Source organism: Dendrobates tinctorius, unplaced genomic scaffold (genome assembly GCF_039654945.1).
Source record: "Dendrobates tinctorius isolate UK_male_01 unplaced genomic scaffold, ASM3965494v1 ptg000137l, whole genome shotgun sequence".
Lineage (NCBI taxonomy): Eukaryota > Metazoa > Chordata > Amphibia > Anura > Dendrobatidae > Dendrobates > Dendrobates tinctorius.
In genome coordinates this window covers 2,185,249-2,244,405 of record NW_027361805.1, presented here as the reverse complement: position 1 = coordinate 2,244,405, position 59,157 = coordinate 2,185,249, and the positions used below count along the sequence as shown (strand labels likewise).

At 46.4% G+C, this 59,157-nt stretch overlaps 1 protein-coding gene across 1 annotated transcript; it reads right to left on the bottom strand.

Moving 5' to 3' along the window:
- Window positions 1-12,238: 12,238 nt before the first annotated feature.
- On the bottom strand, window positions 12,239-33,923 carry LOC141048604 (uncharacterized; the record flags this gene model as incomplete). The annotated part of the gene is made up of 4 exons (XM_073544360.1): window positions 12,239-20,235; window positions 32,593-32,701; window positions 32,779-32,837; window positions 33,842-33,923. Coding segments are annotated over 4 exons (1,614 nt in total), but the record flags the coding sequence as incomplete, so codon positions are not given.
- Between the last annotated feature and the right edge of the window lie 25,234 nt (window positions 33,924-59,157).

The window sequence follows — 59,157 nt, the reverse complement described above, 5'->3', positions numbered from 1 at the left end:
AGGTACAGTGTTTACAATAAAAGGATGGAAATAGTGACATACAAATAGGCAAAACAATAATAAAAACAAAATGGAGAAACTTACAGAAATAGCGAAACCTTGCAGTCTGGTATTCTGCCCCCTGAGGTGGGGGATGAATATGAAATGAGTCACATCAGCTTGGCTGTCCTTCAGTCTGTGAACAACTTTTTGTAAGGCCTAACAGATTTAACCTGGAGATCAGATTTCTAGACCAGCCTCTCATGTTAATATTCTAATTCCTGGTTTGTGACTGGACCTTGGCTACTTTACCAATGAGTACTTTATTTTTTTTCTCTGAACACTCTTTGTGTAACCTTTGTTTTTCATAGTAAATATACAGTGTCAGGCTGCAATATGGCATCTCCCTTCACAGGCACCAGAAGTTGTAAAATGTCTCCAATTCTATGTGCTCTCAGGAAGGCACCCTGGGGTCTAAAACTGCCTTTTCCCAGGATAACATATATGCCATCACCTTTGTGAAACCTGCCGCCTATGGTCAGATGCTAGTTAACTGCCGGCCATACATCTCCTACAATACATATTTTCACTACAACATCCATCGATTCAAAAGCCAAGAGGTGGAAGTCCAAGCAATATCGTAGTCAACAAGTCGGCTCATCCCAAGGCCTATCAGTTATGGCACGACAAACATGGCAGTGAGATCATCGATATCGTGTGAGATAACCAGGATGATTGTCTATAAAATTATGGTAGTCTCATGGTCAGAGCAGTAGTGGATGGTGAGCTATGGAGCCTGAAAGTCAAAAGTTTGTTACCTTTTGCTCGTCAGTGTATATGTGGTATTAATTAAAGGGACCAAGTACACAAGACACAAGTAGTTGTACAAACGTCTGGACTTTTGCTGTGCACTGTTAATAAATGCACTCAGTTTTTGCACTGGATTCTCCCTGATATTTAATGCTGTCATACATAGGCAACAACAGATGGTCTCAAGGTTAAGTCCTCCGAAGGTGGTTTGCACGTTAATGACCAGGCCAATTTTTACAATTCTGACCACTCACTTTATGAGGTAATAACTCTGGAACATTTCAACGGATCCCACTGATTCTGAGATTTTTTCGTGACATATTGTACATCATGATAGTGGTAAAATTTCATCAATATGACTTGCATTTATTTGTGAAAAAAAACAAACGGCAATTTGGCAAAAATTTTACAATTTTCAAAATTTGAATGTTCATGCCCTTAAATCACAGACATACTGTACTTCACACAAAATAGTTAATAAATAACATTTCCCTCATGTTTACTTTACACCACCACAATTTTGGAACCAAATTTTTTTTATTAGGAATTTATAAGGGTTAATATTTGACCAGTGATTTCTCGTTTTTCTAACGAAATTTACAAAACCATTTTTTTAGGGACCACCTCATATTTGAGATCACTTTAAGGAGTCTATATAATAGAAAATAGCCAAGTGACACCATTTTAAAAACTGCACCCCTCAAGGTGCTCAAAACCACATTCAAGAAGCTTATTAACAGTTCAGGTGCTTCACAGGAATTTTTGAAATGTGGAAAAAAAAAATGAATATTTAATTTTTTTTACTTCAGATCCAAATTTTTTTTTTATTTTGACAAAGGAAACAGGAAAAATGGACTCCAAAATTTGTTGTGCAATGTCTCCTGAGCATGTAGCATGATAGCCCATATGAGTGAGCATACCACTGTTTGAGCCCACAGCAGAGCTCGGAAAGGAAGGAGCGTCACTTGACTTTTTGAATGTAAAATTTGCTAGAACAATTGGCGGACGTCATGTCACATTTGGAGAGCCTCTGACGTGCCTAAACAGTGCAAACCCCACACAATTGACACAATTTTGGAAACTAGACCCCCAGGGAACTGATCTAGATGTGTGGTGAGCACACTGAACCCTTAGGTACTTCACATAAGTTTTTAACATTGAGCCGTGAAAATAAAAAAATATCAAGTTTTCCAAACAAAAATGTTATTTTAGCCCCAAATTTTGCATTTTCTCATAAGGGTAACAGGAGAAATTGTGCCATACAATTTGTTGTGCAATTTCTCCTCAGTGCACAGATATCCAATATGTGGGAGAATACTAATTTGGAAGCACCGTGCAAAGCTCAGAATGGAAGGAGGCGCCATATTGGAGTTCAGATTTTGCTGGAATGATTTGAGGGTGCCATGTCACATTGGCAGAGCTCATGAGGTGCCAGAACAACACAAACTCCCTATATGTGAACTCATTTTACAAACTACACTCCCCAATGAATTTATCTAGGGGTGCAGTGATCATATTGACTCCACATGTGCCTCACAGAATTTTATTCCACTGAGACGTGAAGAAAGAATTGCATTTTTACTACTAAAATGTTTTAGCCCAAAGTTTTTCATTTTTCTAAGGGCTAATAGGAATTTTTTTTTTTTTTTTTTTTACAACAAAGTGAGGTCCATTTTTTCCTGAGTGTACCAATACCCTACATGTAAATTGGAAATATTTTTTCAGGCACAGTGCAAAGCTCAAAAGGCAAGGAGCACCAGATTTTACTGTTATGGTTTTAGGTGCCATGACCCACTGAGAAAGCCTATGAGGTGCCAGAACAGCAGAACCCCTCATAAGTGACCCCATTTCACAAAGTACACCTCTCAATGAATTAATCTAGGGGTGCAGTGATCATATTGACACCACAGGTGTGTCACAGAATTTCTTATACAATTGGGCAGTGAAGAAAAAAACTACATTTTTACCACCAAAATTTTGTTTTAGGCCCAGATTTTACATCTTCACCCATCAAGTGGGCAAAAATGGCACCATAATTTGTCCCACAATTTCTACTGAATGTTGCAATACCCCATATGTGGCTGTACAGTACTACTTAGCTATACGGAGAGATTAGGGAGGAACGGAGGGTTATTTGCCTCCTGGAGCGCAGATTTTCCTAGAACAGTTTGCGGACTCCATATACAAAGCCCCTCATTGCTAGTAGAGCTGAATTCTCAAGTGACCCCATTTTGTAAATTATACCCCTTTGGGAATTTATCTACAGGTGTAGTGATGATTTTGACTCCATGGGTATTTTCCAGAAACAAGCAGCAATGAATGTTGCTGAGAGAAAATTGCAAACTGCTGTTGTAGTGACCAGTAAGCTGCAGTCAACAGTACATTATGCCAAGCCTGTGGTTCAGGAGACATGCACCCATAAGTTAGGCGGACTCTCACTTCAGAAATGGCAAACGTGGATGCTAGATGTGGTTTAGGTATACTGTGTGGCTCAGAAAGGAGAGAGCATTTGGATTTGTGAGCAGATAATTTCCTCAATTTCTTTCGGAGAGTGAGGAGCCACTTCGCTTTTCCAGAACCTTTGTACTACCAGTAACATTGGAGCCCCCTATATTTCCATTAACAGATGACAGACCTGAGTGGGGACTTGCTTTTTTTGTGGATTGAAGCTTTTATTGGGAACATTTTACATAAAGTTTGGGATCACACATTTATCTGGCGCGCTACGCTGAGCGTTTGCTTTGGTGTTTCCATCTAAATCTCTGAGTGGCGTGATTCAGATGAAGCCCCCGAGGGATCCATTCACTATAATGAGGAAATAGTTACTCTGGACTCCCGTCTAGCCTCTGTTCAGTGGTGTCTTTTTCAGAAGTACACGAAACTGTGGCCAAACGGCACTTTTATGCACACCTAACAAGACAATAACAGCCGGATCACAGGTTACACAGCTTCTACAGTGCCTCCATCTGCCTCATTATAGGGAATCTATAATTCCGCCAAGGGTTCTGGCTGAACCATGTATTTCAGAGATGTACTGGGAAACCCCGCTGTGAGCCCTCAGCGCAGGATAAGGCTATGTGCCCACGTATGCAGAAATTTTCTGAGCAAAACCTGATTCCTTCCCAGGAAATCCACATTTTTATTTTTCGCATTTGTCACGTTTTTTTTTCCCGGAGCATCCACATTCTCATTGAATATAGTTGGAAATGCGTTTTTTTCCGCAAAATTAATGAACATGCTCCGTTTTTTTCCGCGATGCGTTTTTTCCCGCATAAAAAACGTATTGCGGAAAAAAACGCATCATGTGCACAAAAATTGCAGAATGCATTATAAGAATGGGATGCTTAATGAATGCGTTTAAGCGTTTTTGCATGGAAAAACGCTTAAACGCGAAAAAAACCGCTTACTTGGGCACACAGCTTAAAGCATCAACAGCATGTGAAGAATTGGTTTTATTTATTTTTTTACTCCGTTCCTCGTGCGGTATAAGTGAATAGGCAACTTTGTTCTTCGGGTCGGTGCAATTACAGCAATACCAGATTTATATCGGGTTTTTATGTTTGGCTGCTGTCACACACTAAAAGATGCTTTTTATTGCAAAAACTAGTTTTTTTGCATCACCATATTTTGAAAGCTGTAAGTTTTCCATATTTTGGCCCACAGTCATGTTATGGCTTGCTTTTGCGGAACAAGTTGACATTTTTATTTGTACCATTTTCAGACATGTACCATAAGATACGGCCTTCCCAAAACCCTGTCTGATGACAAATGCACATCTAGAAAGATGCAGCAGGCCTCCACTAATAAAGGCAAGGGGCAGCATAGGTGCAAACTACTGATAAAAACAGCCACCCCCCACATCTGCCAGATTATGGAGGCTGCCTAGTAGAAAAAAAACTGCACGTTGATATGGCTTCCGTAAGACACCAGTCACATATTAGGGTATGTGCACACAGTGTGGATTTGCCTGCGGATCCGCAGCGGATTTGCCTCAAGTCATGTACAGTACAATGTTAATCTATGGAAATTAGAAACCGCAGCTTTTTTTTTTTTCCACAGCATGTCAAATTCTTTTTGTGGATCTGCAGTGTTTCTGCATCCATTGACTTGCACGGATTTGGTAAAATCCGCCGCAAAACCGCAGATGAAAAAAGATCTGCGGTTTTGCTGCAGATTGGGGTGTCAAAAACGCTGCAGAGGGAAGTGATGTCAGGCGGGAGGAAGAGGAAGTGTGTGGGCGGAGTGTAGTGTCCAGTCGCTATATTGCCTGCAGCATGGAGGGCTACCGTCGCATGGGGATGGACGTCGGGCGTCTGATAGGTTTGGTAGGTATGTATGTATGTATGTATGTATGTATGTATGTATGTATGTATGTATGTATGTATGTATGTATGTATGTATGTGTGTGTGTGTGTGTGAGCGTCTGTCCTCATGGGACAATAGTGTGACAATTGTGCTCAGTTGCCGCATGGGACTGCTGCTCCCATCCGGTGATTAGGATGGGAGAGTAGTCCCTGTGTCCGGCGACTGAGCACAATTGTGAGTGTAAAAAACACAAAACACAACACAACACATACACTAAACATACAATACATGAGACATTACATACAACACATAGTATATACTCACCACATACACCAGTCCATTCCACTCGGTCCCCTAGGGAAAAAAAATAAAAAATAAATACTCCCTGATCCGCAGAAATCCCATAACGAGTGTCCCACGGCGATCTCTTCTGTCCTCTGGTGATACACTACCAGGAACGATGCTCCTGGCAGTGTATCGCGGAGTTTCCAGGTGTTCTGGCGCTCCGTGCTGTCGCTTTACGGCACTAGAGCTGCGTGAGAATTTTCAGGAGATGTGACTGTTCTCCATGGCAGATCGTCATGGGACACTCGATTTTGGACTACGTTGGACCAGGAAGTGTACAATTGGTTTGTTATTTGTTTTCTAGGAGAACGAGTGCTTCGCATGGAATGGGCCGTACAATAAAATAGCTCAAAAACCAGTTTCTTTGTTTCGTTAAAATTCTTTTGTCAAATGTCATTTTTTTTTTTTTCATTTTTTACTTTAGGATTAATAATGGATAGGCGTATTTTTGATGCCTCTCCATTATTAACCAGGCTTAATGTCACCTTACAATCAAAGGTGACATTAACCCCTTATTACCCCATACCCCACCGCTACATGGGAGTGGGAAGAGGATAAGCGCCAGAATTGACGCACCTTCAAGATGCGCCATTTCTGGGGTGGCTGCGGGCTGGCATTTGTAGCCGGGGGGGGCAATAGCCATGGCCCCTTCCTAGGCTTTGAATATCAGCCCGCAGCTGAGTCTTTCTGGCTATAAAATATAGGGGGCCCGCACATCATTTTTTTTTTTTGGGGGGGTAGGGCAGTAAAGGCTACGCAGACAGGGCTGGTATTCATAGCCTGGGAAGATCCATGGGTATTAACCCCTTCCCAGGCTACAAATATTTGCCCAAGGCTTTCCTGCTCTGGCGAAGAAATTTGCGCGGGAGCCCTCGCAAATTTTCTCGGCAACCACTTTTGTTAACCACCCCAAAAAAAGGCTTAAACCCCAAAATTAACCCTGATATCAAATTTGATTTTCAAAAATCCTTTTGTCACCCCATTAGGTAGAAATAATAGTTAATTTTTTAACAATTTATACAAAGTTTCAAATTAGGGTTAGGGCTAGGGTTAGGATAAGGGTTGGTTCTCAAAGTATCTGCTAATCTCCAACTAATTTAATAGTCTTGGATATAGCTTATTATCTTATCTTTTCTAAGTAATATTATCCATATCGGACTGATTCTGGTTATACAGATTTAAATAATCATCTACTTTCTTCCTTATATTTAAAATTTAAAGCTTAGGCTGCTCTGTTATGATGTATTCACACTGCGGTGCTGGGGCCTCCGCAACACGCAGGCGCAATAGCCTGATGTCGGTTTTCGGGCAGCGCGCACTGCGCATGCCCGAGAACACTTGTCACAGCGCAGGCACCTGGATTCAAATCAAGAGGCAGCGACGCATGGGGCATCATGATGGACAGATCGTGGGCGGTGCCGAGGCCTCGGACAGGCATGATGGACGGATGGTAGGCGGCTGATACAGGGGGACACAACATACCTGTGGGACACATTACAGGTATGAGGAGCTAATTATAAAAGTCGATATTTCAGCGTTACTGGGGGTCAGAAACAGAAGAGCCACCTTCACAGAATGCAGCCTTAGTGCTGCTGAAGGTGGCTCTTTAACTGAAAAATGCCCTGGGGGGGTGACAGGTTCCCTTTAAAAAATTTTTTAAATTCTTCCGGTTATTTTTGGACCATTCGCCAGTTATTTGCGAGGTCAACTAGGTAAATCAGCTAAGACTGACTACATTTAGAGGCACAATTCTTTACTCTTACATTCCCAAATTTAAAAAGGATTTAGAGACAGCTATTTCCAATTATTTTCAAGACAATGATACAGGTGACATGTGCCCTTTTATAGTATGGAACGCTCATAAAGCTGTCATTAGGGGTGTAATGACCCATTCTGAGTTCCTTAACAAAAAGTTGGAAAAAGAAAAAAATACGATTATTACAAGCAGCTCTCAAAGAAAAAGGAAGATTGCTCTACTAAAACTGCCTTGTCCTTCTTCTAGTCTACACTCAGAGATCCTCAGTTTAAGAATAGAATTAAGATCGGCTCTTTTCATGAGTACGATAAATACACAAAATCTATGAAATACAATTACTACCCCTCATTTGGTAAACCAACTAAACTGATGGCCCAGAAAATTAGAATGATGAGAGTCAAAAATAGAATCCACAGAATTAGACACGATTCTCTAGTAGAACACCCTAAAAAAATTGTCAATGCATTTGCAGATTACTACTCAGCTCTATATAATTTAAAATTTGATTGGGATATCCATCAGCCCAACAATCAGTCTATTGAGGCTTTTCTTTTCCAGTTGAAGCTTCCAAAAATTGCTAATCAGCAACTATCTTCACTCGAAGCACCAATTACAGAGTCCGAGGTTCTTGAAGTTATCAAGAATCTTAAATCTAAAAAATCAACAGGCCCAGATGGCTACTCGAATGAGTATTTTCAAACTTTTGCCCCTATTTTAGTCCCATATCTTACCAAAGTTTTCAACAAGGCATCAATAACTGGCAAAACTCCCCCTGAAATGCTGCAGGCCATTATTACTTTAATACCCAAGCCAAAAGGAGATCTAGAGCCAATTAAGAACAATAGACCTATTTCTCTGATCAATTCAGATGTTAAAATCTATTCTAAAAATTATTGCAAAACGACTGGAGAAAATTTTACCTAATATTATACATAAAAATCAATTAGGGTTTATTAAAGGTCGGCAAACTAGTGATGGCACTAGAAGAGTTTTCAATTTAATTAACTCCATCAAAATGAATAAGAGTCCCCTATCAAAGCATTTGATAGGGTGGCAATTAAGAAATCCCAGTGTACCCTATCTAAATTTGGTTTCAAAAACAATATTATAAAAATGATTATGGCCTTGTATGCTAATCCCTATGCGAATATTTTTTCAAATAACCATCTATCCAAGCGGATTTTGATATCTAACGGTACTAGGCAGGGGTATCCACTCTCCCCCTTACTATTCGCCTTGATTATGGAACCATTGGCTGAAGCCATAAGAATGAGCTAAGAAATTAAGGGAGTTCAAATAGGAAGTAACCATTACAAGATATGTCTCTTCGCAGACGATATTATGTTGAGCCTCACTAAGCCCTTAGATTCCATCAAAGCTGTCATTTCTATACTTGAAGAGTTTTCTAAAGTCTCCTACAAAATTAACGAAACTAAAATTTTAGACTTTTATGTTGATGACGGGGCTACTGCAAAAATTAAGGTTTCTGGCTTCGGTTGAGAAAAAGAAGCTTTTACATACCTTGGAATCTCGATCACTAGAGATTTTCGTAAGACTATGGAAATTTATCTGCAAAATACTATTAAAAACATCCAAAATGAAATTAACGATTTTTCTAAGTTTGAAATTTCTTGGGCGGGCAGAATTACTTTGTTCAAATTATTCATTTTACCTAAAATATTGTACAATCTTTAGAGCTGTTCCATTATCTATCCCATTAAAATACCTCAGAAAACTGCAATCTATATTAAATTTTGTTTGGAATAAGAAAAGAGCTAGAATCGCCTCTACTACCCTTATGAAAAGCAAATTGAAAGGTTTGTCCCTTCCAAATTTGGTTATTACTATACTACTCTATCAAGCAATCTTTGAGTTGGATCAATTCCGTTGACGCTCCTTTATGGTCGGAAAATGAAAAATATTATAGTAATGATACATCTCTTTTAAGGTTAATCTTGGTTTACCTCTTGGCCTCTAGTCCTTTGGACTCATTACGAGCATCCCCAACGATTTCGGCTACACTTCAAGCTTGGAAACGTTTGGCCAGTCTTCAGATTCAAAATAAGAAAAGCTTGAGATATAATCAACTGAGAGGTATTTCCCCAAATTTTTTTTGGAATGATTATAGGAAAAATAAAGGAAGGCTCAGTAATAATGAAAGTGAAAGTGGATGACCTGCATCTGACACACATACCTGACACTCGGAACGTGAAGGAGACACAAATCTATCAAGCCAGCAATAATTCACTACTGATCGGTGACGGACAAATGCCGCAACTTATGCAGACTTACCCTGACTCTAGCTGAATAAAGGTGCTGTACCGATCACAGAATAGTCCACAATGGCGCCGGATAGGTATGTGACAAGTTGAGAGGATGAGGTGAATGAGTTTGGATGACCTGACGAAGAAGCACGTTTTGCCTTTGAAACACGTAGGTTTTTGGCCCCAGCTAGGCTCCGTAGCCTTAGCCTGTGATGTCACACGCTGTCAGTGCGGTACGTCGGCCATCCTCCAGCCGAGCATCCAGGACACTACCGGCCGGAGCAGTTCTGGCTCTGCCCGGCTCGATTCACCTCTTTCACTCCAGTCATCCAAGCTCATTCATCTCATCCTCTCAGCTTGTCACATACCTATCCAGCGCTATTGTGGACTATTCTCTGTGTTCGGTACAGCACCTTCATTCAGCTAGAGTCAGGGTAAGTCTGCATAAGTTGCAGCATTTGTCCATCACCATTCAGTAGTGAATTATTGCTGGCTTAATAGATGTGTCTCCTTCATGCTCCGAGTGTCAGGTATAGGTGTGAGATACAGGTCATTCTACACTTGCATCGATCATGCCCATGGCTTGGAAGCGGTGCGTTTTTTTCCTGGGGGCCTCCGACCTGGACGGCCCCTTGTGTGAGTTGATCCTCGAGCTGCTGCACTATGTCCTGTCCCACAACTTCTTCGTCTTCAAAGATAATTTCTACCTACCGAGGCGCGGCCAGTGCGCCCACGTACGCCAATCTCTTCCTGGGTTACTAGGAGAGATCCTTGTTTGGCGACGGGGGCGCGCCGGCCGCCTCCCATGTGCTGTGCTGGCTTCGATACATTGATGACATTTTGATGTTGTGGGGCGGGACAGTGCACCAGCTCGAGGATTACATGAATCAGTTGAATCAGAATTCCATCAATGTACGCCTGACATATAATTATAGTGATACGAGGGTTGACTTCTTGGATATTTCCTTGGAGGTCGACCCCACCCGCCGTGTGCGGACGGACGTTTATAGGAAACCTACGGCGGTAAATTCTCTGACTCATGCTGAAACTGCACACCATCCTTCCACAATATGGACCGTCCCAGTCGGACAGTTCCTCAGGGCAAAGCGCATCTGCTCCTCGGATGCCCTTTTTGAAGCTCAAGCTTGCGACCTGAAACAACGTTTCAGGGTCCAAGGATACAGTGGCAGGAGTATCAAGAAGGGGTATGATCGAGCAAGGAAGACTCCCCGCAGTACTCTTCTTTATACCAACAGGAATCGTGGTAACACTGGGGCAGAGGGACCTGTTCGATTTATAACCACGTACAACCATGAATGGTTTAATATGCGTCAAATCCTGATAAAACATTGGGAAATCCTGAAAACAGAACCCTCCCTGGGTGCTATCCCTTCAATGACATCTAGACGTTCTAAAAACTTGTGCGATTTGCTAGTCAAAAGTCATTACGTTCCTCCTATTACAAGACCCTTTGGTTCTCATGGCCCTATTCCTGGCTTTGTTCCTTGTGGTCATTGCCTTGCATGTGCTAATGTCCAACACAGTACTAATTTTGTTTCTGCGGATGGCTCACGGACTTTTGAGATTCGCCAGCGTATATCCTGTGGCAGCAGTAATGTAATTTATTATGCTACTTGTGGCTGCCCCAGGATATACGTTGGTTTGACTACTAGAGAACTTTAGATACGTGTCCGCGAACATGTACGTGACATTGCCGCTTCAAGGACCACCCCGGACCCTTCTGATTTAAAAACTATCCTGCGTCACTTCAGGGCCCATCATAACTGTGATGCCGCCCGGGACCCTTAAGATTCGCGGAATTGATATTCTCCGTCTGGGGATTAGAGGTGGGAATAATAAAAAGATCCTTGCTCTGATGGAAGCGAGGTGGATAGTTAGGCTCGATTCTATGACTCCTAAGGGTCTCAACGAATATCTGAGTTTCTCCTCCTTCCTTTGATTTATACCTCTTGCTCTCTTTCTTAAGGGAGTTCTGTTTAACGATGTCCTTAATTTTAATTTTATTTTGCTTAAACTTTCTAGTGACCTACGATACCTGCACCTGGACCTCTTATTTCTTATGTGGCTAGCTTCGTCTGTCATCTTTGATGGATCTACGTGATATTCTGGGACCCATCTTATGCACTTTAATTGAGGATATGTCTTTTATGGACTTGTGCAATTTTTGCAAATCTTGTAACTTTTGCTTTAATTGTTACTTTTTTCTTTTCCCATTTGGCTGTTATTTGTGCTATTTTGTATTGTTGCCTATGTGATGTTAAAATGTAATGTGCTATATTATGCATAATATGAATGTTTTTGGATGTCATTTTATAGTGAGCCACAATTACAGACTCAGCCATTTGGGTTATCACTATATTCTTCGGTCATATATATACTGTCCTAACCAAACGCCACATTTGTATGTTATCTACTGTCTCCAGTGGGCGGTGTGCGCATCGGCCGTATTGTGCCCCATCTCCCCTTGCTGCGGCGCGTCTCCATGCCTCTGACACATTGCTGGGCATTTCCCTGCCCATATATGCGCCTGGAGACAAGAAGCCCTCGCCGCTGAGGGCCTGGCGCTCACACGGCGCATGCGCCGATTCATGGCCTCCCATTTCTTGGTGCACTAATTTGGTTACTTCTTGTATGTAATGGCTTTTAATGGATTTGTCGAATAAAGAGATTTATACTATTTTTACAAGTTCTTTGTCACCTCTCGCTCCTTGTTCTCTTGGTTCTCTTATATTATGCATGGTAAAAAATGGATTGCTAATTGTGTTTTTTTTTTTTTTTTTTTTTTTAGTGAAAGATGTGAAACAGAGGTGGCAGTCGGTGAGGGATCGGTTTCACAAATATATATCCAGCTGCCAGAAAAGTGGCTCTTCTCCAAGGAGGCACACTTTTCCATTCTATGAGGAGCATCAGTTTCTAGTAACAAGCAGGACATTGCAAAGGTAAGTATTTCCCCCCCAAAAAATTAAATTGGTAATTATATCTATCCTCTGTTTCCATGCGACGTAGCACAATTGGCTGCGTATTGAACACTGCGTACGATTTTCGGAAATCCCGCAGCCACTATGCGTACAAAGATTGAGGTGCTAGACCTGCGTCCCCGGATATGTCGCTCGTCTTTTGACACCACAGTATGTCTATTTATTTTGCGTTGGCGCTCTAGATAACTAGAACACTGTATTGATGGCATGAAAACATGTGTTATGAGAATGCGAACCAAAAGTGGGCAGCGATTTTGCAGAGCAGGGTTTTTGCTGCGTCCAAACATACCCTAATAATAATTCTTTTCTTTTTTTCCCACAGCACTCATGGGAACATTTGTCCTCCTGCTGAGGAAGAGTCCAAAGATGGAACAGGTTCCTCTGGAGCTGGTGACAGCTGTTCGCCATCTGTAGCAACCGCTTCTGCTGGTGCCACATCTTCAGCAGCTGCTTGCTCATCTGCTTCTGCAGCTGCTGGAGCATTTGGCTACGCAGAAGTGGTTGCTACAGAAAGCTGCCTATCCGGTAACAGATGAGCCGAGCAAGAAAAAAACAAAACAAAAAAAAAAAAAAAATGATAAAAGCGTCAAAGCCGCAAATGAGACTGAGTTGAGAAAAAAAAAAAAAAAAATCAATCAACTCAGAGGATCATTTCGACTTTCGCATTAACAATTGCTAGTTAAGGTTTGCTCCCCTGACACTGGATAGGCAGTCTATTTTTATGAGCATGGCGCAGATGGCTCTTACAGCTTTGAAGGACCCTGCTCCAATTCCTCTGTACCAAAATATCTTGATGGGGCTTTTCGGACTCTTCTGTCCAATACCACCCCAACAACAACGAGCACCGGAATTACGATCCCTAACACCCTCCAGCTGCTATTCGCAGCAATCGGACTCAGGAACCTCACCAACTGCCACCTTCCATTCGGAGCCATCATCCTCATACGGATATTGACCACAGTATGAATACTTAAATTAATGTGATGGATTTTAAGACTTTTCTACCACCCGGATTGGAGGTTGCCAACACCACCACCAGGCCCGCTTCACCACAAATAGAAATCAAAATTTTTTGGTAGCCAGCAAAATTTTTTGTGATTTATTACAAAATATCTAATTTTTGGCCCATAATTTATGTTTCAATATTTAAAAAATGACAATGTTTGTCATTATTTGTTTATTGTTAATAAAAGAAATTTATATTTACAACTTTAGTGTCATGGGTATATGAGCGCAGGACTATGGAATGGAGGATATGTGTGATGGCATATGGGCAAGGGACTATGGAATGGAGGATGTGTGTGATGGTATATGGGCAAGGGACAATGTGATGGAGGATATGTGTGATGGGATATGGGCAAGGGACTATGTGATGGAGGAGAAGTGTGATGGTATATGGGCAAGGGACTATGTGATGGAGAAGTGTGATGGTATATGGGCAAGGGACTATGTGATGGGGGATATGTGTGATGGTATATGGGAATTGGACTGTGTGACGGTGAAAAATCATGATCATTTGTTTGAAAAAACACAGTAAATAGAAAACAACACATGAAATGAACAATGCAAATTTTTTATTACATAAAAATACAGATTTTTAAAATTTTTGGATAAAAAAAAAAAAAAAAATATTGCTCGAGGGGTCTTTCTTTGAGTTGTTCCATCTTCTTCCATCCTTGACTGCTGTTCAGGCTGCACACCAGCACAGGAGTTTTGCCAGTGCATGGCACCTTCAGGAAATAGTCTGTAAAGGTTTCTCTCATACACACACCAGAGTTGGATGGCCTTCCCAGACCAACGTTGCGCACTGGATTAAGTTGTACCTGCTGGTACTCCACATCTACCTCTGAACTGTACTCACAAGCATAGTTATGGAGTACACAGCATGCCTTAATCACAGCGTCAATGGTGTCTGTATCCAACTGGATGGGTGTATGAAAGATCCCCCACTGACTAGTCATGATCCCGAAGGTGCATTCCACATATCTGCATGCACGACTCAGCCTATAGTTAAAAATCCTCCGCTGAGCATTCAGTCCCCTTTGTGGGTATGGGCGCAGCAGGGTTGTCATTAAGGGAAACGCCTCATCCGATACCATTGCAAAGGGCACTGGATGTGTGGAACCCGGCAAAGGTCTTGGGGCTGGGAGCGTTCCGCAATCTCAAAGCATTTGCTGCCCACTGTGATGTTCGCAACACCCGAGAGTCCCCAGTACTGCCATAGGTACCAACATCAATGGCAACAAATTTTTAGTGTGCATCAGCCACCGCCATCAGACCACAGAAAAATACTTCTTATAATTAAAGAAGGATGATCCTGATCGTGGTGGCTGCTGAACCCTTACATGCTTACCATCAACTGCACCTATGCAGTTTCGAAATTGGCCACGGACTGAAAGCCTGCTGTGACCTGCAGCCAAGTCACCACTGTTGGGGAAGGCATCACGACAGAAGTTGCAGCCTGCCAGATCACGTTACATGTGCACCTCACAATTTGAGAGATGGTGGATTTACCAACTCTAAATTGGAGGTGTAGGGATGTATAGCTCTCTCCTGTGGCCAGAAATCTGAAAAGAAAAAAGAAAAGATCATTAGAAATGTCACACAAAAATGTAAGGGAATCTGTCAGCATTTATGACCGCTATAAGATGCGGCCACCTCCTGGTCTTATCTGAAGCATTCTATTATGCTGTCGCTCACACCCCGGTCCGACAACAAAGCTCAAAATTAAAAAAATTGGACACAACTGCGTGAGGCGGTCATGTGAGATGGGAGTTGTAGGTCTGTGTCCGGCCACTTAAATCTTTTCTGACCGCCGCCCTCCTGTTCGATGCAACGCTCTACTGCTCAGCCGTACTTATCTAGCCTGTTGAGGGCAGAACAAATTCCTGCTGTGAGCAAGCACCAGGAAAGGTCTGATGCCCTGCACATGCACACCTATGGACTTTGGTCTATCCTTGTCAGGACACAAAAGTAAGCATGCGCACTAGAGCAATGAAGTAAGCTGGAGAGTGGTATTGAATTAACCGTGGTGGAATGCTGTAGAGTGTAGATAAGCCCTGAAAGGCAGTGGTGGCATCTTATAGCAGCAACAAATGCTGAAACGTTCTAGGCGTGTTTTACACATCCGGATATGTCCAGTACCGTAAAACACTGTACCAAAGATATCCATGTCAATGTGTCTGTGTGTGGGCGGCACATATGTGGCAACCGTATGCCGCCCATGTGCTGCATCATTCCCACACAGATGGGTAGCAGTGAAAAGGCGGTACAGTAAGCGCAGTTACACGGTGGCAGGTGCTGAAGACAAATCCCATTCTTTCCTGATTGCGCTGAAATCCGGTAGAGCAGGGGTGAATGAAGCCAGCATCTTCATCACCTGCCGCCAGGGAACAGCGCTTCCTGTAGCGCTTGTTCACCAGTGCAATGCGTGTCACACAGAGGACATCAATGTGTGTTCTCCATGTGTACGACAATTTCTGGACCGTGCAACTGGTCCAAATCTGACATGTCGTGTTTTGCCCACAGATAACATGGCCCACGAAAACACGCTGACATGTGCATAGACCCATTAATTTGAGTGGGTCTACGTGTGTCAGTGTCTCCGGGACATGTGAAAACTTTCATCACATGTACCGGACACACTGACGTGTGAAAGAGGCCTAATGACATACAAACACAAAGTTATTTACTTACCGCAAGGTGATGCACAGCCTTTCCTCAGCAGTGTTGGCCTTCCTCAAGGTCAGATGTGGTGACAGAATTTCCAGCAGTCTGTCAAATGCCGGATGGTTAGTCTGCAGAAGGACACGAATTTGTCTGGAAATCTGAAAATTATACATGAAAAAAATGGTTAATTATATTTTTTCATAGACATTTTAAGGTGGCTAATATATTTAGAAATTTGGTAACTTACCTCCTCAAATCTGTGTAGAGCACATAAAAATGCCCCTTCACCCACATTTTGCGTGCTCGTCTTCTTCTCTGTTGCTGCACCTAAAATTAAAATATTGTTTAGTACACAACACAGTGAAAAACCAAAGATATGTCAATATATTTTGACATCTACTTTAGCTTACCTGCTCTCTGTGGCGATTGAAGATTTTCAGCAGGAACCCCAGCATCATGATTTTGTATGGCCTGTGGAGCCGTAGCTGTGCGATCTGCTGGGCCCTCTGCTGCTCATTCAACCGTCCACTCATCATTGTGTTTTGTTTGCAAAATGGAGAATGGAAGAAGGGGCTGAACAAGGAAATTACATTTTTTTTTCCCTCAGTCAAGTTTGTCAAACTTTATATGTCTATTGCTGTAAAAAACGCAGACAAATCCGCAGGAAAAAACCGCACCTGCGTTTTCTGCCAAGAGCTGCGGATTTTGTGCAGAAAAATCCGCAGGCAAATTCGCACTGCGTGCACATACCCTTATAGTTCTGGGCAGCCCGCCTGATAATACAAGGGTGTCATTAATAGGCTGCAATCCCTCCATAATCTGATAAGTGTGGGGGTGGCTGTTTTTATCAGTAGTTTGTACCTGTGCTGCCCTTGCCTTTATTAGTGGAGGCCTGATGCATCCTGCTAAATGTGAATTTGACATCAGACAGGGTTTTGGGAAGGTCGTATCTTATGGCTTGTGTTTTTTTGAATTTTTCTCTGTTAGCTACCATTTTCAGACATGATATTTTTTGATCACTTTCGATTCCGATTTTTGGGAGGCAGAATGAACAAAAACCGGCAATTCAGGATTTTTTTAATCTTTTTTTTTTTTGGGGGGGGGGGGTTTATGTCATTCCGCATGTGGTAAAATTGATAAGGAGGTTTTATTCTTCGGGTCAGTACTATTACAGTAGTACCTCATTTCTATAGTATTTTTTTTTATGGCACTTTACACAATAAAAACTATTTTGTAGAAAAAAAATTATTTTTGCATCGCTTTATTCTGAGAGCTATAACTTTTTTTTTATTTTTTTACTGATGGAGCTGTATGGCTGCTAGTTCTTTGTGGGACAAGATGATGGTTTCAACAGTACCAGGTTTATTTATATCCATCTTTTTGATTGTGTGTGTGTGTGTGATGATAAAACATTGTTTTTCTTTTTCTTTATGGTGTTCACTAAAGGGGTTAACTAGTGGGACAGTTTAATAGGTCGGGTCGTTCCAGAGGCGGCAATACCAAATATGTGTACTTTTATTGTTTAGATTTGTTTTTTTTCATACAAATATTTATGGGTACAATATTTTTTTTATATATTTTTACATTTAATTTTTTTTTTTAACTATTTCTTTGCTTTTTTACCTTTTTTTTCCTTTGTCCCACTATGGGACTATCATTTTTTGTAGGTTCATTGTTTGTATATCATGGGAATGCAGCAGCATCCCTATGCTATGCAAACTGTCAGCACTGCACTGACAGAGTAATTTGCTGATCATGTGGCTCTCCGATCCAAAGACAGGGGGTTGTCTACCCTCTGCCTACTCCCGAAATGCTGAAATTGCGTTCGATCGCAGCATTTAGGAGGTTAAAGTGCTGGGAGCCGTGCGGGACCGCTCCTGGCACTCAGTGCCGGGTGTCAGCTGTCAGAATCAGCTGATATCTGGCGGCAAACTCGCACGCACAGCCTGCGTAAGCGCACAATCGCCTGGACATAATTCGTCGTGCGTCAATAAGTACCAGGACACAGGGAAGTATTATGGGCCACGTTGGAAAAGGATTAAAAGAAAAAAAATAAATTGAAAGTTTGTGTCATACTGGGTGAGGGTGCAGCTAGTTGCACAACAACGGCAAGAGGGTGAGGAATGCCCAAACACTAGGAAAGGGGGGGGGGGGGGAGGTGGAGGTCACTAGGCAGATCTGATAACACCTTGACTCCACTAACGTCCCTAAATAGGTTCCGCACCTATCGCCGAGCAGGTGCACAATCCCTGAGTTGCCCCTAGCGATAAACCCTGGATAGGGTGGCGGGATGGGATGTATGTTAGTCAGCTCCCACTACAACTAAAGACAAAATGGGTAAACAAACAAAGGAATACACTTAGCTTCCGAAGACACAAGAGCGATCACACCAATAACCCTCCAAGAGAACTTCAAGAAGACACAAGTCGACCACTAGCACTTCCAGCCTGGACAGAGGGAAATAGAGATATCACCAGAGCCTTATTGAAAAGACTAAAAGGTATTTAAACATCCAGCAAGGGTGTGTCGGTCAGCATCAGAAGGTAGAGGTCACCGCTAGGTCCTAGAGGGAGAAGGATATCACTCCACAACAGAGATTCAAAGACCAAGAAGGTGCTTGCAGAGCCAAGTGCATTGACCTTCTACAGTTGGATCCAGAACGACTGTCACACCTGACACACCCGTGACAGTTTGATTAAAAAGTAAACTCAGACAGCGTTCAGCCTATTATATGGTATCAGCCACTAACTTGTGTGGAGAACCTGATGTCTGAGCAGATTTGATTTCTGAGTGAAAGACTTGCCACAATCAGGACATGAATAGGGCTTCTCCCCTGAGTGAACTCTCTGATGTGCAAGGAAACTAGCTTTCAGTCGAAAACTTTTGCTGCAATCTAAACACTTGTAAGGTTTTTCGCCAGTATGTATAGTGAGATGGTGGAGGAGATTAGTTTTTTGGTTAAAACATTTGCCACAATCATGACATGAAAATGGCTTCTCGCCAGTATGAATAATCTCATGCTTCATGAGCTCTGATTTGTACATAAAGGACTTCCTACACTGAGAACAATGAAAGGATTCCGCTCGTGCAGGAGTCTTGTGCTTTGTAGCACTGTTTGGCTTTTCGCAATCAATGCTTTCTGAACATGTATGAGATATTAGGGGTTCATCGGCAGACTGTGCATTAATACCTGGTTCTTGGCACTCTGGACAAGACATGGGCTCCTCTGCTTCTTCACAGTTTGCTGCCTGTGTAAATTGTTTCCCACAATCTGTACATGAGAACACTTTTTCACAGGAGTGAACCTTCTGATGCATGACAAGTCCTGACCTCTGAGTGAAAGACTTCCAACACTTAGAACATGTAAACGGCTTTTCTCCTGTGTGGATCCTTTGGTGCTCAACAAGAACTGACTTACGGGAAAAACATTTTTTGCACTCAGAACAAGGATAAGGCTTTTCACCTTTGTGGATCTTCTCATGTATGTTTAGTTTAGATTTGTTGGTAAAACATTTTCCACACTCAGAACACGAGAACAAACTATTGTCCATCTCCAGTTGCACAGCATCTGGCTTCTCTTTACTGTGCTCCCGGCAAATCAAACAGGAAATCTTTTCTCCACGTGTGTGACTATTTAGCTTCTCTGTAAAACCTTTCCCACATTGAGAACAAATAAAGAACTCCTCCTTTGTATGGACGCGCTGGTGCACAGCAAAGCTGGACTTCTGAGTAAACCGTCTACCACAATCAGTACAAGAAAATGGCTTTTCCCCTGTATGTATCCTCTGATGCTCCTCAAGGATTGATTTGCGTGTGAAGCATTTGCCACATTCTGAACATGGAAAGGGCTTTTCTCCTGTGTGACTTCTCTGATGCCTAATAAGTGCAGCATGCTGGGTAAAACACTTATCACACTCAGTGCAGGAAAACATTTTACCACCAACATATACTGTGGTAATGTCCGAGCTATCAATATCACATTCATCTTGATCAGAGAGATCCGTGCCCTGAAGGACTGAATACTGCATGAAGTCATCATCCTCTATCTTACAGTTCAAAGTGACAGAATCCTGGCTGTCTGAGGAGCTCTGGCTTTCCTCCTGATGTTCTGTTGGGAATACAAGATATATTTGTAGAGACAGAACTATAGAGAGCGCACACAACACAATAAGGCGATATAATCTAAGGCTGCTTTTACACTTATGTTTTTGTGGGCCAATTTTGCTCCCCCAATAGATTTCTATGGGGCCGCAAAATCAGCCTGCAAAAATTCCACGGTGCGCAGTGTGCCGTACAGCCGTGAGGGCCGTATTTGCGGCCGTGATAAAAGATCGAGCCTGCTCGATCTTTTACACGGTGTACGGACATGGCCCCCCATTGTAAATCAATGGGGCTGCCAAAACAAACAGAAGTTTGATTTTGCGGCGCACTGCGTCTTCTGGTTTTGCGGAACACCGTTTTTTTTTCCCAATACTATTTCAATAGTATTGGGAAAAAAACGGCGATTCGTAAGCTTTTTTGCGGCCCGTAAAAACTGCGGCGATACGGCCCGCAAAAACAGGCCGCAAAAACAGCGGTAAGTGTAAAAGTAGCCTAATAAGGAGGCAATGAAAGCCAAGAGTAAGTGCTCATCTGAGTGAGTTGTGTAAGGCACAACTCCTGTAAAAATGTGATATCAGCTGCTTCTGCCCTGTAGCTGGGAAATTAAATCCTCAAGGATATATTTGGCAAAAAGTATCCTTATTTCGGCAGCAAAGCCCAATACCGCACATTATCCATTCTGGTCAAGATATTGTGGTGTGACGGGTGGCCGCGTGGTTAATGGGAGGTATATGTCACATGGATGGATGCTCCCTGCGATGCAACCCGGAGTATTTTGTCTACAGTGTACATGAGCACTAAAGATGTCATTTAGTGCACTTTGTCCGGGTTGCGGGTAGCTATGAGAGATGGGAGGGTCTGGCTACCCATATTGCCTCACCTTTGGGTGAGGGTGTGGACTGTACCCAGTTTTGCCTGAAGATGTGTGTATGTTCAGGACCTGTGGTGAGGCCCTGACCATGTGACCAGCTCATGTGATCCATACCTCACCTATGGGTGTGGTTACAGGGCTATGTAATTGAGGTGTTTAGCACATGTGAGTGAGTGTGAGAGAGTCTGTCAGTGTGGACAGACTTCCCTGTGTCCAGGTGGGACACTACAGAGTGGTCTGTGTTCTAAAGAAGGAGAAGCCTTCCTGTGTCTGCGGCTGCAGATAGAGCTCTGCTATGGACATTGCCCTGGCCTGTGTATGCCCAGGACCTGAGGGAACCAAGCCCAGCTAAGGACTGTTTTTGTGTTGCTGTAAGAATGTTTGCCTTTTGTTACTGGTTCAATGGTTTATGGAGAAAATAAACCGAATGGACTCGTTTTAACCCTGCGTGTGCCAGTGTTTACCTCCAAGACCTGCAAAGTGAGCAACGGACGAGGTCTACAAGTTCGGTTGCTAGGGGTAACGGTCCAAGAAGCACATGTGGCAGTACTGGCAACTCTGAGTCAGGAGAGCGTACGGTCTGACAACCGTGTAATGCTGCTGGGGTCAGAAAGACTTACTTGTGGGATACCTCTGAGGAGAATAGGTGTCCGGGAACCTGTGTGGCTGTCACCAACAGGTAACAGACAGGGGGGGGCGTGGCCTGAGGGAGATGTGAGTGGACGCGTGCTGAAGGAGCTCCCGCTCGATATAGGACAGTTTCATAGATTGCAGCCACTATTTAGCTGTCAAATTCACATTCCTTGTAGAGGGTGCTGACCCTGACCGCAAGCTCTGTAAGTCAGGAGTGCACGAACAAATGGCAGGGAGGAAAGGAGGCAGAAGGCCGGCTGGGGAGTCGGAGAAGAAAGCACAAGATGGCGCCGGCGGGGAGGACGTAATGATGGCGGGCCCGGAGGATGGGGGAATCCCCAAGAAGTTAGATGTCGCATCTAAGCTGCGGAGGTTCGCCAGGCTGGAGGAAGATACGCAGAGCCCGGCACATGCAGGTGGAGGTCAGCCTGCGGAGGAGCCAGAGGAATCTGGTGTGGAGGAGGGTGAGTAGAGTGACTGCAGGAGCCGGGAGGAAGAGCAAGGAACCATGAGGTGAGATAGTGGAGGTGAGCTGGAGAAATGTAAGCGGCAAATGGGGGGGGATGGTGATCCCAGAGGAGCCCACATTAAAAGACTTGTTCAGGCTGGCACTGCACTCTCACACTACTATTACTGATGTGGCAGCACAGCTGGGGGTCCTGCAGGCCAGTATGTCTAAGTTACAACACTCTATGCAAGTCACTAAGGAGAGGATGGGGGAAGCTGAGAAACGTATTAGCACTGTGGAAGATACTATCGCAAAATATGACAAGCAATATCAGCTGTGCAGGCAAAGACTGATGACCTAGAGAACAGGTCAAGACAACAATGTGCGGATCATTGGGGTGCCGGAAAAAAACGAAGGCTCTGCGCCCACCGAGTTCTTTGAACAGTGGCTGTTAAACACTATTGGCCAGAATAACCTGTCCCGTTTATACGCCGTGGAAAGAGCTCACCGCGTTCCCCCTTCCCCCTGGTCGTCCCCCAAGACAGGTGCTTGTCAAGGTTCTGCATTATCGGGACAGTGATGCTATTCTTCGCTTTTCCAAGAATCATCCGGACCTGAAAATCAACGGCTCCAGGATTTCCATTTACCCGGTCTTGTCTATGGAGGTTCAAATGCAAAGGACCAAATTCGTTGACATTAAGAAGAGGTTGAGAGTTCTGGGTGTGCCGTACGCAGTGCTATATCCGGCTAAACTAAGAGTGGTAGATGAGGACATTGTCCATTTCTTCCCGGATGCAAAGGAGGCCCTCAACTGGCTGGACAGCAATGAGACGCGTCTCCGCAAGGCGAATTCTAAGGACTCCGCTGGCTGACTAAGCTGACTTGTCCTTTAATCGGGACGGGATCCTACATATATCCGCTCTTCCTTCCTGTATACCTTTTTCTCAGGAGGAGGACCCTCCCTCTCTTTGGGAAATAATCTTGCTGTGCTTTGGAGGGGGAGGGAGAAATTTTCCTACCTCTTTCTATTTTTCTAGTTCACATGTTCTAGACATGTTGAAGGTATTTAACAGAAAGTTAATGTGAATGTTTTATGGTTAACTGTTGAGAATTGTTTGGCTGCAATCACTAGTCATATGCTACTCCCAGAGGTTGGGGAGTAAAGCGGGCTTGCTTCGGTGAAATGGATACTCTGAATCGGATAAAGTACGCCCTCTCCTCCGTGACACCTGGAGGAGATGGAAAGCTTGAGTTGGGTGAAGTTTGGGGGGGGGGGGGGGGGGGGGGGAAGAATGTTAAATTATTGTCTATGTCACACAGGTTTGAGTGGAGACAGCCTTACTAATTCACAATTGTGGAAATGGATGGTACGGTATTTGGGGCTGCAGGGTAATAGCGGACAAAATAAAGATAAGTTGGAACGTTAGGGGGTTGGCGTCCGGAATAAAAAGACAGGCAATGTTTACGTTCTTGCTCGATGCCAAACCTGCAGTCATATGCTTGCAAGAAACCCACTTGAAAGAGAGTAGAACGCATCTTCTTAAAAAAGGGTGGCTGCAGGCGGGGTATCATGCAACATATTCCTCATACTCACGGGGGTTAGTGTTCTTGTTCGCACAGGTATGCCTTTTGAACAGTGTAAAGTGATTATAGACCCGCTGGGATGGTTCGTATGCTTGCTATGTAAATTGTCTGGTATATTGATGTTACTGATCTCGATATATATCCCTCCGCCGTATTGTGGGAAATTGCTGTACAAGGTCATGGAGGTAGTGGGCGATTTCCCGGGGATTCCCTTTCTGATAATTGGCGACTTCAACAATGTTCCTGATGCCCATTGGGACAGAGGTGGTCGGGAGGCGCAGAGACCGGGTGGTAATTGCACACCCTTTGGGGCGGTTCTGAAGGAGACTGCACTAATAGACATATGGAGAATCCATTACCTCGGAACCTATAAATACTCCTGCTTTTCGTCCGCCTCTGCCTCGCTGTCCAGGATTGTTCTGGCTCTGGGGAATGGCCCGATGTTAAGTCTAGTGGGTGAGGTAACTTATTTGGCTAGAACTCTGTCGGATCACTCGCCTATGTGTGTGGTGCTTCAGGGACAGGGCTCTGAATTTTCCAGGAGACCCCTGTGGAGGCTAAATCCGTTCTGGCTTCAGCTGATTGATCTGGACGGCCATGTGGGGGCTGACCTGACGGAGTTCTTTAAAATTAATGTGGGCTCGGCCTCGGTATTAATGGTATGGGAAACCATGAAGGCCTACTTTAGAGGGCTGTGCATTAAAGACATATCGCTAGTTAAGACCGAGACGGGCAGGAGAGACCAGGAATTGATTAGGTCATTAGAGGGAGCAAAGGCGGCACTAATTGAGGAGCAAACCCCTGAGGCCCGGGACCGTTTGAGATCAGCGCAGAGAGTGGTTTGTAATATGACTATGAAAACTGCCGAGAGGAAGAGGCTGTTCTGCACAATGAAGTTTTTCGAGGAGGGAGAGAGCGGGTCACCTTCTGTCCAGGGTGATGGCCCAAAGGGAATCGGCGTATATTGCTAAATTAAAGGGGAAAGACGGATATGAGCATACAGGCAGTAGGGCCATACTGGAGGTGATAGGATTTTACTCCAATCTGTACCAGTCACGTGTGCAGCCATCGGTGGAGGAAATTGATAACTTTTTAGTGAGGGTGCAGCTTCCACGACTCTCACTAGCGGAGCAGAGGCTTCTTGAGGAGCCCTTTGATATGGAGGAACTTGGAGGCAGCTCTGGCCTCTGTACCTAGTGACAGGGCCCCGGGGGGGAGGGGGACTGGGAACGGTATCCCAGGGGAAGTCTACAAAAAAAAAAAAAAAAAAAAAAAAATACAAGGAGGTGGTGCTTCCCAAGTTGATGGAGGTTTACTCTGCGGGTTTGGCCGGGGGGGGGGGAGCTGCCTCGTTCCATGCGAGAGGCGATAATTGTTGTCCTACCAAAGCAGGGAGTAGATTTGACGGACCCAGCCTCAAATCGTCCGATCTCTTTGTTGACCACTGACATTAAGTTATTGGCCAAAATACTGGCGGACCAACTTAACAAGGTCATCGAATCCCTAATTCACCAAGACCAGTCAGGGTTTATGCCCAATAAATCCACAGCTATAAGTCTCCGGCGATTATACTTAAACATGCAGGCAAGGGCGGATAATGTGGGACAGAGGGTAATAGTTTCCCTAGATGCCGCTAAGGCGTTCGACAGTGTGGAGTGGAGGTATTTGTGGGCGGTAATGAGAACCATGGGATTTGGTGATCAGTTTGTGAGTTGGATGCGTTTGCTATATACATCCCCTAGTGCTAAAATACGGGTTAATGGTTTGCTGTCTGAGAGTTTCTCCTTATATAGGGGAACGAGGCAGGGGTGTCCCCTGTCCCCCCTGCTGTTTGCGATTGCGGTAGAGCCGTTAGCGGCAAAGATTCGGGGTACTACGGATATCCGGGGATTCCAATATGGCTGCCACGTAGAGAAAGGGGCATTATACGCGAATGATGTGCTGCTGTTTCTGGCTGACCCGAGCGACTCCCTGAGTTCGGCTATGGCAGTTATTGGTAAATTCGGCTCTATTTCTGGACTGACTATCAACTGGGATAAATTCGTGTTGCTTCCCCTGGACTCGGCTGCTCCCCTGGCGCTAGACCCTGGGACCCCTTTGAGGGTGGTTAGGGAGTTTAAATATTTGGGCATTGAGGTCTCTGCTAAATTGGAGGAATATGAACGGCTTAATCTTACCCCCCTTAATAAGTTTCAACAAAAAATTGGAGCATGGAAGAAACTATTCCTGTCTGTGGCAGGTAGAGCAAATTAAAAATGATCCTCATGCCCCAGCTCCTATATATACACACACTTCATAATACGCCTGTCTGGTTGGCGCAAAGTAAATTCTACCGGATTGATTCTCTTTTCCGGGACTTGATCTGGATGGGTAGTAGGGCACGTATTAAACTTGAACATCTACAGAGGTCAAAAGAGGAGGGGGGGGCCTGGCAATCTCAAACCCGTGGGTTTATTATGTGTCATCCCAATGTAAGCATATGGTGGGGTGGGGGGAGCCAACTCAATCTACATCGGCCGGGAAGGTCCTTGATTTTTATAGTGGGCAGAGGTCCGCTGCTGGCTAGTCTAGAGGCTGGTAGGTTCCGGGTGAACCCTAAAAGGCTCCCGACGATCGCTATGGTGGACAAGATTTGGCGAAGAGTTAGACAATGGAGGGGCATTACGGAGTTCATGCGCTTTGTCGGTTTGATTTGATCCGAGACTGGGGGAGTTAATACGTCTGAGGGGATTTGCTCAATGGAGAAGGGTCGGGATATGGTTTGTGTCACAGCTGTTGGTTGACGGCATGCTTAAGACTTTTGACGAGATCAGGAGGGAGTTCCCTATTAGTCACTCTCTCTTCTTTCAATATCTAGCATAACAAGAGAAACTGGAGTACGCGGTGATAGAAGAAAGATACTTTTTTGTATAAAAATATAAATGTTTATTAAACATGCAAAATATATAAATAAATATACATAATAGAATAGTGCACCAAGGAGCATACAAGCAAAGCACAAGGGCCACCCCTCTGGCAAAGCAACCCTATTATAAGCAAATACTCAGGTCAAATGACCAAAGAAAAAAATGAAAAAAATGGGTAAAGGAGGCAAGTCAGGAGGTTCCTAACATGGACCGTAATACCACCACAATATATCCCGAACAGCCAGGTTAAATAAATAATGGTGCCGCTTACCAGGATCTGAGAGGCCAGAGAGGGAGCCCCAAGTGCCTAATGTCCACCCCCGACGCGCGTTTCGCTGGCTCTGAAGCCTGCTTCCTCAAGGAAGCTTTGCTTGTATGCTCCTTGGTGCACTATTCTATTATGTATATTTATTTATATATTTTGCATGTTTAATAAACATTTATATTTTTATACAAAAAAGTATCTTTCTTGCTATCACCGCGTACTCCAGTTTCTCTTGTTATGCTATAATTCATTGGAGTTGGTGTATTTATTTGCTGGGAGGCTCACCAGGTGGTGATGTCATCCCGTGCATTTTTATGCACACTGATTTTGTTTCTATTCTTTCAATATCTGCAGCTGCGGCATGCAGTCGATCGACAGCTTAAAACAACAAGAATAGTGGTGCAATCAGATGTGATGGTGAATCTTATAGGGTCTCTGAGGGGCACTAGGGGTTTCATCTCCCTCGTATATAGGGGTTTTTTGGATTCATTCCTAGTAAGGCACCTGACTAAGTCCAGAGAAAAACGGGAGGAGGATGTGAGACCAATCTCGGATTCTTAGTGGGAGAGCGTATTACAATTCATCCCCAAGGTCTCTATGAGCGAAGCCAGGAGAGTCTCACAACTCTACCTAATACATAGGGTATACAGGACCCCGGTCTGGATGACGAGGGCAGGCCTGAGGGGAGATCCTTGCTGCCCGCATTGCTCTGAGGATGGGGCATATCTCCTATATATGATGTGGTCCTGCCCTACAGAACTTTTGGGTACAAACACTTAATTTGACTCAGGAGGTAATGGGAGTGGATCTTATAAGGAACCCGCTGACGTGTGTATTGGTATGCATGTAGGATATTGCAGTTGATGAGTGGGGGAAGCTGACCATAGCCAGAATCCTATATGCTGCCAGAAAGCTCATTGCGGCCCACTGGTTAGATGACAAACCGCCAGTTAGACAGGAACTGATTAATAAGGTTAACTTTATTATTTTGATGGAACAGAACATATATGCGAAAAGAGGTCAACACATGCAGTTTGAGAATGTGTGGGGTGGCTGGAGCGCCCAGGCTTGGCTTCGGAGGCTCTTATGAGAGAAAGAATGCGTCTACCTATGCGCCCTTGACCGTCTGTGTTGGTACTTTAAACAGGGATCTTAAGTGGCTGTCTCAAAAAAAAATTCAAAATGTGACATGCTGTGTGATAAGTGCAATGATTTAAAGGGATGGGGTTAGGGTGGATGGGGGGGGGGGGGGGGGGGATTTAGGATGTAAGTACAGTTATATCGCCTGTCAGGTTGAACATGGTTTATATTATATGCTAAAGTTAAATGTATTGTCAGAGTTTCATGCTGACAACTTTTAAATAAAAATCATCTGATTTAAAAAAAAAAACAAAACAAAACACAGGTAACAGACAGGAGTCTGGTATGCTGACCGGGGTCAGGGAAAGACTATGAGAAGTTGCTATAGGGTGCCTCTATGGATAAGAGGTACCCGGGAACCTCTATGGATAAGAGGTACCCGGGAACCTGTGTTGTCGACACCAGCAGGTAACGGACAGGAGTCCGTGTTGTACTGACCGGGGTCAGTGAGAAACTGTGTGTGTTTTCTTTTCCTTTTTTCTCTGTAAGACCTGAAGGTGATTGCTGTGGCTCAGAGGGGTCACGAAGGTTTTTGCAAGACAGCTTGCGGTGGCTCGGCGGGGCCACGAAGGTGACAAGCGTCTGGTTGTAACTCGGAGGGGTTACGAAGCTTACGGTGGATTGGCAGGTCCACGAAGTCTGTGGTAGCGGGAGCTGCAGTTGCGGCAAGAGGTTCTGCAGCAGAAGGAGCTGCAGTGGCAGCGGCATCCGGAGGTGCCAGTGGTTTGTGACTGCAACAGGAGCAGTGGCCATGCCAGTAGGAGCTGGTGGTGTATCATAGGAGGACAGTGTGAACCAGGTCACACAAACTCTTAAAGGGCCAGTACAAGCCCAGAAAGTCCTAAGTGTACTGTGGCACTGTTGGGGCAGATAGACTGCTGTGTACAGGCCTCTAGAAGGAACATGGGGAAATCCCGAAAGGGAGCGGTGACCCAAACAGGGGTGGTGGCCCAAAAGGGGTGGAGTCCCAGAGGGAGGTGGAGTTCCAAAGGGGGAAACTGGCCCAAAAAGGGGTGGAGCTTTCAAAAGGGGCAGCACTGGTTACCTCAGTGGACATGTCTGGGGAGCAGCGGTGTTTGTGTCTTGACTTTTTTTTTTTTTTTTTTTTTTTGAGTGCGGAAGATTCTTTCCGGATAACGACAGGCCGCAGGTGTGTACCGTGATGCTACATTGGGAAGGAGTCTCTGGACGGCTGTCCTGACTGACAGGAACTCCTCTCGTTTTCTGTCTGACCGAGAAAAAGGTCAAGGTTCGCTGCAAACATGGGGTCACTGTGGACTATACTGTGGACAGAGTAATGATTGAGGGGTCCAAAAGCGTTGAGTGCCAAGGTGGCAGTATACCTCCAAGCTTAGTGTATCCCTTTGAGAGGGGCCGGGACTTGTTTGACGATGAATGGGAAGTTGATGAAGTGTGGGGTGGCTCAAAGGAGGAGGTAGCACCACCTAAGATCGATAGTCCAAACGTGTGACCGTGGGAAACGGGGTACCTCCAGGAAAGGGGTCCGACACCTGTGTGAGTGGGGACTTGCTGTTCCAGGATGCCAGGGTGAGTGGGGGTGACTCCAATTCAGACTGACTCAAACACAAGGGAAAGATTGTGTAGTAAGGAGGTCACTTTAGCTCTGACACATCCCAGCACAGCGGGAGTTGGTGAGGGGCTGGAATTAAAACAGACCTGTAGTAGACCCACAGAGACCATTGAGGCGGATGCAGGAACAGGTGGAGCTCTGAAGAGGCAGAGAACGGGTGGGCAAGAGAGCCCATCTGAAAATCTGATTAAAGAACTGATGGTGCGACACGTTTTGGCCAAAAGAGAGCAGGACCATGAGATAGAGCTGTTTAAAGAGACTGTAAAAGAGCATGTTGAACGAGAAAGGGGCCTAAGACAAGCAGCTGAGCACAGAGTGGACGAGCTGGAGAAGGAAGTCTCTGAGCTCAGAGGTCACCTGTCAGCGTGTCAAACTATGAACAAAGCTATAGTGAAAGATATGGAGGTTCTCAGAGAGGCCCAAGAGAAGTGTCAGCAGGAGCTTCTCCGGAGAGAGGATGAGCGTCGCTGCCTGGCAGAGGAGCGAGAAAAAGTTCTTAAAGAGCTGATGTTAGCAAAGGAGACAAATGCCCAGCTCCCGAAATCCTCGGATGACCGGGAAATCGAACTGTCGTGCTCTCCCAATGAAGGAGAATGAACTGGAGAGGCTGACCAAAAAAAGGGGCCTCCACGGAGGAAGAAATCCAGCTAGGGAAGTGCCACGCAGATGGCCATACAAGGGATGCCGATGTCTTGGAAAACTGCGCTGACGCTCAGGACGAGGAGGTCCAACAGTATGTCCAAGAAGGGGAGACTTCGCTTTTCAAGTGTATAATAGAGGTACCCGAAGACATGCAAGAAGCGTGTGCCATTGAGGATGTAAATGAGGCCTTTAGGAATTCTATAGAAGCATGTAGTGTGAACTGGGGACCAGAGACGAAGCAGTTGGTCATACTGTCAACTAAGGAAGTCACAAGGAAGCGGGTGGCTATCCTGAGGGATATGAATCTACAATGCCTCCGCACAAAGCAGATGATCCTGTTGAAGAATAAGGAGGCCGCTCGATGTCTAGAGCAAGCGAGGAAAGTTCAAAGTCAGCGGGGCATTGCAGAAGACATCATTCAAGTGCCCAAAGGTCTGGTGAGGAAAGTCATCGGAAGGTTTGGGAAAGTGATGCAGGAGATGGTGAACAGGTCCGGCGTGATGAGAGTGAGGATTCCGGCTGATGACGAAGCCTAGGACATGGGTGAAGATGGGAGGGTTGCATTCCTCTTTGTCAGGTCCATGGAGAGCCTTGGGAATATCCGGATGCTCCTGGAGTATCGCGAGTCATACCTGAAAGAAGTAGAGCAGCTAAGACTTGAACGGGAGCAGATAACAGAGAGCTGCAGGAAATGGAAAGAAGATGGCCGACACCTTCAACTCGCGGTATAGAAAGGCGAAGAGGTTCGCTTAAGACTTGAAGTACTCAAGCTGGAGGTAACAGAGTACATAGAGAAAAATGGAAGGGCTGCTCTCGGGACCATATAGACCATAGGAGAAATGGCCAGCAGAGAGATGACAGTAGGTGGCCTGATGGAAGAGGAAGTAGTGATGCCTCAGTTAGCTCAGGGCTGAGTGACCTAGGGGGGAGACCCTGTAGTCTTCCGTGGTGACAAAGAGTCAGTCCAGACAAGAGGTATGGGGGCAAGGGAGTCGCAACACCATACTGACCTCCGGGGATGCGGGTGGTCTGACATGGGCCCATCTTTATCAGAGAAAGAGACAGAGTCGGATAATGGCCGCCTACTGAAGGGTTCAGTAGCAGGGCCTGACTTTGATAGACGATTTGACTGGCAGAGACGACCAAGAAGGATCTCTGGTCGAGTAATAGAAAGTGCCAAGCCCCACGGCTTTAGGCGGAGGGGGGAATATGTAGTGTGACGGGTGGTCGCGTGGTTAATGGGAGGTATATGTCACATGGATGGATGCAACCTGGAGCATTTTGTCTATAGTGTACATGAGCACTAAAGATGTCATTTAGTGCACTGGGTCCGGGTAGCTATGAGAGATGGGAGGGTCTGGCTACCCATATTGCCTCACCTTTGGGTGAGGGTGCAGACTGTACCCCGTTTTGCCTGAAGATATGTGTATGTTCAGGACCTGTGGTGAGGCCCTGACCATGTGACCAGCTCATGTGATCCATACCTCACCTATGGGTGTGGTTACAGGGCTATGTAATTGAGATGTTTAGCACATGTGTGTGAGTCTGTCAGAGTGTGGACAGACTTCCATGTGTCCAGGTGGGACACTACAGAGTGGTCTGTGTTCTAAAGAAGAAGCCTTCCTGTGTCTGCGGCTGCAGATAGAGCTCTACTATGGACATTGCCCTGGCCTATGTGTGCCCAGGACCTGAGGGAACCAAGCCCAGCTAAGGACTGTTTTTGTGTTGCTGTAAGACTGTTTGCCTTTTGTTCCTGCTTCAATTGTTTATGGAGAAAGTAAACCGAATGGACTCGTTTTAACCCTGCGTGTGCCAGTGTTGACCTCCAAGACCTGCAGAGTGAGTAACCTCCGTCCACAGACAGTGTGGAACGTGACAATATATATAGCCAAAATATGGAGAACTTGAAAATTTGCTATGGCTACATGACTCAGATTCACCATAGTGCAGCAACAGACTATGTTAATGCATCTCCCTGGTGTCTAAAGGACCCTCTGCTATATTAACTACGTGACCATATTTTATTTAAGCTAATATACTGTAAAAGCAAGCTTCATTACCATAAATATGTTGGCATATCACTAGGATATGCAACCATTTTGTCTGCCAGGAACCCCTATATCCCTGCAATCACGATTTTTTCATGTACAGTGGTGCCCTTAGCCACACGCAAAAAAAAAAAAAAAAAAAAAAAAAAGTAAATCACTTGAAGGTTTTTTTCAGATCCGAGATATCATGCAATAACATTAAAATATTGGAATTTTTTTTCAAGGTTGTTACTCACCTGTATTCCTATATGTAGTTCCTTCATCTTTTCTGGTCACAGGAATTTCATCTTCTTCCTCTTTAATTTCATCTTTAACAATGATTTGCAAATCCTGAAGACTGTCATCCTAATTTTGAATGACAAAAGTCATTGGTACCTGCAGTATATAATATTTGTAGTATACAATTGTTCAATTTCATCTACCTGATCGTCTGTAAAATCTTGGGAAGAAAGGGGACTAGAACATCCTTCTGGAGAACCATCTGTAAGAAACATACAATAATGTAGCTTCCAATATCAGCTTTATGTTTGCTACAGATCTATTTATATTCTCCATCTAACAAGAACATTGAACCAAGGCCATAGGAGCACAGAAATGTTGCTGTGGCCAACTAATATGTTAGGAAATTGCTCGTTTTCCCCCTTTCTTTTGTCATAGCACTAAGAAACACTTTATCTTATGTAATCTGTCTCTATATTGGATTTTAGGGCGGGCAATAACTTTCTGATCATAAATGAGATATATGCTTGCTATGGCCTCATTTATTTGTAGATCATCTATATAAGGAGCAACACCACTGTGGTAAATTCTTGCCATGCTGTTTGGTATTAAGAGTCTTTTACCCTTATGGACAATATAAAAAGTTGAAGGCCAAAGCTAACTGTATGGGCAGAAATGATTATTAATATATTGTTCAGCCCCCATACAATTTGAATATTAGCGACAGCATATCATATCATTGCAGGTAGGTAATAGGGCCTTTAATGACTGAGCCGGAAAACATTAGACTTTTATAGACAACGCTAATAGATTTCATAATTTGGTCTGATAAGACCGATTGCCCAAAAAGTTAAGGCATACTTGTCAACTCTCTCAAAACATTAGTGAGGCTCAAGGAAAAAGAAGAAACTACTCGTACAAGGACTTCTAAAAGAGTTCACAAATGTACAAAGTGCAAGCCAAAGTCTCACTCCCAAAAAAAAAAACATTGCTTTGGGAAGGTTTATGTCTAATGCTAGAATTCTGCATCATCAAACGTAGCCTAGTGTCCAAATGCACATTAGGAGTATTAGTGGGGGCTAAGAGAGAGTTAATAAGGTTAGTAGGAAAGAGAACACTGAGATGACTTTCTCAATCTTGGATTTACACAAAGACTTGACTTAACAATGGTCTCACACCACTGTGGCTTCAAAAAGTTGAACATCTTTGTGCACTTTATTCTTGACCAGTGATTATTAGACCCAACAATACTGTTCTCTCCTTTACCATCAATGATCTCCTCATACCCAGTGATGTGACAGGCTGGTGTTTCTCCATTGTAACGTTCTTCTAAAGATCCTTCTTTACTTCAGATTACAATCCACTCTTCCGTTCAAAAAGAGAGCGCAAAGCAGTAACATTAATGTAGAATTTAGAATACAAAATACATATGTAACGGAGATCTGATTATAGAGGAGCATATGACCAAAGATGTATCAAATCGTGAAAGTGAACTAATCTATAGGCTGTTGTCCTCCTGGCTCCCTACTTTAGGAGGATTCTTACCCTACTAGGTGTCCTGAAAACTTAGTAGACGATGTATTGGAATAGATCTCCTCTTTCCTGAAGTGCAAGTACTGTATTGTAGTAGTGAAGACAAAATGGAAGTGGAGATAGAACTGGTGATTCCAAGTCTGTTTTTGCTCCAGTCAGCCTGCACAACTAGTATGCTGCTTCCCCCAGGACTCTGGTCCATCTGTTGTCAATTGGAGCAGCAGGTCAACCCACAGTCATAGTTCTAAGGTGTTCTGGCCCTCAAAATGTCCCTTGTTGCGCATAGTTATGTTACTCATAGAAAATCTATTTTGTGAATCTGATTTTGCTTTTACCTAAATATGGGGATTGCTAAAAGGAGTTGTCCACTACCTTGACAACCCCTTTTTAAGTAACCCTTTCTTATAAAATAAAAATACCATCTGCTCACCTCATAACAGGCGTTGCTCCAGTGATGTCAGTTCTCGTGACATTGTTATATCATGTGCGTCCTGTGGCCAATCAGTGGCCACTATTGAGCTGCTGCGTTCTCTCTTCTTCCGTTTGTCAGAGAGTCGTCTGAAGGTGTGCAGCAGCTTAATAGCGTCTGCTGATTGGCTGGCAGAGCTCAAGTGTCATAACAATGTCATGGGAGCCCCGGGGCAGACACAGCAGAACAGGTTTTTATTTTACAATGGGGGCTACTTCATTTAAAAAAATATGGTGGTCCTAAAAGTGCACAGAATAGGCACCAAAGCCTTCTTAGCAACATGTTGCCCAAATCCGAGAGTACACATGAGTGGCATCTCACTGCACCATACCAGTTCGAGTCCAGACAGACACTGAGGGGGACGCCTCCTGTACCTCAGTCACTAGACAGCACAGCAGAGCACACACAGGACACTGAGGGGGACGCCTCCTGTACCTCAGTCACTAGACGGCACAGCAGAGCACACACAGGACACTAAGGTGAACGCCTCCTGTACCTCGGTCACTAGACGGCACACACAGGACACTGAGGGGGACGCATTCTGTACCTCGGCCGCTAGACGGCACAGCAGAGCACACACAGGACACTGAGGGGGACGCCTCCTGTACCTCGGCCACTAGACGGCACAGCAGAGCACACACAGGACACTGAGGGGGACGCCTCCTGTACCTCGGTCACTAGACGGCACACACAGGACACTGAGGGGGACGCCTCCTGTACCTCAGTCACTAGACGGCACAGCAGAGCACACACAGGACACTGAGGGGGACGCCTCCTGTACCTCGGCCACTAGACGGCACAGCAGAGCACACACAGGACACTGAGGTGAACGCCTCCTGTACCTCGGTCACTAGACGGCACAGCAGAGCACACACACAGGACACTGAGGGGGGACGCCTCCTGTACCTCGGTCACTACACGGCACAGCAGAGCACACACAGGACACTGAGGTGAACACCTCCTGTACCTCGGTCACTACACGGCACAGCAGAGCACACACAGGACACTGAGGGGGACGCCTCCTGTACCTCAGTCACTAGACGGCACAGCAGAGCACACACAGGACACTGAGGTGAACGCCTCCTGTACCTCGGTCACTAGACGGCACACACAGGACACTGAGGGGGACGCCTCCTGTACCTCGGCCACTAGACGGCACAGCAGAGCACACACAGGACACTGAGGTGAACGCCTCCTGTACCTCGGTCACTAGACGGCACAGCAGAGCACACACACAGGACACTGAGGGGGGACGCCTCCTGTACCTCGGTCACTACACGGCACAGCAGAGCACACACAGGACACTGAGGGGGACGCCTCCTGTACCTCAGTCACTAGACGGCACAGCAGAGCACACACAGGACACTGAGGTGAACGCCTCCTGTACCTCGGTCACTAGACGGCACACACAGGACACTGAGGGGGACGCCTCCTGTACCTCGGCCACTAGACGGCACAGCAGAGCACACACAGGACACTGAGGTGAACGCCTCCTGTACCTCGGTCACTAGACGGCACAGCAGAGCACACACACAGGACACTGAGGGGGGACGCCTCCTGTACCTCGGTCACTACACGGCACAGCAGAGCACACACAGGACACTGAGGTGAACGCCTCCTGTACCTCGGTCACTACACGGCACAGCAGAGCACACACAGGACACTGAGGTGAACGCCTCCTGTACCTCGGTCACTAGACGGCACACACAGGACACTGAGGGGGACGCCTCCTGTACCTCGGTCACTAGACGGCACACACAGGACACTGAGGGGGACGCCTCCTGTACCTCAGTCACTAGACGGCAGAGCACACACAGGACACTGCTGTCGTCTCCTTCTGCTGACTCCATAGCATGCTGCTCTTTCTAAGGGAGGACAGCCTGCTCCACCTGGAAGATATAATGGCAGAATGACACCAGGTAACCAGCAATGTCTCCAGGTACCGGAGGCCGTGAGGTTACTTTTCTGCGCTCTCCTTCCTCCCGAGCACTGCAGATCAGTATATCCCGGCAGGCAGCGCGTACACTGAAGATTCAGATTAGAACATGGCGCTTTCTATTCATGCTGCAAGCACAGGCGCTGAGCCTTCCGGGCACTGGTAGTGACGTAATGAAGCAGAGCAGCAGGTCGGGGTGTAGATTGCCGAGCGCCCAGACTCCATATAACCACCATGGCCAATCCTAGTGTACAGGTGGCACAATGTTCCCGCCACCTCTTCGGAGAGGCTCACGGGTGCTGTGCGTGGTGCCCGGATGTTGGCAGTGGCAAGCTGATGTACAGCTCTATCTACAACAGTGCCCAGTGTACTAATGCCTGCACACTGACGATGCTGAAGTTGGTTTCTTATTCGTTCAGTTTCTTATTCGGCTATTTTTTATTTTCTGTTTTTTTTCAATAAAAATAAAACATTCTAAGTATATAATAATATGCAATCATGTGTGCTTTTGTGAATACTTAAAAACAGATAAAAAAAAATAGAAGGCTGGCACAAAAATGGGCATCAAAGTGGGCACTGAGGTATGAAATTGAAGGGGTTAAATGGCTTTGTGCCACTGATCTGACACCTGATTTACATACCTTGTGATGCCACACATCAAGTTCATGTTAATCCAGCCTGGCACAAATGGGTTATGGGCATCAAAACTTGCATCAAAGTGGGCAGAGAACCAATTTTCACACGTGAATAAGTAACAGCTAAATTTAAGGGGTTAAATGGCTTTGGCCCACTGATCTAACACCTGATATACATACCTAGTGATGCCCCACATGAAATCCATGTCTCTTCAGCCTGGCACAAATGGGTTCTGGGCATCAACTGGCATCAAAGTGGGCAAATCGCAAATTTTTACAGATTTGAATAAGTAACAGCTATTTTGAAGGGGTTAAATGGCTTTGTGCCACTCATCCAACACCTGATTTACATACCTACTGATGCCCCACATGAAATCCATGTAACTCCAGCCTGGCACAAATGTGTTCTGGGCATCAGAACTGGCATCAAAGTGGCCAAATCACCCATTTTCACAGATTTGAATAACAGCTATTTTTAAGGGGTTAAATGGCTTTTTGCCACTGATCTAACACCTGATTTACATACCTACTGATGCCCCACATGAAATCCATGTAACTCCAGCCTGGCACAAATGGGTTCTGGGCATCAGAACTGGCATCAAAGTGGTCAAATCACACATTTTCACAAATTTGAATAAGTAACAGCTATTTTTAAGGGGTTAAATGGCTTTGTGCCACTGATCTAACACCTGATTTACATACCTACTGATGCCCCATATGAAATCCATGTAACTCCAGCCTGGCACAAATGGATTCTGGGCATCAGAACTGGCATCAAAGTGGTCAAATCACCCATTTTCACAGATTTGAATAAGTAACAGCTATTTTTAAGGGGTTAAATGCCTTTGGGCCACTGATCTAACACCTGATTTGCATACCTACTGATGCCACACATGAAATCCATGTCTCTCCAGCCTGGCACAAATGTGTTCTGGGCATCAGAACTGGCATCAAAGTGGTCAAATCACCCATTTACACATATTTGAATAAGTAACAGCTATTTTGAAGGGGTTAAATGGCTTTGGGCCACTGATCTGACACCTGATTTGCATACCTACTGATGCCCCACATGAAATCCATGTAACTCCAGAACTGGCATCAAAGTGGTCACATGACCGCTAATTCCCTGCAGTAGCTTCCGGCGGCGATTGGTTGGGTGTGATACCGGTGGATGGACCACTGACCCCTCTGCCTGCATCCTGTGCTGACCACTGCCCCTCCATTCTGCGCTGACCACTGAGCCTCCATCCTGCGCTAACCACTAAGGTTCCATCCTGCGCTGACCACCGAGCCTTCCTCCTGCGCTGACCACCTCATTTCCAGCTCAATCTTCCATCGGCGATGGGTAATACCGGGTGAGACCGGAGGGGGGGGTGTAGGGGTGTGTGTGCAGGTGTGTGTGTCCACTGAGCCGCCGTATACTCTGCTAACCACTGAGCCGCCATAAAGTCTGCTAAGCACTGAGCCCCCGTATATTCTGCTAACTACTGAGCCGCTGTAAACTCTGCTAAACACTGAGCCCGCATACACTCTGCTAAGCACTCTGCTGCGGGCAGGAGTGGGCCAGAGAACAGCGGCCCCTCTTGCCCGCACTCCGCCACTGTTCCCCGACCCCCTCCTGCCCGCACCTGGCCGCTGGCTCCCTCCTGCCCGCACCTGGCCGCCCTTCCCCGGCTCCCTCCTGCCTGCACCCGGCCGCTCTTCCCCGGCCCCCTCCTGCCCGCACCTGGCCGCTGTCCCCCTGGCTCCCTCCTGCCCGCACCCGGCCACTCTTCCCTGGCCCCCTCCTGCCCGCACCCAGCCGCTCTTACCCGGCCCCCTCCAGGCCGCTGTTCCCCGGCCCCCTCCTACCCGCACCCGGCCGCTCTTACCTGGCCCCCTCCTGGCTGCTGTTTCCCGGCCCCCTCCTGCCCGCACCCGGCTGCTGTCCCCTGGCCCCCTCCTGACCGCACCTGCCCGCTGTCCCCTCCAGGGCTCCGGCACCACTGCGCACTGGCACCGCTGCACACCAGTACTGCTGTAGGTATCTACTATATAAATGTCTACTTCTGTCTGTTTGTCTGTAACGCAAATCCTGTGTCGCTGGTCGCGGGCGACTGGCCTGACCAATCAATCAGCAACAGGGACAGTCCACCTGCAAATGTTTACATTTTTGGCAGGTACAACAGGAGCTCATTCCTGGCCGTGGCTGTGACAGATTCCGGCTATGTAGTATATCCTCTATCTGCTATGTGTGGATAGAGTCAGCTCCTGAGTTCATTCCACAATAATGCTTGTAATCACATACATGTATGTGATATTACATTATGGGGTTAAATTAAGATACCTTTACATTCTTAGGGCAGAGACACAATGCGAAATGCATGTGAGTATCTTATATTCCTCACACGGCCAAGCCCCTGCCTCTCTCCAATGGAGCGCATGAGCTGCTTGTGTTTGATGGAGCTCCACACTCCCGTCCATGGAGGCAAGGGATGGGCCGGGGGAGTCATGAGAGAAACTCACCGGCATTTCGCATAGAGTGTTTCCACCCTTACTTTGTAACAGCGACTTCACAGCTCACACGTAAAGCTCAGTGCGATTCGGCCATTGCTGTCACATGACTTGTAAGAAAACCAGAGCAGCGCTAAACATTGGTTGAAGATGTTTATTATTTTAAAATTCCACCCAATAAAGCAATTAAATGTCAATGTTCTTCTGTAACTATGGAGCTACAATATTATGTAGACCTCTGTAGACATCTATAAGGTAAATGCAGTAGTATGGAACTTGTTGCTGTGACTCAGCACGGAGTAGACCAATCCATGGGAATACGTTTTTCAGGGACTGTAACAATCTTTGAGTATCTCCTTATTTTTGTATGTTTGTGTTTTTTTTTAAGGTGCAGCCCTGTAGCCGTCACCGACAACGCAGGAAACCATTTGGTGTGTTTCCCCTGCATTGATGCTAATCAGGAGTGGAAGGATTACGATGGAATGGCTGAACGATTAAGCCCAGGGGACGGTGGAAAACCTGTGACTCCAGAATTGGTGTTAAACCCGGACACATTATGCTTGTGAGGCAAAATTAAGAAATGATATGTTAATGCTGGCACTTGTGTAAATATTGCTAGAACTAAACTTAAAGTTAAGTTGGTAAAAACACTCTGTCCAGAAACATTGGCTCTAATACAAGGACGATGTAGAACTAAGCCGAGCGCTCAGCCTTCATACCCTGAAGTGTCAGTGTGGTGACTTCACGCTGTAGGCATATGGGTAGTGTCATGTTACTCTGAGGACGTCTCACACTAATGGCGCCGTCACACAGGAGGATTCAGTTCATGATATCGCTGCAACGTCACGAATTTCTCATCGATAAAAAGATATTGTTTGTGCATTGTAGCGTGGAAACGATATTGGAAGAAAAAATCCTTGCATCGTTCATACAACATTTCAGATCCTGACCTCAAATCTATCGTTCGTCGTACAATGAACGTTCCTACAACCTGCCACATCGTTCAGTGTCACGGCTAGATGAGCGATAACGCTCAAAAGTCTCCTATTCCTGCCGCTTTGGAATGTTTTCTAGGACGCTGGCGCAGTGCCAATTGTAACATGGTTAACGCCATCCTTGTGACGACACACGAATGATGAACAATGATCATTCCAATCATTGCAGTCACGTGACGTTTCATCCTATATCGCTAACGATATCCTTGTGTGTGACGGCACCATAAGTGATGACAACAATCTATTTCTGGTCTAAATCACAGTCTCCGTCCAAGGATTAGCAGCGCCCCCAGAAGGAGAGAAGAGATATTACACTTGGGTGTTGTATTAATAAGCCAAGATTAATAGTAATCAGGGAACAACGTGTTTCTGCTCTAAACTTATAGAATTAGCCTTCGTCAGGTCTTAGGAATATCGTGCTAGATTGAGATAAAGCTCCGCATTAGATAGGTCGACCTATTCAAATGACCTCAGGAGGAGGTACATCTAATTACACAGCTCCAATGAAGTATTCAAATGGATGATGTCAAAGTAGTCAGCACTAGCAAGTTATTGCATATATTAAAAATAATTTTAAAAACATTTTAAATAAAATGGTGCAAGCCCGCTTGAATGGCCAGAGGCACAACATGAAGACAGGACTGCTTATAAACAGCCTGTCACACCACCTCCTCACTTCATATGGAATAAAATTTGATGTATGTCTAACCCCAGTGGAGTATGTCTCAGCGGTTCGCGGCAACCAATCAGAGAGGAAGCACGCCTTGGCGCCAGATTTAAAATATGCTGAGCACCGCTTCTCTGGTCGCCCGGGTTAGCAGCGACCAATCAGAGAAGCGGCGCTCAGCTTATGTTAAATCTGGCACCATGGTGCGCTTCTTCTGTGATTGGTGGCTGCTAACCGTGGTGACCAATCAGAGGAGCCTCGCCAGTCAGATTTATATTCATGTGCCAAAGCCGCACACCATTTCTCTGATTGGTCACCACGATTATCGGCAACCAATCAAAGAAGCACCGCGCGCCTTGGCACCAGATTTACATTACGCTGAGTGCCGCTTCTATGATTGGTCGCCACGGTTAGCGGCGACCAATCATAGAAGCGGCGTACGCCTTGGCGCCAGATTTAAAAGACGCTGACCGCCGCTTCTCTGATTTGTGGCAGCTAACCGTGGTGACCAATCAGAGAAATGGCGTGCGGCTTTGGCACGTGAATATAAATCTGGCCTGCGACGCTTCTCTGGTTGGTCGAGCACTGGTCAGTGCTCGACCAATCAATCAGAGGAGCAGAGCCGATCAGATTTAAATTTCAGTGGCAATGGTGCGCGGCGACGTTCATTGGCTCAGCTGGAGCAGGATTCAAATCCCATGCAGCGGCGCTCATTGGCTGAACAGCCGGCCGGCTCAGCCAATGAGTGGTGTCGCGCACCTCTGGCGTGTGAATTTAAATCGGACCGGAGCCGCTTCTCTGATTGGTCGAGCACCGGGCGTCGCTCAACCAATCAGAGAGGCAGTGCCAGGTCGAATTAAATTTATGCGCCAAAGCCGAATGCCTTCAAACCACGCGCCAAGAGCGCGGAATGGTTGGTGTGGTCGATGTTGATCAATCAGCGCTCTTGGCGCGTGGTTTGAATGCCGCGCGACGCTTCACGGATTGGTTGCCGCTGGCGATCAATCCAGGAAGCAGCACACGGCTGGGCGGAGGATTTGAATTCTGCCCGCCATATTGGAATACCTAAGACTTAGGTGTTCCAATATGGCGGCCAGGGCACTTCCGCTCCGTGCAGCCGGGAGATAAGCGGCGTGCGCAGCGCTCATCTCCCGGCTGCTTCAGCGGCGAGCTCCGAGGCGCAGGAGGAGGTGACCGACGGTGGCGTTGGTGTCACTTGCCTGTGTCGCTATCCCACAATGGCACCGCGTTGCATTGTGGGATATCAACATAAGGCCCAGAAGTCTGTGACACATATTATTTGTGATGAAATAGTAGACTAGATGGTGGGCCGATTCTAAAGCATCGTGTAGTCTAGAATATGTAGGCAATTACTGTATATAGTAGGATCCAGCTACAGCAAGGTAGAAAGAAGCGGCACTCACCAGGGAAGATTCATGTCTTTATTCGATATCAATATCATCATCACATGGAGCGATATATTCGGGGGAGGGGGAGTGCTGGGGCGGCGGACGATGGCCTGCCATTTCGCAGTAACTGCTGCTTCCACAGGTCCTTGATTATGGCGTCTGGCGCCATGTCTCAGTCTTAAAAAGACCGGACATGCGCGCCATTACCACAAGGAGCGGAGCAGAATAGAGTGGGGGCAGGATGGAGAGGGGCAGGAAGGAGCAGAGCAGGAAGGAGCGGAGCAGGAAGGAGCGGGGAAGAATAGAGAGGGGCATATTTGAGCGGGGCAAGATGGCGCAGGGGCATTATGGAGTAGGGGCATAATGGAGTGGAGCAGAGTGGAGTGGAGCAGGCTCACCCCTCCATTTTCACCCCTGGCCGGCTCCCCCCTCACCCCACTCTGTTCTAACCCGGTGCCTACCTTTTAGTCATGGTGGATGCTGAAGGCTCTGAGTAGCACTCTGTAGAGGGGCCATGTAACAGGGCGGGCTGTGTTACTTATTCAAATCTGTAAAAATTTGCGATTTGCCCACTTTGATGCCAGTTCTGATGCCCAGAACCCATTTGTGCCAGGCTGGAGTTACATGGATTTCATGTGGGGCATCAGTAGGTATGTACATCAGGTGTTAGATCAGTGGCACAAAGCCATTTAACCCCTTAAAAATAGCTGTTAATTATTCAAATCTGTGAAAATGGGTGATTTGACCACTTTGATGCCAATGTGGGGCATCAGTAGGTATGTAAATCAGGTGTTACAGCAGTGGCCCAAAGCTTTTTAACCCCTTCAAAATAGCTGTTACTTATTCAAATCTGTAAAAAATTGCGATTTGCCCACTTTGATGCCAGTTCTGATGCCCAGAACCCATTTGTGCCAGGCTGAAGAGACATGGATTTCATGTGGGGCATCACTAGGTATGTATATCAGGTGTTAGATCAGTGGGCCAAAGCCATTTAACCCCTTAAATTTAGCTGTTACTTATTCACGTGTGAAAATTGGTTCTCTGCCCACTTTGATGCCAGTTTTGATGCCCATAACCCCTTTGTGCCAGGCTGGATTGACATGAACTTGATGTGTGGCATCACAAGGTATGTAAATCAGGTGTCAGATCAGTGGCACAAAGCCATTTAGCCCCTTCAATTCCATACCTCAGTGCCCACTTTGATGCCTATTTTTGTGCCAGCCTTCTATTTTTTTATCTGTTTTTAAGTGTATTCACAAAAGGACACAAAAGGACACATGATTGCATATTATTATTTACTTAGAATGTTTTTTTTATTGAAAAACCCGAAAAAAACAGAAAATAAGAAACTGCCGAATAAGAAACTAACTTCAGCCCGAATAAGAAACTGAACGAATAAGAAACCATCTTCAGCTTCGTCACCAACTGCCACCTCCTAGCTCAAGAATCAGAAAATTTGTATTGACCGAATATAGATTTTACCCATGAATTGAGAGTGAAAGATGGATCTAATGGGCGAAAGAATAAATTTTACATACAGTATATATCAGAGAAAATGTCTTATTTTTTGTCTTTAGATAAATGTATATTATAAAGTTTGTTAGTTTCATGTGTACTATTGATTTTTTAAATATAAATCAAAGTGATGGTTACTCTTTAGCCCCTTCACGACCTTTGACCCACGCATACATAAAAGAAAGGGAGGGGTTCCTGATCTTTGACATATGGGTATTGTGATGCAGCGGTGGCACACTATGCAGTATTAAGGATGAAGACAGGGCTGCGGGCACCTGTACTGCATAGCTCCCAACCGTCTCGGATTCGGCGGGACAGTCCCGTTTTTGCCCCGCCCACCCGCTGTCCCACCCAGTACTCTATTTTTCCCACACTGCAGGGAGATAAGCCACACACCCCCATGCACCCCATACATGCCCGCCCAGAGACCCACCGCAGCCCCTTACAGTCTGCAATGATGTTGCTAGGCTGCTCTATTCTGTGCATACATGACCTGTGATGAGGTCAGAGGAGGGGAGGAGTCAGGGGTCACATGATCAGAAACCTCGGTGTATGCAGGACTCTGCTGTGCTGGTCGTCATGGTGCTGGATGAGGGAAGTTTATGTGTGGGGTCAGGAGGGGTGTAACAACCCTGCTGGCATCACTGCATGGCCTCCCATCCCCCGCACACCAACTTACTTTCTGCTTCAAGCCATGCTGTGAATTCTGTCTGTTGCCAGCCCTGAGCTCCATGTGCTATGCCTCTTGTTTTCCTGCTTGCTCTCCAAGATTCCTGACTGTGTGTATAGGGGGGTGGCGCCTGAACTCTCTGGTTCTTATGCAGTCAGGGTGCACCTGGCTAATGGGTCCCTGACCAATTACCTAGAGCCCTGGACTATTTAACCCTGCCACAGCCACTGAAACATTGCCTGTGCAATGTCTAAACTCAGTTAGCTCCTTGCTGCTGAGCTAGCCAGGCCCTGTCCTATGTCTTGCCTTCTCTGAAGGCTCTTACTGCGTATTCCTGTGTCTTGTTACCTTGCCTAGCATTTCTCTGTCCGCCTGCCAGGAGGCAGCATATCCTGGCCCTTGAGTCTTGTTCCCAGTACCTTGTCTGTTCTCTGTCCGCCTGCCAGGAGGCAGAATATCCTGGTCCTTGTGTCTCTGTCTGAACTCAGTCTTACCTCTGTCTGTCAGTCTCCTTGTCTGTGGTTCCTTCTCTGCCGTGTCTTTCCTTGTGGCCTCCCTATCTGTGCGTCGGCTCCCTAGCCGCTCTGCCTGCACGGCTCCCTAGCCGCTCTGCCTGCACGTCTCCCTAGCCGCTCTGCCTGCACGGCCCCCTAGCCGCTCTGCCTGATCGGCTCCTTAGCCGCTCTGCCTGATCGGCTCCTTAGCCGCTCTGCCTGATTGGCTCCTTAGCCGCTCTGCCTGCTCGGCTCCTTAGCCTCTCTGCCTGCTCGGCTCCTTAGCCGCTCTGCCTGCTCGGCTCTCTAGCCGCTCAGCCTGCCCGGCTCCCTTGCCGCCCAGCCTACGCAGCACTCCTGCGGTTCTGCCTACGCCGCACTCCTGCGGCTCAGCCTACTCCACAATCCTGCCTATATCCATACCTGCACCTCCTGTGTGAACAGGTCCAAATCCTGTTCCAGCATACACCACTCCCTCCTGCCTACACCTGCTGTGTGAACAGGTCACACCTGCTCCTTCTCATACCACGCCAATCTGTCCTGTGTCTCCAAGCCGTGCCCGCCTGTCCTGTGTCTCCAAGCCGTGCCCGCCTGTCCTGTGTCTCCAAGCCGTGCCCGCCTGTCCTGTGTCTCCAAGCCGTGCCCGCCTGTCCTGTGTCTCCTAGCCACGCCTGCTTGCCCAGTGTCTCAGCCGTGCCTGTCGTGTCTACCTGCCTGCCTGTCTATAGCTTCTGTCAAAGTGACTTGTCACCGAGTGGGACCAGCAGCCACAGCCAGACACCACCCTGGAGTGGCACCCGACAGCTATCTGCCGCACAAGCCTGACCTCACCATCAGAGGCTCCAGTGAAGACCAAGGTAGCTGTCGTAGTCACACCCCTTCCAGGGTAGTCTGGTTTGTGGCACAGTGGGGCCACAAACCCCCCGGCTCGAGCCATTCAGCCAAGGCGCGAGCGTGACAGTTTGCACAGGCCATGGTCCCCGCTGAGTCCCATGTCCTTCTGCTCGCAGAGCATGATGAATTCTCTCCCTGTCAGTATGAGCAACCAGAGGAATTTGTTTCCGTCATGTGTGGTTCCGATTGTGGAGACCTCTGAACCAATCATCGTCTCCAATGCTCTCTACAATCAGCTCCTGGCCTATGAAGAGCATGACCCAGCAGACCCACCTAGGTTCTATGGGGACCCTAAAGAGTGCCAAGGGTTCCTGAAGAAGTGCCTGCACTACATCCTGCATAATGCAGCTTGTTTCCCCTCTGACCGGGTCAAGGTGGGATACATCATGTCCTACCTAGCTGGTGATGCTTTAACATGGATCTGTCCCTTCTGGGAAGCAAGGGATCCTATCGTCATGAACATAGGGGGCTTCCTGGTGGCCTTTCGTAAAGTATTCGACATGCCTCATCCAGCTGCTCCTGAAAAGTCTTCCCCTCCAAGCTTCCAGAGACAGACCAGACAAGAGGAACCTGTGGGTGAAACGTCTCAACTACCGATGACTGTCCAGCCATCACCTGTTCCACAGTCTGCCGGTGCGGCCTCCCGTGCAAGATCCAAGAGGTCTAAAAAGAAGCGGGCCAAGTTGCAGCCAGAATCTGGCCTCTGCCCTGTGAAGCCTGTACTCCAGAACCCTGGGCCAGTAGGAGAGGCTGTCCCTGGTGAGAGTACTCCCTCTCCATTAAACTCTTTAACTGTTTCTCTGCCTTCAGGGAGCTTTGGCGTGTTTAAGTCGCCAGTCTTACAGAGTCAGTGTGTGGTCTCTGTCATACAGCTCCCGAAGTCGACGTGGGCGTTGTCTCGAGGTGGCCGAGCCCTATTGGAGAACAGTCTAGTCCTGCAAGGACAACTACAGCTCCAGGTCGGAGCTTTATACATGAAGAAGTTCATCTTCCACTTGCTGACTGGTATGCCCATGGGTCATTCTGATCCAGAGATTCTAGCACCCATTTATGTCTGGAAACCTAGCAGGGCACTGCGCTTGAAACAATCAAGTGACAAGAGGTGTCTGGTTCCCTTGCGTCAGAGTCGGTCAGCAAGGTCACCTTCTTCATCTGGTCTGCTAGTCGTCGAGTCAAGGGGTGATGACATCTCCGAAGAAGGGGAAGCGGTGTCAGTCTCCTCACACGTCTCCAGCGATTATACCAGTGATCTGCTCCCAGGAGCATCCCTGTCTCTTCATTGTCCTACCCTGGATTACGGGCTGAAGATGGGTCCTAAGTATTTGCCCTCAACCCCCGTGTGGCCAGTGAGTGAAGATACTGAGACAGAGATTTTCTCACCCTCTAACCTGAAAGAGGAGGACCAGTTTTTTCAGGGTAACAGGCTGAAGTGGCTCCCTGGATGTATGCCTCCAGCTTCCATTTGGCAGGTGGGTGAAGAGGTTGGAACAGTGACCTACATATCTCCGTTTCTCACCAACCGGGAGGACGAGGTCCAATTTTTCTGGCATGTCGGGCTGAAGTTGGATTCAGTGAAGGTGTCTTCTGTTTCTAGCTGGCCGGCTGATGTAGGGGTCAAGTCTGAAGCTTCCAGGTCCCTGCCTTCTGCCAATCAGGAGGAAGAAGTCCTTGTACCCTCTGTGTTGGAAGCTGTTGGGCACCAAGAAACTTGGCACTCGGTGATTCCAGATGGCACACCTACTTCGTCTCATCAGAAGGATGTCCTGTCAGCCTGGATTGTGTGTGGTCCTGTACTCCTTCTTTTTGTCATTCTGGCAGGCTTGAGGAAGAGGGGCCGTAAAGGGGGGGTACTGTAACAACCCTGCTGGCATCACTGCATGGCCTCCCATCCCCCGCACACCAACTTACTTTCTGCTTCAAGCCATGCTGTGAATTCTGTCTGTTGCCAGCCCTGAGCTCCATGTGCTATGCCTCTTGTTTTCCTGCTTGCACTCCATGTTTCCTGACTGTGTGTGTATAGGGGGGGCGGTGCCTGAACTCTCTGGTTTTTATGCAGTCAGGGTGCACCTGGCTAATGGGTCCCTGACCAATTACCTAGAGCCCTGGACTATTTAACCCTGCCACAGCCACTGAAACATTGCCTGTGCAATGTCTAAACTCAGTTAGCTCCTTGCTGCTGAGCTAGCCAGGCCCTGTCCTATGTCTTGCCTTCTCTGAAGGCTCTTACTGCGTATTCCTGTGTCTTGTTACCTTGCCTAGCATTTCTCTGTCCGCCTGCCAGGAGGCAGAATATCCTGGCCCTAGAGTCTTGTTCCCAGTGCCTTGTCTGTTCTCTGTCCGCCTGCCAGGAGGCAGAATATCCTGGTCCTTGTGTCTTTGTCCCTGTGTCTCTGTCTGAACTCAGTCTTACCTCTGTCTGTCAGTCTCCTTGTCTGTGGTTCCTTCTCTGCCGTGTCTTTCCTTGTGGCCTCCCTATCTGTGCGTCGGCTCCCTAGCCGCTCTGCCTGTTCGGCTCCCTAGCCGCTCTGCCTGCTCGGCTCCTTAGCCGCTCTGCCTGCATGGCTCCCTAGCCGCTCTGCCTGCACGGCTCCCTAGCCGCTCTGCCTGCACGGCTCCCTAGCCGCTCTGCCTGTTTGGCTCCTTTAGCCGCTGTGCCTGCTCGGCTCCTTAGCCGCTCTGCCTGCTCGGCTCCTTAGCCGCTCTGCCTGCTTGGCTCTCTAGCCGCTCTGCCTGCTCGGCTCCTTAGCCGCTCTGTTGTGAGTTCATTTTCCCCTTCACCATTGAGGTCTGATGAACTCCCTCTTCTGGTGAAGGAAGGTAGTGAGGCTGATTACCAAGCACCTGGGTATGATGATGATGACTGGGTGACGGGAATTGCTGACTGGATATAAGGCAGCCGACGCCCTTCTGCCTTGCTGGTGATCTCTCTGAGGGATTCTAGGAGACCAGTCTGATTCCTGCTCCTCAAAAGCTAAGTTTTCAGCACTGCTTGTTGCATTTGTGTTTTGCTTTGTTTTGTGTTGTGAGTTCATTTTCCCCTTCGTCACTGAGGTCTGGTGAACTCCCTATTCTGGTAAAGGAAGGTAATGAGCCTGATTATCAGGCACCTGAGCCTAATGAGGATGACTGGCTGAGTGGAGTCACGGACTGGATATAAGGCTGCCGACGCCCTTCTGCCCTGCGGGTGATTTCTCTGTGGACTTCTAGGACACCAGTCTGATTCCTGCTCCTCTAAAGCTAAGTTTTCTACTTTGCCTGTTAGCTTTTGTGTTTTGTTTTTGTTTTCCTTGCTTTTCTGTATTCTGCCATTCCCTGCTGGGGTTAGCTGAATCTCCTTTTGCCTGTAGCTCTGTCTTCAGAATATTCCTGAGTACTGACATAGATTTTTTTGAAGCCTAGCGTCTTCAGGGCCTTTTTCACTGTCAGTCTGTTGGCTCTTATTTTCATAGGGTTTTTCACGGATTGCAGACAGCAGCCTTCCTGTCCTTTTCTACCTAGTTAGCTTGGGCCCCGTCTTTGCTCAGTCTATCTTTCTGTCTGTGTTAGTGTTTTCATCTTGCTTCACCGTCATTATATGTTGGGGGCTGCCTGTTGCTTTGGGGTCTGCTCTGGGGCAGTTTAGATTTCCCCTTTCTTTCTTTAGGCCTATTTAATTCTCCGGCTGTGATCGAGGGGTCTAGGGCATCGTAGGAACCCCCCACGGCTACTGCTAGTTGTGTTGATAGGTTCAGGGGTCTGCAATCCGATAGCTGCCAACTTCTCTGGTTTTCTGGACTTAGCTAGCATTTCTGTTTTTGCCTCCTATGGTGACTCAATTATAACAGAATCACCTGCCATACCGCAGATCCTAGGGTACTCAATAGCAGGAAAGAATTGTGTTTAAAAAAAAAAAAAAAAAAAGGTGTGTGTATATTCTTTCCTCTATATCTCTGAGGCCGTAGGGGGAATTTTTTTTTCTCTCTCAATGGAGATAAAGCAATTGTCTGATCATGTGGAGCAGCTCGCTGCTGAAGTGCGGGGAATTTCCGCCTACCTTGCTCGTTCGCATGCTGTTGAACCAAAGATCCCTACACCTGATGTATTTTTTGGGGATCGATCTAAATTTTTGAGTTTCAAAAATAATTGTAAATTATTTTTTGCCTTGAAGCCTAACTCGTGAGGGAGCTCCGCGCAGCATGTTAACATTGTCATCTCTTTGCTGCGTGGCGATCCCCAGGATTGGGCGTTTTCTTTGAAACCAGATGATCCTATTCTGACTAATGTGAACGCATTCTTTCAAGCTTTGAGGTTGTTGTATGACAAACCTAATGCTATTGATCAGGCTGAAAAGACCCTGTTGGCATTGAACCAGGGTCGAGATTCTGCAGAGTTGTACTGTCAAAAGTTCCGAAAGTGGGCGGTCCTTACTACCTGGAATGATAATGCCTTGGCTGCTCTCTTTCGGAAGGGTTTGTCAGAAGCCGTAAAAGATACTATGGTGGGATTTCCTGTTCCCTCTGGTCTGGACGATTCTTTGTCATTAGCCATTCAGGTTGATCGGCGTTTACGTGAACGCAGGATTGCACGAGAGGTGTTGCCACCGGTTGAACAGACGTCTGAACCTATGCAATGTGATAGAGTTTTGTCTAAGGCGCAACGTCAGGAGTTCAGAAGGCGTAATAAGCTGTGTTTTTTCTGTGGAGATGCCTCGCATATTATTTCTGTTTGTCCTAAACGAGAGAAACGCTTTGCACACACGTTTTCTGTTGGTGGTGTTCAACCTAAGTTTCTTCTGGCAATTACTCTGATCTGCTCCCTGTCCACATTTTCCACCAAGGCTATTGTGGATTCGGGAGCAGCGCTAAACCTAATGGACTTGGATTTTGCTAAATGTTGTGGATTTCCGATGACACCTCTGCAGATGCCTATCCCTTTGAGGGGGATTGATGCTACTCCTTTGGCTAAAAATAAACCTCAGTTTTGGACCCAGGTGGTCATGCGGGTCGCCCCAGACCATCAAGAAAATTTCAGATTTTTGGTGTTGCATGGTCTGCATGATGCCGTTGTTCTGGGGTTTCCCTGGTTGCAAATTCATAATCCAGTTTTGGATTAGAAATCTGTGTCTGTGGTGAGTTGGGGTTGTCGGTGTGCCTTTAGTGAGGCTCCGGTTTTTTCCACCTCTCCTCAGTCGCATGATGTTCCTGACTATTTGGCGGACTTTTATGATGTATTTAGTGAGAATGAGTCTGCGTCCTTGCCTCCTCATAGGAGTTATGACTGTGCAATTGAACTAAGCCCGGGGTGTAAATTTCCCAAGGGTCTCCTCTTCAATTTATCTGTACCCGAGCACGAGGCTATGCGGTCCTATATTAAGGAGGCGTTGGAGAAGGGTCATATTAGACCATCCTCTTCACCCTTAGGTGCCGGTTTTTTTTTTTGTGGCCAAAAAGGATGGTTCTTTAAGGCCTTGTATTGATTATCGTGCCCTCAATAAAATTACTATTAAATATCAGTATCCGTTACCCCTGATTTCGGATCTATTCTCTAGAGTTAGAGGTGCATGCTGGTTTACCAAGCTTGACCTCAGGGGGGCGTATAATCTTATCCGCATTAAGCAAGGGGATGAATGGAAGACGGCGTTTAATACTCTGGAGGGACATTTTGAGTACCTGGTGATGCCTTTTGGGCTCACTAATGCCCCTTCTGTCTTCCAGTGCTTCATGAACGATATTTTCCGAGACTTTGTCGATAAATTTTTGATTATCTATCTGGATGATATTTTGATCTTCTCCAAGGATTGGGATTCTCATGTGGAACATATTCGGACTGTGTTCCGGATCTTGAGGGAGAATTCCCTGTATGTCAAAGGATCGAAATGCCTTTTTGGAGTACAGAGGATTTCATTTTTGGGATTTATTTTGTCTCCGTCAACTATTGAAATGGACCCGGCCAAGGTACAGGCCATTTATGATTGGGTTCAGCCCACTTCTTTGAAGGCCCTCCAGAAGTTTTTGGGTTTTGCTAATTTTTATCGGAAATTTATAGCAAAATTTTCTAGTATTGCCAAGCCATTGACTGATCTGACTAAGAAGGGTGCTGATGTGTTGAATTGGTCTCCGGAGGCTGTTGCTTCCTTTCAGGAGCTGAAGCGAAGATTTACCTCCGCCCCGGTTTTGCGGCAACCTGATGTCTCACTCCCGTTCCAGGTAGAGGTGGATGCTTCTGAGATTGGTGCAGGAGCTGTTTTGTCCCAAAAGGATCCTGTAACATCTAAAATGAATCCCTGTGCTTTCTTTTCCCGAAAGTTCTCTCCATCTGAACGTAACTATGATGTGGGGAATCGGGAACTGTTGGCCATGAAATGGGCATTTGAGGAGTGGAGACATTGGTTGGAGGGAGCTAAACATCAAGTTGTGGTCCTCACTGACCACAAGAATTTGATTTACCTAGAGTCGGCTAAACTCTTGAACCCTAGACAGGCTAGGTGGGCCTTGTTTTTTACACGTTTTGATTTTGTGGTCTCTTTTCTTCCTGGAACTAAGAATGTCAAGGCAGACGCCCTCTCTAGGAGTTTCTTTGCTGATTCTCCTGTGGTGACCAAGCCTGCTACCATCTTAGGCGAAGGGGTAGTTCTTTCTGCCATCTCGCCCGATTTGAGACTTGCTCTGCAAGAGTTCCAGGAGGACAAACCTGAGCATTGTCCCAGTGGAAAGTTGTATGTTCCTGACCAGTGGAAGAAGAGAGTGATGTCTGAAGTTCATTGCTCTGCATTGGCTGGTCATCCAGGTATTTTTGGTACTAGAGATCTGGTGAGTCGCTCTTTTTGGTGGCCCACCTTGTCTCATGATGTCTGGAAGTTTGTGCAGTCCTGTGGGACTTGCTCCCGGTCTAAATCTTGTTCTCGCTCTAGTGGGTTGTTGATGCCTTTGCCGGTCCCCAGGAGGCCATGGACCCATATTTCAATGGATTTCATCTCTGATATGCCGGTCTCTCAAAGAATGACTGTTATTTGGGTGATTTGTGATAGGTTCTCTAAGATGGTTCATCTTGTACCATCAGGAGGATAAGTTGCCATCTTCCTCTGAGTTGGTGCCCCTGTTTTTGCAACAGGTGGTTCGCTTACACGGGATTCCTGAGAACATTGTATCTGACAGAGGAGTTCAGTTTGTGTCTAGATTTTGGAGGACTTTCTGTTCCAAGCTGGGAATTCAGTTGTCCTTCTCGTCTGCTTTTCACCCTCAGACCAATGGGCGGACAGAGAGAACAAACCAGACCTTGGAGTCGTATTTGAGATGTTTTATTTCCGCTGATCAGGATGATTGGGTTTCATTTTTGCCCTTGGCCGAATTTGCTTTAAATAATAGAGCTAGTTCTGCCACTTTGATGTCACCTTTTTTTTGTAACTTTGGGTTTCATCCTCGATTTTCTTCAGGGCAGGTGGAGCCTTCTGCCTGCCCAGGTGTTGACACTGTGGTGGAGAGAATGCACTAGATCTGGGACCAAGTGGTGGATAAGTTATCTCTCTCCCAGGAAAAGGCCCAGCGGTTTTCCAATCGACATAGGATTGGTCCACAGTTTAAGATTGGTGATATGGTGTGGTTATCATCAAAAAATATTGCTATGAAGGTGGCTTCTCCTAAGTTTAAGCCTAGATTTATTGGACCTTACAAGATTTTGGAGATTATTAATCCGGTCTCTTTTCATTTGGCTCTTCCTGTCACATTTAAAATCCATAATGTGTTCCATAAGTCCTTGTTGAAGAGGTTTGTGGAACCAGTTGTTCCTGGGGTGGCACCTCCAGACCCTGTATTGGTTGAAGGTAACATGGAATATGAGGTAGAGAAAATACTGGATTCCCGTCTGGCTAGACGGAGACTCCAGTATTTGGTTAAGTGGAAGGGTTATGGTCAGGAGGATAATTCCTGGGTCTCTGCCTCTGATATTCATGCCAAACGATTGGTGCGTGCCTTTCATCGGGCTCACCCTGATCACCCTGGTGGCGTGGTTGAAGGTTCGGTGACCCCTCCTCAAGGGGGAGGTACTGTTGTGAGTTCATCTTCCCCTTCGTCACTGAGGTCTGGTGAACTCCCTATTCTGGTAAAGGAAGGTAATGAGCCTGATTATCAGGCACCTGAGCCTAATGAGGATGACTGGCTGAGTGGAGTCACGGACTGGATATAAGGCTGCCGATGCTCTTCTGCCCTGCGGGTGATTTCTCTGTGGACTTCTAGGACACCAGTCTGATTCCTGCTCCTCTAAAGCTATGTTTTCTGCTTTGCCTGTTAGCTTTTGTGTTTTGTTTTTGTTTTCCTTGCTTTTCTGAATTCTGCCATTCCCTGCTGGGGTTAGCTGAATCTCCTTTTGCCTGTAGCTCTGTCTTCAGAATATTCCTGAGTACTGACATAGCTTTTTTGAAGCCTAGCGTCTTCAGGGCCTTTTTCACTGTCAGTCTGTTGGTTCTTATTTTCATAGGGGTTTTCACGGATTGCAGACAGCAGCCTTCCTGTCCTTTTCTACCTAGTTAGCTTGGGCCCCGTCTTTGCTCAGTCTATCTTTCTGTCTGTGTTAGTGTTTTCATCTTGCTTCACCGTCATTATATGTTGGGGGCTGCCTGTTGCGTTGGGGTCTGCTCTGGGGCAGTTAACTCTCTTCTCGATCCTCTACTATCCGGTTTTCGCTCTTTACACTCTACTGAAACTGCTCTCAATAAAGTCTCTAATGATCTACTAACAGCTAAATCTAATGGTCACTACTCCATGCTAATTCTCCTGGATCTCTCCGCAGCATTCGACACTGTGGATCATCAGCTCCTCCTCACTATGCTTTGTTCCACTGGCCTCAAAGACACCGTTCTCTCCTGGTTTTCCTATTATCTCACTGACCGCTCCTTCACTGTATCTTTCGCTGGCTCCTCCTCCTCTCATCTTCCACTTACTGTTGGGGTTCCTCAAGGATTGGTTATAGGACCCCTTCTATTCTCTTTGTATACTGCCCCTATTGGTCAAACAATCAGTAGATTTGGTTTCCAGTACCATCTCTATGCTGATGACACCCAATTATACGCTACTTCTCCTGATATCATGCCTGCATTTTTAGAAAACACCAGTGATTGTCTAAACGCTGTCTCTAACATCATGTCCTCCCTCTATTTGAAACTGAACCTGTCAAAGACTGAACTCCTTGTGTTTCCTCCCTCTACTAATGTACCTATTCCCAACATTTCCATCTTGGTGTGTGGTTCCACTATTACTCCTCAGCAACATGCCCGCTGTCTTGGGGTAATACTTGACTCCGAGATTTCTTTCACCCCCCACATCGAATCACTGGCTCGCTCTTGTCATCTGCATCTCAAAAACATTTCCAGAATTCGATCGTTTCTTACTTTTGATTCTGCAATAACTCTTACTGTTTCTCTTATTCATTCTCGTCTGGACTATTGTAACTCTACTAATCGGTCTCCCTCTTACCAAACTCTCCCCCTCCTATCTGTCTTAAATGCTGCAGCCAGGATCATATTCCTCAACAATCGTTACACCAATGCCTCTACCTTGTGCTATTCCTTACACTGGTTAGTAGTTCCCCATCCACTTCAGAATCCAGTGCAAACTTATTACCCTCACCCACAAAGCACTCTACAGCTCAGCACCAGCCTATATCTCCTCCCTCATCTCAGTCTACCACCCTACCCGCGCCCTCCGTTCTGCTGATGACCTGAGGTTAGCATCCTCAATAACAAGAACCTCCCACTCGTGTCTCCAAGACTTTACACGTGCTGTGCCAATTCTTTGGAATGCACTACCCAGGTCAATACGAGTAGTCCCCAATCCCTACAATTTTAAGCGTGCCCTAAAAACTCATTTATTCAGACTGGCCTACCGCCTCAACACATTAACCTAACTATCCCTGGGTGGCCCAGTCAAAAGTTTTATCATAACCAGGTTCCACGCATCATGTTCCCACATGCTTTATGCATCTATTATCTCTCTGTGTCCATACTGTTACCTACTCAACACTATGGCTGGTCTGAATAATGAAGACGACTGTTACCACCCACCTTTCGTGTCTCCCTTCTTTTTCCTCATAGATTGTAAGCTTGCGAGCAGGGCCCTCATTCCTCTTGGTATCTGCTATGATCTATGTGGCTATTGTTATGCTGTAATGTCTATCGTCTGTACAAGTCCCCTCTAAAATGTAAAGTGCTGCGGAATATGTCGGCGCTATAGAAATAAAATTATTATTATTATTATCCAATTTTCCTCTGCATAGTATAATGCACCCCATAGTCCTTTGTTTAGTATAATGCACCCCATAATCCATACACCATAATGTACCAGATAGTCCATACAGAATATTGCACCCTATAGTCCATACAGAATATTGCACCCTCTAGTCCTAAAAGCAATGTGAGAATTCCTTTTTTGTTCTTACAATTTCTCCTCGCTTGGAATTTTTTTATATTTTCCTGTACAATATGTGGTGAAATGAATGGTGTCATTCAAAAGTACAACTTCTCCCCCCCCCAAAAAAAAAAAAAAAATGAAGCCCTCATATAGCTATGTGAACAGAAAAATAAAAAGTTGTGAGTTTAGGAAAAGTGGAGGAAGAAACAAAGACGCAAAAATGAAAATTGATCTTGTTGTTAAGGGGCTTAACCGCTTCCCGACCGCCCACAGTAGATAAACGTTGGCGCTTGCTGGGCTTTGTGCAGCGCCGACGTTTATCTACTGTCGGCGGTTTTGTGCCCCCCGGGACCCCCACATACCTTACAACGCGGGGATCCCGGTGCACAATGCATGCTGGGACCCCCGACGTCATCGAGACCTGATTGGTTCAGGTCCTGATGACGTCAGCGTCACAGCAGCCAATGGGAGCGATCGCTGGGAAAGCTGCTTGTTTCCCGGCGATCTCCCTCATTGTAACGCGGCTTCTCCCTCTGATCTCACTGACAGATGATCAGAGGTGAAGCAGCGTTACTGTGTGACTAGATCGCTGCCTGGCACAGCTGATCGCTGCCTGGCACAGCTGTGCCAGGCAGCGATCTTGTCACACAGTAACGCTGCTTCTCCTCTGATCATCTGTCATTGTGAGATCAGAGGAGAAGTCACGTTACAGTGTGCCAGGCAGCGATCTTGTCACACAGTAACGCTGCTTCTCCTCTGATCATCTGTCAGTGTGAGATCAGAGGAGAAGTGGCGTTACTATGAGTCAGATCTGTCATGGTCATGTGTGTCAGGACGCAGATGATGTCGCAAGGCGAACCTATAACACACGTGACCCTGGATACACCGCCTCCAGTGGGGCGAATTTAAATAATAAAACGTGCAGGTGGATACGCCGCCTCCACCTGGCGAATTTAGGTATTACACGTTATGCATATATATATCTGGAAACACCGCCTCCAGTAAGGCGCATTTAAATAGGGGAACCTGGGAAACTTTAACAATGGTGGGCCCTGCGATAGGGAATGGGGAAATGGAGACCTCCTAAGCTCCCCTGAGCCAGTGTCCCTGCACTCCTTACATTCCCTAAACAGGCTCCGCACCTGTCGCCGCACGCGTACCTTAACGCCCTTGCTCACCCTGACCCTAAACCCTCACTAGGGAATGGGTCGGTGCGGAGACTAATCCCACCACTGCACTAATAACACACATGAAGAAAGAGACAATACAGGGGAAACACCACTTAGCTTTGCTCTGTTGCGTGCGCTTCTAGCAACAGAGCCCACCACCAGCGTGCGTCTTCTCCTCCACCCGGATCCATCACCATAACAGGACCCTTCACCTTAGTGCAGCCTTGGAGCAGAGTCCAACACCAGTTGCAGCTGCTTAGTACCAGAGTCCCAAGGAAGTGTTCAGCTTCTGCCACGAAGTCAAGCATGCTTGAGTCCAGCTCAGCGGCCAAGTCCCACATGGTGAGTGCCACTCTCCATAGTAGCCACTCCACCAGACCATGCAGACACTTCCCGCTGACTACATCACTGCGACCCCACCACGCCATGCCAGCCCTTCGTCCAGACACCATAGCTGCAACACGTCCCTCCTGGCTAAGCTGCGCAGGACTCCTCACCAGCTCCATCCTTCCTCCAGGCTCTTCAAAAAACAGAGTGAACACAAACTCACAATATCACAGGCAGTGATTGCACACCTCTAGCACACCTTTATAGGATGTCACACCTGATACCTAATTAAGTGCACAAAAACCCAAAGTGCAATACCACAACCACCACCGGGGACAGTCAAAACACCTTTGAACTTAACCAAAGTAAAAAAAGTTCACTTTGTGCTTTTAATACTGCCAGATCCAACACTGGATCATGACAAGATCACAGCGCAGCGATCTTGTCACAAAAATAAAAAAAAGTAAAGAAAAAAAAGAAAAAAGCAGGTACACAGGTTAGGGCTAGGGTTAGGGTTAGGGTTAGGGCTAGGGTTAGGGCTAGGGTTAGGGCTAGGGTTAGGGCTAGGGCTGGGATTAAGGTTATGGGTGTGTTGGTGTTAGGTTTGTGGTTAGGGTTATGGTTAGGGCTGAGATTAGGGTTAGTCTGCATTTCAGAACGTCACTACTTCCCTTCCGAGCCCCACCGTGAGCCCAAACAGTAGTTTTCTCCCACATATGGGGTACCAGCGTACTCAGGACAAATTGGACAACAACTCTTAGGGTCCAATTTCTCCTGTTACCCTTGTGAAAATAAAAATTGGGGGCTAAAAGATCATTTTTGTGGAAAAAAAATGATTTTTTTATTTTCACGCCTCTACATTATAAACTTTACTGAAACACTTGGGGGTTCAAAGTGCTCACCACACATCTAGATAAGTTCCTTGGGGGGTCTAGTTTCCAAAATGGGGTCACTTGTGGGGGGTTTCCACTGTTTAGGTACATCAGGGGCTCTGCAA